Below are 71835 nucleotides of genomic sequence, written 5' to 3'. Positions count from 1 at the left end.
TCTCATCCTCCCGTAGATCCAGCCCGGTTCTCATCTTCCCTCGCCTCGCCAAAGTTCACAGACGTCAGCACATGGAGTTTGTCAGATTCGGGTTCGTATCCCACTCCCAATGCCTTATTCTCTTCGTCCCGCATCTGGTTGGGGAGTATCAGGGTATTGGGCTCCGTTGACCCGACGTTGCTGGGGTCAGTGGGTTTTTCACTCCTCCCACTTTGGCCTGTCAGGACCCAGGGCTTGAGGGAGAAGCCACCTGCATTTAGGATCTACTCCACCCCTTTGGTCATCTTAATCAGGGCTTGGAGGTCATTATGTGACGTCAATATGTCCTCCACGTAGCAGTCCTCTGTCAGGATCTGGCATTCTGCAACAGTGGATGCGAACTGGGGCAGGTTTGCCATCTCCCTCATGGCAACCTGAGCGATGCATCCGGCAGGCTTGTCGCTGATGTTGACCCTGACGACGGCAAACACATCGATTTCATCTTCGGGGTCATCCCTCCAGAGGAATCGATGGAGCTGTACCTCCTCGTCCTTCAGCCACACTGAATTATACATTTTCTTAACATCGCCAAGAGCAGCGTACAATCTGCTCCTGAATCTCAGGAGGGCCTTTGTGCAGGAGGTTGTTCAGGCTCATCCCTTTAAACTCCTGGCTACTGTTCCAGACTATCCTTACTGGCGTCGAGCTAGAATGAGGATTCGGGGCGACCAGATGGCTGATGTACCAGATCGGCCCGTTCAAGCCCTCAATCTCTTCTTTCGTGAGCTCGATGGCTGCTCCTCTTGATATCATCTCGCAGATCTGCTCTCCATATGCCGCTTTCCATACAGGTTCTCTTGCCAGCCGAGCCTCGGGGTTCCGGAAGGTTGCTTCCACTGCTCGGCGGTTATCTGGCAGAATCACTGGGTTGGCCTTCCATGGGTAGGCCGCATCCAAGTGTGGGGCGTGGCTGTGCTTGTCCGCTAGCACATAAGAGAGGCAGTCCTTTATCTTTTCTAAGTCCCTTTCTTCTCAAAATGTCATCTCTTTGCCTCCCGGGGGACACTTGCTGCTTCTGCAGCTCCTGCATTTCGGGTCACACGCTGCTCCAATACCATACCACTTGAACCACTCAAACAGCTCCTTATTCGTGGCAGTGGTGTTGCTGAGGGTCACTTCTTCCATCCTCGTTGGGTCCTCCTCACTCAGGTCTATGGTTTCCACAAGGACCTCCTTGTACACCCTTGAGGATGTTCTCATGGACCTTGCAAAGTGAGTTTCGGACTGGTGCAGCGTTAGGTCGATCAACGTCCAACAGTTTTGCCCAGTGGGCCCTCCCAGAGGACTAGATCTCCCTCCATCTTGAACGGCTGTGGAACTAAGCGACCTTCCCTGTGACTGACCAGAAGATTGCTGTTCTCAGGACGGACCAGCTCTTCGCAGCAACTGCAAAAGATCTTTGCTGACGTCGCTGCGGAGTGACAGTCTGACTTATCTCTGCGATACTCTCCAGGCCAATCTCATCTCAGATGGGCCTTTCTCCTCTGGAGATCCATCTCCCTGAAGGCTTTGCAGGCAAACAGCCTGCCAGCGTGTGTCTCATCGGAACAGGCAGTGCATGAGCCCAAGCGTGGCTTCGACTGAGACCCTCTTTGGCCTGAGGTGGCTTGTCTGCCGGGCCTTTCACTGAGGAGCTCCCCTCTCGAGGGCTTGCCTCCAGCTGATCCAGTTCTTCCAGGATTGCCTCCTGCTTCTTCAGGAAGCGCAGTAAGCAGTCAAAGTGTTTAAGTGGAGCAAAACCATTCGCAGCCTTAGACTTGTGTGCAATCCATTTCTGCTTCAGAGAGCTTGGGAGCTTGCTTTCAAGGGACTGCGCTACCCAACGGTTCTTTATAACATCCTCTTCTCCCAGGATCACAAGGTTGCTAAGGGCCTGCTCAGAGGCCTGGATCAGCTAAATTGCTTTCCTGGGGTTGTTTCCCTTCACAGAAGGTAGGCTTTGAACCTCCTCGGATATCCTCAGGACGATTTTCGCCTTGTTCCCGAAGCAGTTGTCGAGGCGCCTGAACATTTCATCCGCAGACGCGCAGCTGGACAGAACCAAGTCTTTTTTCACCCTGTCACTTAGACTTGCTAGGAGGTGAAACCTTGTAACACCAGCCATCCTCTGTGCGTTTCCCAGCTGTTCCAGCTCTTCCCACTCAGCTTTCCACCGGTAGTAGTCGGTCATGTCTTCAGAGAACGTGGGCAGGCCTGTTCTTTCAAGACTGATCTGTGGTCTGAAGCCGTACGGAAACGCAGGCGCTCCAGTGCTGAGTCCAGGTGTTACACTGGGGACTTGGGGCTGCATGCCAGCTCCGGTGGGCCCCTCACCGGACTCACTGTGCTCTCCATCAGCGCCTGCTTCTCCAACCTCTTGTCTCCCCTGTCAAGCTCTTCTGTCCGCTTCAACTTTTGCCACCACCAGTCACGCAGTATGTTTCCCAGCTTGTATAGCTGCTGCTTGTACACTGCTGTCTTGGCTCCAGAGATTAGACCATCCCATTCAAGCACCTTCCGCTCAAGCATTTTGATCCTCTCCAGCAGGCTCTCTCTCAGGGCTTTACAGTCTTCCTCCGGCAACTCCTTCAAGTCAGTGTTCTCAACCTCGGCACATTTCTCCTCTGCACCGTCGTCGTATAATTTTATGTTGACATAGGCGAATTTGGACCATAACGTCTCCTTAGCGAGCTGGAGTGTATATGTATATGTGGCAAGGCACTTCTCCGTTTTCTCCTCTGCATGAGCCGCTTTTTCTTCTGCCTTTTCTTCCTCATTTTCCACTTCTCCCAGAGCATCAATATATTCGAGACCGGTATCGTGCACCTTTCCAAACTCCACACCAAGTGTTCTGATCTCATCGATAAGCGCCCTTTTTTCTAGGAGATCTACAGTGAGGGACAGCTTCTTGGCTTTCTTGCTGAAAAGGGTTTGTGCTGTTGAGCGCAAAACTACACAAATGATATAAGTCCACAGAAAACACAACAGTATGGGTTTCACCTTTTATTGAGTCTGGGGTCAGATCAAGGTTACATTCTTTAGGACCAAACGTGCATTCTCCCTTGAGTGTTTTGCAATTTAAAGAACATAGATAAAGAGAGAGGTTTCTGATGATCCGGCTGTTGGCAGCTGATGCCTCACATGGAGGAGAAAGAAGTAGAGTGCTTATCCTGCAGTCTTAAGGAAGACTTTAGCCCATTAGACTAATGCACCAGCACTCACATTGAATTGGCTTAGTTGAATCAAAATATCATCATGCTTCTTTTTGTTCTGAGTTTGTATTTTAATGGTTTGCTTACTGTGATAGAATTCTCAGCAAAATACATTTCATTTAGTGTAATGAATTGTAACAGCACCTCTGTCTGAGCCAGTAAGCATTTCATTTTCCTGGCTGCGAGGAGCCGCATTTGGAAATTGATGATTTCTTCCAGAAACTGCTTAAAACACAATGCTTGAAAATATATCAATAACACTTACATTAGGCTGTATAAAAAATGTCCAGTTATTATTATTAGTTAATGGTTATTGAGTCCTATCCTTTAAAGTCAACCAGCTCACCAGTTAAGTATTCAGTAGAGCTGTAACGAAGCTCCTCTTGTTTCTTCCCCAATATAAAAATAAGCATCCTGTTTCTGATTTCAAGCCTATGGGAGAGTTTTCACCAATGTACAAAACAAGCATGTTTGGCCCTTAATGAAAAAAGTTAAACTGCAATGAGTGGTCCAATAAAAAGAACCAGGTATTCCTGAGTACCGCTCTGTAATTAATCCCTGAATCAATTTTATTACACCCAACAGTTTTATGATGCAGTTCACCAATGAAAGCACAGCAAAGTAACTCTTGTCTCACTTGGTGTTTGAAAAAGGCTGGAGATTTCTTTGCAGGACAATTCACACCATCAGTGCCAGATACAAATGGTTTCAGAAATTTGGTGAAAAATAATAAAATCCTTCTGGACAGCAGATGTGTGTAGGTTTAACCAATGAGCAACACTGGCTGCAACAAAATAAAGCAAACATGTCCAGTTAAAACTCTTCATAAACCTTCCCGCTGAAGTTCTGTCTCATGAGACAATGATGTGATGACCATGTGAAGATGTATCACCCTAACAAGCCCTACATAGGGACTTACATACATCGTCAGAGTCTGGATAGCTATGCTTATAAGTATTTAGTAAACGGTCACCAGGATGTTGCTGATGGGTCTCTCTGCTCCATCATTAAGGTCTTGTGCAGGGAACAGAAAACTCAACAGAATAAAGAGGCATAAGGAGTATTTGTTGTTTTGTAAAGTTCACAAATCATCACATGTGCTTTCTATGCACGTTTTGAGCCAGGCTGTGGAGGTACTGAAGGCCCAGGACCCCTACCCTTTTGTTTTAAACAGGGCAGATGTGTGCAGAACCTTTAAAAGGGTTACAAAGACATCTTCAACAGGTCACTGCTGCACTCCGTAGTCCCCACATGTTTCAAACACTCCACCATCGCTCCTGTCCCAAAAATGCCTCAATGACTATCGCCGAGTGGCACTCACATCCATCATAATGGAGTGCTTTGAGAGGTTAGTCATTTATCACCTCCTCCCTCCCTGACTCTCTGGACCCCCTGCAGTTTGCCTACAGAGCAAACAGTTCCACAGACGACGCCATCTCACCCTCCACACTGCCCTCTCCCTCCTGGACTAGTGGAACACATATGTGAGAATGCTGTTCATTGACTACAGTTCAGCATTCAACACCATTGTGCCCTCCAAGCTTGTCATCAAGCTCAGGGACCTCGGGTTCAACAGCCCCCTCTGTGACTGGATCCTGAAATTCCTGACGGACAGACCCCAGGCAGTGCGGATGGGAAACATCACATGCTCCACCCTGATCCTAAAAACCGGAGCCCCTCAAGGCTGTGTGCTCCGCCCTCTCCTCTACTCCCTGTTCACAGAATTATGTCATCATTCTGAAAAAATATCTTGGTGTTAGTTACCCTGAATACATAATGTCTTGATGGAGGTTGCAGTATCATTTGTTAATGCAAATGAGTGGTGTGCACACTCCTGATCTTCTTTTTCATCAGGACAAAAGATAACCTCTGTGCTGACTGCAAGAATCCAACTAGACCTACACTTGGTGACTTATTATGATCACCAGTGGATGTTATTAATGTGCGTCTGCCTTGGGGAAACTACAGTTTTCTGTACAGTGGAACACTATAATCACATCTAGACACCTTGCACCATCCTCTTATGGTGTTTTTTTATGCAGGCTTTATAAACATCGACAACAGTGAAACATCAATTGTTCATGGGAATTTAAATTAAAAAATGTTTTTAAGTGAAACTTAATGATTGCTCACACTCATTCTCACCCACCCAATAATAATCCACATGAATCTCAAGGCACATTTATATGTATATATTTTTTTTGGGGGGGGGGCAAGCAGTGCTTTTAATATAGTACAGATGAGAAGTAGGGAGACAGAGGGGAAGACGCGCGGCAAAGGGACTCAGGCCGGATTCGAACCTGGGTCCACCGCATGGGGACCAAACCCCCTCCCTGCCGCCTGTGAGTCGAGCGCAATCTTGGTTGTGACAGCCAATCGCATTGCTGTCTGTAACCAAGATTCAACCGAGAATTCAGAGCTCTGGCCAATCAGCGCTCGTATTGTAACGAAGATTCAACCAAGAATTGACCAATCGGCGTCAAGATAAACAAACGTTTAAAAAACAAATAACTACCACGACAGAGTTGTAGCTTTGCGGCGTCTCAGTATGACGTGCATACTCGGATGCCTGCTAGTGAGAGAATCACTTTTTCCCAACTCTGCGAAAGTAAATACATCTTTTAAACACATTGTCAATGCTTATAAACTGTTTTATTATATATATATATATATATCTATATATATATATATAGATATGTTTTAAGTAAAGAACATGTTGCTCAGGGATATTACCGTTAATCTTCCACCGTCTCCGGTGTTTTTCTTTCCGTCCAACGTGTGTTAAAAGTTAATTTATGTTTCAATCACATTTTGTATCTTTTTTATGTTGTATGCCTCAGTGTATTATTGTTTTATATTATATAATATTTTTAGCCCGTTCAAAAAGACATGTCATTATACATTATAATTTCTGGAAAGCCCTGGTAATAGGATAATATACACAGCTGCCTTCAGCAAAGTTTTGTACCAGCTCATCTTTTACAGCTTGTTTAATAAATATTTATTATAAATGATCTATTTCTCTGTTTTAAAAAAAAATTCTATTTCTTATTTTCTAGAGGGAATCATACTTTAGAAAACGGGCTGACCACAGTCTGAACCTTACAGAGACATTGGAAGCTACGAAGGTGAAGGAAAGAACAAAGGCAGACCGGGGATGTGACCTCTTTCCCAGAGGAAGTGATGGATAAGGCCAGAAGAGCCATAACCCAGCAACATTGAGATACAATCCAACAGAGGACACCTGATGGGTTTCCTCAAATTGTGGCACCAGGTGTGGAGAGCAGTAAAAAGTAAAGATAGATAGATGAAACCCTCTTTATTAGTCACATACATGCACACAGCAGAGCACACATAGTGAAATGTGTCCTCTGCATTTAACCCATCCTAGTACTAGGAGCAGTATGTTACATTAAGTAAACACAGAGACATTTAAAATGACTGAAACTGGCTCAAATACTAACTCCACCTTAATTAGTGCAGCCAAGTTTATGAAAGGATCCTTATTAACTTGAACACCACCTTTCCTTCCTTGGGTCCGAAACAAACAATTACTAGGAGGCATACAATAAGCAAGGCTGTGTGTCGGATAGAATAAATCAGACCAACACTTTCTGGTTTTTCCTCGTAACTTTAGGGAAATCAAGCCACAGAAAAGTAAAAACAAATATCATCTTTAGTAATTAACATTAATAAGTATTGTGTTGGATTTGCAGGTGCTTCGTTGTGGCTCACAGTCCCGCACAGTGGCCAGACGGCAACCGAGTGGTAGAGGCCATCTTCACAAACCTCTGTCAGCTCTACCCAAATAGTGTGTGCTGTGACGGAGTGAGGGTCTCACGATTCAAAATGGTGACACGTGCTTATAAGCACATCCGAGAGTGTGTGATCACCAATGCCAAGTTGATGACTGAGACCACCATCCAGCTCCCAGAAGTCAATGCTGCAACTGTCACACAATGGTGAGTGAACAAGCATACTGCGATACATGTATACTTACACTGTAATACTTACCCAAGTTGTTTATTAATATTGATTGTTTCATGTTTTCCAAGGTTCAGCAGGCGTTGCAGGTCTCAGGAACATCAGATCCTGAAGCAGGGTATCCCAGCTCCTGACGCACCAATGGCAGGACCTGAGAAGCTTCCTGTGGCCATGCAGAAAGGGCCATCTCTGTATCCCGGGAGTTTGGCTCAGCCTCACATCTTTGTTCTGCCACCAAACACTACTGGTGAGGCAAAGCTCAAGAAGGGATCGAGACCATTGGCCATCTCGCAGGTCCCACCACCACCACCATCACCTCAATACGATGGGCGTCCCTTCCTTGCACCAGCACCACCATTCTCAATTCCCTATATGGTACCATCTATGCCTGGACCCTCACAGCTTGCGCCTGGAAGCTCACCAATGGTGCTTCTCAACATGCCATTGCCTCCAGCAGCTACTCAGGCGCTAACATCAAGCGAACATACCGTACTCAACACAGCAGCACAGAAAAAGAAAAGAAGAAAGGGAGCAATCTGGAAAGGGTAAAAGAAAGTATGTAAAAAAGACGGACAAAATCATTTGTAAAAAGTGCCAGGGGGGGGGGAGCCACCTGCCCATTTACAGCACTTTGGCAATTGGTACTGTGAAGCATCAGAGGGCCAGTCGTATGAGGAATGGAGGGTTATGCTGGAGCAAAGAGGGTATGGTAAAAACAAGAGAAGAGATGCCCCTTAAATGACTTATTTTGTAGGTAGGGGGAGGGTGGTTCATTTTCTTATTTACTTTACGCTTCAATTATTTACAATTTATTACACTATTTAGTTAGTTATGCGTTATGTTATTTATGGTACACTGTTATTATTATTATTATTATTATTATTATTATTATTATTATTATTATTATTATTATTATTATTATCAGTATTATACATTTTGTTGTGACTTTTTTGGATGTGTCTGTGTTTTAACTTCTTTATAATATATATATATTTTTGCTACATTTTCATTTTGTTATATTTTGCACTGTTTATTGCACCATTTGTAATTTGAGACTCTAATATAAATATTTTAATAATTGCTGTTGTTGTTTTGTCTAAATTATTATTGTTGTTTTAAGTATAAAAATAAGTATAAAACAAGATTGGATGTTTCTGTTTAGTTTTTTCATCATCATATTTCACTTTCATTATTACTAAGTAGTATTCTATCATTCATCTATTGAAGTACTGTACGATTATGTACTTACATGCATGCTCCTTAACACTTCAACTTCACTACATTTCAGAGGAAAATATGACTCCTAAACTCTTAATTCACTTCATTGATTTGATACCATGAGCTACTTTGAAGATTTTTATTCTGTTACAAAGCATAATAATATAAACAAAGAATGAATTACGAATTTTTTGTTAACTTTAATGATCCCTTTATTTTATTCACAACCTACCCAGCAGTATGGTAAAAATAATTAATGAACCTTTACATGAATACATGGAGTAATGGGAGTGGAGACCAGACAGCTGATCAGATTCAGTTAATGAGTTTTGAGTTGCTATTCAAGGGCGCGAGCGGGATTCGAAACCGCGCTCGTGGGCGTGTTTCGGTGACTTGTCGCTATGTTCTAACCCCAGTATATGACCGCCTGCTCTACCCACTGAGCTATAGGATGGCCATGTCAAAAATATTTTAAGTTCATAAAAATTGATGCACTATATGCTACATTTGTTAGGGTTCACATCATAGTGCATATCACCGTTAACACATGTACTGTAAAGGAATAAAGGATAAGACATCCCACACAGCTCACACAGTGGGATGTTAACTTTAAAATGGAATTAGTTGTAGCTTAATCGGCAACATACTTACATGATGTGCGTTTCTCAGTCGCAATTGGTTGTTTCCACGGTCAGCCAAATGTTGTGTCACATTAAATGCTGTGGTAGCCAGGTCTCAGTTAGGAACCTTACTAGACAAAATTGACAATTTGACGGAAACTTAGTCACCTGACCCTCACTTCCACCTCCTGTTCATTAATCATCAGCCCATCCGATCAGAGGCAGTTTGTCATGTTGTGTTGCTACCATCTGAAGCTTTTCCTGATGTTCTGCCTGTATAAGACCTGCTGCCGCTCCTCTGGATGTGTTTACTTGTTTTTGAGCATGTCCATTTGAACATTGGTTTGGTGAGTTTTTTGTTTTATTAAATATCTGACACATGTTCTTCACTTTAGCCTTTTTTACTCAGACACAAATCTGTGGCGATATATTGCAGACATCTTCTATCATAAGCATTAGACAATTAGAACTTTTCTGAGGAAGGTATGTCATGTAGTAATAACATACAGTAATAATTATTTCTCTTCCAAACAAGCGTTAAAATTGTGAAGGGTATCTCAGAAGCAACAATAGGACTTCATATCATAACTCAGTAACTAATTTCAGAGGAGAAATTCCAGTAGTTGTATGGAAGCAGGTCATTTGCAGTTCGATGTGTCAGTCATGCGTAACTCCACGCTTACAATGCACACTTGTTCGGCTCTTATTGTATAACTTGGCACTGCAGTGGTCCAATTAGGGAATAAATTTGGGACTTGCTGCCACGCAAAGCACTACATAAATGTTAATGAAATCAGCCCCTCTTTCTGTGATGTGGTCACATAGCTCTTTTATGTATGTGTGTGAGTGTATGTTTTTGTGTGTGCAGATGGGGGCCAACTGGGTAAGCAGGATCAAATGGTTTGTTTGAAACAAATGGAAACTAAATGTTATTATTCGACTGTACAAACAAACTTAACCTTCCTATCTAGGGTTGTGTTTGTGAAAGGCCACTAAAAGTCACATACATTGTTTTGTAAATTTGTGAAAACTCTCCCATAGGCTTGAAATCAGAAACAGGATGCTTATTTTTATATTGGGGAAGAAACAAGAGGAGCTTCGTTACAGCTCTACTGAATACTTAACTGGTGAGCTGGTTGACTTTAAAGGATAGGACTCGATAACCATTAACTAATAATAATAACTGGACATTTTTTATACAGCCTAATGTAAGTGTTATTGATATATTTTCAAGCATTGTGTTTTAAGCAGTTTCTGGAAGAAATCATCAATTTCCAAATGCGGCTCCTCGCAGCCAGGAAAATGAAATGCTTACTGGCTCAGACAGAGGTGCTGTTACAATTCATTACACTAAATGAAATGTATTTTGCTGAGAATTCTATCACAGTAAGCAAACCATTAAAATACAAACTCAGCTGCCAACAGCCGGATCATCAGAAACCTCTCTCTTTATCTATGTTCTTTAAATTGTAAAACTCTCAAGGGAGAAGGCACGTTTGGTCCTAAAGAATGTAACCTTGATCCGACCCTAGACTCAATAAAAGGTGAAACCCATACACTAATTCAGATGCAGTCAATGCTTGCAGAGACTATTTAATCACTGAACATTAGGAGGTCTGAAATAAATCTGATCTATTTTAAATTAAATTCCACATCCCCTATCAAAATACATGACATTAAGAAGGTGCAAATATATAAATGTATCAAATTTAGGACCTGTTTGTGTCTAAGCGTGCATGATTTTGTGTGTGTGTGTGTGTGTGTGTGTGTGTGTGTGTGTGTGTGTGTGTGTGTGTGTGTGTGTGTGTGTGTGTGTGTGTGTGTGTGCGTGCGTGCGTGCGTGCGTGCGTGCGTGTGTGTGAGTCTGTGTCTGTGTATCTTGCCAGAGTACTCTTCCTCTACACACCATGTGAGCACTGTGATGCAGGCCAGCTGCCACCCCCCCTTTCTTTGCATCGTCGGTCAGTTAAGTCAGACCCCTCCCAACTGATTTGGACCTGTTAGCTACTGACATTAACAAAGTGAGATAGACTGAAACAAAATCTTTCATAGGACACACACTTATAAACAAAGTCTTTATTTCAGAATACATTGCAGCAGTGGTCAGGCTTCTGGCTAGACCAGCTAACAGGGATAACATTCCTCATAAACAGGCAGGCCGTACCCTCCACAGGTGAACTGGGCCAGCAGCATCCAACCCTGGAATGCATGGCTTCAAGTCTGACCCCATCTTCCCCTTGTGCTCCGGGGGTTTTTCATACATTGTCCATTACATTGTTTGGACAACGAGTCTCTCTGTTCATTTTTACTTTGATTACTCTGTGTTCCAAACTTTCCTAAGCAAGCTTTCCTTAGTCTTGAAAGCTTCAAGCCAAGTTCACTTACTGTATGTGACCCTGCCACAGACCCCACCACCAGTATTGATACAGCATCACAAATAAAGACAGTTGAACACCACACCTCATGGCAACCCCAGAACACCCAATGTTGGCCCAAAGCCCACCAGGGGCAGGCTAAGAGACCTTGGTGACAATCTGCCAGTGGCATGCAGTGGCTTTTATTTTCGGGATATGTTATTGTGATCAGAGATAATGACATACAGTACAGTATTTCAGGCTCCATACCTGAAATAGTGCAGTGTCACATTACCAGGTAGTGGGTTAGTGTTGGCCATGTGAGGTTCCAATGTATTTCATGGTAAGCTGAATCATACCCATTGCAGCCATTATAGTATGTCATGCCATATGGACACTGGAAAATGTGCTCTATGTCTCATGATTTTCACCCCAGTGCTAGAATGGAGCTGGAGATCCTGGGAAACTGGACATCCTGTGAACGTCGTCCATTCTCTGTGTGTGAGAATAGAGGCCATGTAGGCCAGTGGTTCTTAAACTTTTTGTCTGACGACCCCACAAAAAAAACTGGAGAGGTTTGGTGACCCCACTTTCCCAAAAGTGTGTAAGTGTGACGTCACGTTTCCGTAGCAACCGATTTTTTGTTCCAATCCAAACAAATTAACAATGTATGACGATTATTTTATGGAAAAGGAACGATTTTGTGTGAATTAATTTACGAGTTTGCGTCTCCAATGATTTGAGTGATAGTCATACATTTTGAAAGAAACAGCAATGCCATCTGCAGTTTGGTTGTTTGGGGGCGGGCTGTAAATCGCGTTGCCAGGACAACGTTATGCATTGCAAACCCATGGTAACGACTGTCAATCAAGCAAAAACAAATAGGCAATGTGTAAGAAAAGGCCTGGGCGGCAACAATTTATTAACGCAAACAAGAACTGGAACAAACAAAGCAATGAAACAAATGTCCAAATCAAACGGGAGTCAAGAGTCAACAGAGAGTGTGTATGATTGGAACGATCTCACTTCCTCTTATACGGACGCCATGTCAATGAGAAGGATGGGCCTGCTTCCGCGAGCATAGCAGGTCAATTCGGGGATCGATGCTGCTCACAGCAACACGAAGATTCTCCTCCATGCTGTTGAGACGACATCTGTATTTGTTCTTTATGTAGGCCAGGGACGAAAATGTCTTTTCGCACAGATAGGTTGATCCAAACGGCGTGAGGATGTCCATGGCAGCCTTGGACAACCCGGGGTATTCCTGCACAACTGACAGCCAGAATTCATCTAGAGTTTTTGAGGCAAACGACGCCTGCAATGTGCGGTCGCTGGACAGCTCAATCAGCGCATCCTCGAGCTCAGATGGCAGGTTGTTTGAGGAGCAGTTGGTGAATGGTTGTCGTACCCAGTCAAAAGGCTCTACATTCTCCGTGAGGAAATACTTATTGAATTTGTCGAGGAGACTACGAAGATGACAGGTTATTGACTCTTTCAATGAATTGGCATTCATGTCACTCTCCAAAAAGTCGTGCAGCTCCGAGAACATTTCAAAGTCCCCACTCTCTGCACGGGCTGCCCAACGCTGCAATTTTTTTGTGAAAGCATTCACTTTGTCTGAGAGGGTCAGGATGTTTGTGCTGGGGCCTTGTAGTGACAGGTTGAGACTATTTAATTTGTCAAATATGCACGCCAGGTATGCAAGACGTGATAACCATCTCGAGTCAGTGAGATGGTCTGCAAGAGGGGAATGCACGTCTGAGAGGAAGGTGCGCACCTCGCTTCGCAACTCGAACAGGCGTGTAAGAACTTTGCCCCGTGAAAGCCACCTTACCTCTGAATGAAAAAGAAGGGATTCATGTGCAGACCCCATTTCCTGGCAGAGAAGGGCGAAGAGTCGTGAATTTAAAGGGCGCGATTTGATCGAATTCACTATTTGGATTGCTGTTTGAAGACATTGTTAAGCTCGGGTTCAAGTGTCTTGGATGCCAGGGCCTCCTATGGATAATGCAGTGTGTGAACTTGACATGTGGTGCAACGCTAAGGACCTTGGCTTTCAGCCCTTTGTGTTTTTCCCATCATAGCCCCGGCACCGTCAGTGCATATGCTTATGCATTTATCCAATCCAGGCCTGTCTCCTCCATCCAACCATTAAGACAGTTAAAATGTCTCCAAGTAAATCTTCCTCATCGGAGAGAAGGCACAGCATGTCCTAATGAGTTTCCGTGATGACCTGTAGACGATAATGAAAACCATACACTAATTAGATGCAGTCATGTTGATGTTTTAATCAAGAACATTAGGAGGTCTGATTACATCTCATGATGCTATTTTAATATAATTACGCATCCTATCAAAGTTACATGGACATTGAGAGGTGGAATTATAATGTATCAAATTTAGGACTGTTTGTCAGCGTGCATGATTTTGTGTGTGTGTGTGCGGTGGATGTGTGTTTCGATGTGTGTGTGGTGTGTTGTGTGTTGGTGTGGTGGGCATTGTATGACGCTGCCAGTGCGTTGCGTGGTGCGTAGCTGTGCGGGTAGTGAGTCCGTGTCGTGTATTTGCCAGAGCTACTTCCTTTTCTAACACATGTGAGCACTGTGTGCAGGCAGTGCACCCCCCTTCATTTGCATGTCGGTCAGTTGAGTCAGCCTCCAGTTTGCGACTGTTGTCGGACATTAACAAGTGAGATAGCCTGAACAAATCTTCATGCCGCATTATAACAAATCTTTATTTCAGAATACATGGCGTGGTCAGGCTTCTGGTTTAACCAGCTACAGGGATAAATTCCTCATAAAGGAGCAGTATCCTCACAGGTGAATGGGCGCAGCACCAACCTTGGATGCATGGTCTTTTATGTCTAGACCCAACTTTCCCTTGTGATCCGGGGGTTTTTCATGATGTCCATACATGTTTGGACAACGAGGTCATTGTTCATTTTACTTGAATTATCTGTGTTCAAATTTCTAAGCAGCCTTCCATTAGTTTGATTGAAAGCTTCATAGCATAGCTCTATGTATGGACCTCACAGACCACACCAGTTGTACAGCATCACAAATAAAGCAGTGAACACACTCTCATGCAACCAGACACCAATGTTGGCCAAAGCCAACCGGGGCAGGTAAGAGATTGGTGACAATCTGCAGTGGCAGCAGTGGCTTGTATTTTGGATATGTTATTGTGATCAGAGTATGACATAGTAAGTATTCAGCTCCATACTGAAATGTGCAGTGGTCAACTTTGGTTGTGTGGTTGTTTGGCCATTGCAGGTTAATGTATTTATGAAAAGCTGAATCTACCCTTATTGAGCATTTTAGTATTTCATGCCATATGGACATAGTAAATTTCGTCTGATGTTCAATGATTTTCACCCCAGTGTAGAATGGTGTGATCCGGAACTGGACGTCCTGGTGACGTCGTCCTCTAGTGTTAGAATCAGAGGCCATGTAGGCCACTGGTGGTGGGAACAAGGGTAGGACAGGACCTGGTACACCCTGGTGCTACGCTCTGTACCAGTCCTGAGTCCTCAGCCCACCAACAACCACCCAAACTGTCTCCCTCCCTCTCAGTGCCTCACACAGTTTCTGCCCCCACAAAACATGACATCAAAGCAGTCTTTTCATTTCACTGATCTTTTATCCCATAAGCTTTACTGTGCATTGATACAAATGTGTGAATCTACACCTAGGCCTGTTATACGTGCAGAGCAGCAGCCATGACCATAAACATGGGAACATGCCTTTACATCCAGTAGAAACAGTTAGAATTAGTCCATTCAAATTAAGTATCATATTAAGCCATGTAACAAATTAAGGTATTATTTGCCCTTTTCAAGCCATTTGTGCTGTTAATGTACATGTACACACACACACACACACACACACACACATTTATATCAATATATATATACTGTATATATATATATATATATATATATACACAGATTCCTCTCCACTCATACTCGCTGTGGTCAAAGGACGCAGCACGTAGAGGTGGGGACTTCCTGCCACGCAAAGCACTACATAAATGTTAATGAAATTGGCCCCTCTTTCTGTGATGTGGTCACATAGTTATTTTATGTATGTGTGTGAGTGTATGTCTTTGTGTGTGCAGATGGGGGCCAACGGGGTACACACACATTTATATATACTGTATGTATATATATATATATATATATATATCCACAGATTCCTCTCCACTCATACTCGCTGTGGTCAAAGGAGGCAGCATGTAGAGGTGTACTTGTGCTTGTCTTAGCAAACGTGATTTTTTTGTCTCACAAGGCAGCAAGTTTCAACTAATTCAAAAGCTATCATCTATAGCAACTTCTCATTCTGCCAAACCGACTGCAAACCTGAGCCTTTGAAGCCATTTAACAGCCAGTTACAGTTTATTTATTATGACTCCAATCTGCTTTATATATTCTGCTATATAGTCTCATTGTCTTGGAAGCAGAAGGGGTGTGTGTGTGTGTATGTGTGTGTGTGTGTGTGTGTGTGTGTATGTGTGTGTGTGTGTGTGTGTGTGTGTGTGTGTGTGTGTGTGTGTGTGTGTGTGTGTGTGTGTGTGTGTGTGTGTGTGTGTGTGTGTGCTTGCTTGCGTGCGTGCGTGCGTGCGTGTGTGGCTGTGCATATATGTCCATGAATACCCCTTTGTCCGAATGATGTAGTGTCCAGTGGGTGCCAAGTGTCTCCCCGGAGTTTCTAAAGCCTAGTCCGAGGGCCTCCGAGCCTCATTATGCGCCTGACTGCCATTATGTTCTGGACACACATCTACCCATGCATGGATTCTGGTATGAACTCAAACCTAAGACCAGTCTTAGACTAAGTTTGATTGAAATCTATTAACTATTATCTAATAATATTAATAACAATCTATTAACAATGTAATAACTATTATAAAGTGAGGTCTGAAACTGCAGAGGAGCTGGACTTTGAAAGGAAATGGCCACTCATCCAGCCCACAGAGTCCCGGTCAGGGTGCCAGCCGCAGGGCATCACCAGGGAGGTGGCACCCAAACAACCAGCACAAACACTGCATTTCTTCAGCAGCGAAGGATCCAGCTTAGCAACAGCTTTGTCTGTGTCCTGTTGGCAAAACTCAAACAGCGCAAACATGCATAGATGCACACGCACATACACACACACAGGATCTATGCTCTTAATGATAGGCTTTTTATGCATAAAGCATGCAGGGACACCAGGATCTGAAGACATCTGAGGATACCGGGGGGGGGGGTTACATAACACCCTTTAACAGAGTATCAGAACAGAAATATCGGGAGAAAAAAGGTCTGTAGGAATGGATTTCCCAAGGAAAACATGTCACCTACTTTACAGTTCAATATAATGCTTCGCATCTACAACAAGTTGAATTCTTGTTTTTGTACTTGCTCTCCACCAGGATGTTACTGGTCAATGTGAGGCTTTGTGAGTGAGTGCACGTCAGTACTCTCAATATAAAAGCAGGTTTAATGCAGTATAAGAGACAACTTTTAGCCCGGCTCTCAAATGATGTAAATCTGAGCCGTCGTATAGCTCAGTTGGTAGAGCTGACGGCCCATGTACTGGGGCTTGATCCCCAAGCACAGGACCTGGGTTTGATTCCAGCCTGGCACTATGTGCCAGGTATTGTCCCCTCTGTCTCAAATAAAGTAAGTGGTTACACAAATAAATCAAACTAACATATTTTTAGTAAGACTGCTTTCTGCGACTAGGCAGAGAGCAACTGCTTTTCCCTACAAGCTGCTCTATGGACATCACTCTTCTTCTACTTGGAAGATGCAGTTACATCAGCTGGTCTTCCAGTCAAGACAGTGATAAAATGAAGTGCAAACCATCCAGCCGGACCAGCAGGACCAACATCACCGAGGGCAGAGCGGCGACTGGGTGAGCCAAGATGGTGGCTGGGCTAACCTAGATAGGACTCAAACCTTTTCCACTACCCAGCATGCTCAGAGCTTGACCTTGGATTGTGCATTTATCTTGGGCGATTGGGAGGACAACGCCATTCCACAACAACCTGTTATTGTGGAATGGTCTCCTTGGGCACAAACCCAAGGTTAATCGTGTTAACCTTGGGTTTGTGCTACAGCCTTTATTGATGACTGAACATTATTTTACATAAACTATCTGATCTTCATACTTGATGCGCTCTGAATCTGGGGCACACAGTAGATGTGTACATTACCGTGCTCTTATCATTGCCCCTATGTTAAATTAACAACAATCCGTCCAGTAAGACATGCTCGAAGTGTGTGCGACCAGTGGCGGCTGGTGAACATTTTTTTGGGGGGGGCGCAGTTGGGCGGCACGGTTTAAATAGCACTTTTTTAGAGGTTTAGCTTAAGACAGTTGGTTAGGTGGCTGCGGCCACATTCGTGCTTCTTACATTTTTGTGTGAAGTGCTTTAGATCCTTCATCCCGGTTGTAGTCCAAAGTGTTTCAGTCCCAGGACTTTGAAATAACAGACAAGGGAAACAAAAAAAGGCATTGCTCACTGTATAACCAGCTAACCAATTCCGCTTAGCATACAAGTTTGAGGAGAAAGTCCGAGTGTAGGTTCTCCCGCGATCAGTGGTCGTCTGTTGAATGTTTAAATCCGGACGCTCGGGTCCCAAGTCTTTCAATTTCTTCTTTTCGACATCTGATAGTCGATGAAACGGTGTTTTAAGTAGAGCTTGCACGGAGTTCTCAGCCATCGATGTCGCCATATTCACTCAATCTAAGTTTCAGCTAGCTACGGTGCTGCTCTTTACGCTTGTGGTTAGGGAATGATAACGATGCTGATTCGCCGAAATAGTCCAATCGCGTATCTAAGAATGTCACATTGAACTAAGAAACAATGCCATTGGCTGTGGGCGCAAAGATTTGCGCCCACAGATCTAAGTTTCATCCCCCAATGAAAAGCTATCCTTGCTAAAATGACTGAGAAAAGTATAAGCTCTCCTATAGACTCCCATGTTATCGGCGCCCACGGACGGTAGCCGACCTGCCTATTCTCAGAAAAGGCGAATGGCAATATATTATGTCCGGACACATTTTAGCGGTTCTTGACAGTGGTCTCCCATACACATTTAACCCATAAACACGGTACATTTCTTATTTCAATTATGTTGTATATATAACGTTTTTTAACTCAAAAAGTCAGGGTGGGCGGCGCCCAAGCGCCCACTATTGACGCACCGCCACTGTGTGCGACACATGCTAATATTGGGCCTATAAATGAATTATTATAAATGAAATATTATAATTGTATAACCTGTAATTTCTTAATATAATTTAGGGTTAATTTGGTTTCAAAGAGTAAACCAGCACAGAGGGCAGCTGAGGGGTTCTATACTGCCCCTTTTCCCACTTCCGGTTCAAACGCTTTTGTCTCAATTGTTCTGGTTCAGCACTAGCAGAATTGTAAACTGAAGTTTTACTGGAGATCATTCACAGCTACACTGCTGTGACGGGATGGTTTTATAGCTTCATCCTCAGATGATGATAAAATCTCATATGAGGACGTGTTTAATAACTCTTTAGTGTCTTGTTGTGTAGATGGACCTGCTATGTGGACAGTTTATAATAACTCCCACTGCCAGAAGGGGAGACAAAGGGTCCACAGTGCTGACATTTATTACAAAAAGGTAACCAGAGACCAACTCAGTTAACCTGTCAGTGTGTTAATTATCTCGCGAATGTTAGCTTTTTAGCCAGCGGACTTCTTTCACGGGCACTCTCATACAGCCAGCAGCTCCTCACAGCTTTATACATTGCTGTAAATGTGAACAAATATGATCTTTTTAGTCAAGTTTAGATTTTTCATAATATTATTAGTTAGTTTCTTGCCTGAAACTGGTATAACCTAACAGTTCATTCAAAGGTTAAACTGTTTCTTGGGCCACTAAAGGTTGATAAAGCTGCCGATGCTATGCAGAGTAATAATTACACTTAAACTGGACGTGCTAAGATATTATAGCCTAATTTTTAAGGGCCTAGAGCTGGGGAAGCATACGGTGAATAGGTGAAATGTAGAAGAGTTAAAGTCATACCTGATGAGACCATATGCACCCACTTTCAGTGATGTGTTTCTGTATTTTCAAGTCAGCTAAAGGGATGAAAAGAAAGTGACACCGATGTATAATGAGTGTGTAAGTGTAACAAACTAGTGGTTATGCAGATGTGATATTTAAATCACATTTATGTCATAGTTTTACCAGTTAAAGGACAAATGTGTTACGTGAAACAATGTGTCACCTGCAAGCTAATACAGAGTATTGCCTGGAATCTAACCTCCTCAGCTAAATAATGAGTTGTGTATGTGTGGTGAATATCGCCAGTCAGTGTGTTTTGCAGGTTAAATGCAAGCACACTTTTTGATATTTTCAGTTTTATGGAAGTGTATGAATGTGAACAAACAATTAGACAATGCATCACTTATTAGGTCTATATCGTATGCAGCACCTTATGCCTTGCACACCCTTTGGTGTACAAGTCTGTGACATGTGACTGTAAAACTCTGTGTAATACAATTTTGGAAGTGCGAATTTACTAAAAACAAAGTTGTATATAAACATATATCAGTTAAGATTTATAATATATTTGTATTTATTTGTGCAGATGCAAGTCAAAGTGAAAGTCACAAACACAGAACCCAACGTTTCCATCAATGTTTCATGTTGCTGTCATGGCTTCTCTTCTGGAGTGCTCCTTTTTGTCTTATTGCATTTCAAGCACAAAGTGTGTGTGTGTGTGTGTGTGTGTGTGTGTGTGTGTGTGTGTGTGTGTGTGTGTGTGTGTGTGTGTGTGTGTGTGTGTGTGTGTGTGTTTTCTTGTCAGGGGGTTAATGTGTGGAGGGGATTTGTTGGTTTATATTGAAGTCGTCTGGTGAGGCTGCTTTAAGTCTGCAGGAAATGAAAGTGCTTTAATAAAGGCAGTATATCTGGGAGAACCACTGAGGGGTTCAAAGACTTTGTCTGGAATCCAGAGCCTGAGGAGTGGAGCTTTCTACCTAAGCAGACATGTTGTGAGTTGAATGAAAACATTGCATTTGAAATTAAAAGTGTGCAGAAATGTCGGCAGAGGAAATTCCAAAATGATTTGTTTTTGTTCTTTTCTTTGTTTGGATGAATATGCACCTGTCCACCTGAGTTCATTGACGCAAATCAGCATTGTGATTTTATATGTAGATGCATTTGCTTTTGAAATATAAAATATTCTAAGAATATGTTTAATTATCACAGAGATAACACAAAAAGCAGAGGATCTGGGAGAAAATAATAGAAAATAATGCAGCTCTGTGTTAATTCTGATTCTGCAGTCCATTTAATAAGTTTGGACTCTTCTAGATCAACCAGTGTATTCCGATGCTTCTCTGTGATCCACATTTCAGACTCTTTTTTAATTTCTTCATCGCTCATTATATTGACTCACTCCCCACTTTGTATTTCAACTGCTGCACAGTAATCGAACGCTGGTCAGCAAACTGGACAACCTTGGCCCTGGTTCTTCGCTGTGCTCATGGGTCATGGACTTCCTCTCAGATCGGCCACAAGTCAGAATCGGTAAACATCATCCACCCTCATCCTAAACACAGGAATCCCACAAGGCTGTGTGCTTAGCCCTATGCACTTCACACTTTTCACCAATGACTGCACCCCCATCACCACCTCCAACTCTATAATTACATTTGCAGATGACACCACAGTAGTCAGGCTTATTAGGACGGCCTACAGGCCTGAGGTGGAACATCTGGCTGAGTGGTGTAAGGACAAAATCTGGTCCTTAACACCTCTAAAACCAAGGAGACTATTATTGACTTCAGGAGAACAAGAAAGGAAGACCACCTCCCCCTCAACATACATTGAGTGTCATGATCCTTGTTTCGTGTCTGTCATGTCTTTGTGTTGTGTGTTTTATTTTGAAATGTTTTCCCCACTTCTGTCATGTTAAGCTTCACTTCCTGTCTGTGTTTCCCTCCTGTGCCTGATTGTGTTATTGTGTTCACCTGTTGCCCCTGTGTTTCTCCTCCCCCTTCCAGCTGTCTCTTGTCTTGTGTGTGATTACCCATGTGTATTTAGTCCCTGTTTCCCTTTTGTCTGGTGTTCGGTCGTCGTCATTTCTTCCCTGATCTTGTCCATGTTACCTGCCTGTTCCTGTCGCCCTTCATGTCTGGAGCTAAGTGTTTTTCATGTCCTGTCTTAGCCTTGCTTCATGTTTTTATCAACAGCTTTTGAATAAAGCTCGCTTTTTGTTTTTGACCTTTACCTGCTTCCTCTGGATTTACTGCACTTGGGTCCTATTTCTCCAACCCTGACAGAACCACCGAACCTAACATGGATCCAGTAGTACATTTTGAGGATTCTATTGTGGAATATTCATACCACATTTTATGTATTCATGGAGAGTGGAGGAGAGCAGGTTCTAAAGAGGCTCAGGATGCAGCTCTTCTTCGTGCACGGCGGGAATTGGCAGATAAGCCATAGATGGAGAGCTCACTGCCGGACTATTTGAGGACATTTGTCAATTCCCTAGAAAGCCTGCACCCTTTCCTTAAACCTTGTGTCACAGCAGCCACTAATCCCTTCTTGGGATCCCGCCTGGCCTTTGGAGGTCCACGGGGCCTACAGCAGTCTGCTAAGGCGCGTGCTCCTGCTTCTGAGCCTCCTGCTGCCAAACCTCCTGCAGCCAAGCCTCCTACAGCCAAGCATCCTGCAGCCAAGCCTTCTGCAGCCACGCTTCCAGCTCAAGTTTTGGCCCTAGCAGCCGCCTACCCGGCTGCAGTTCCGGCCCTAGCAGCCATGTTTCCAGGCCACGCCCTGGCCGCCATGCTCCCAGCTGCAGTCCGGCCGACTCCAGCTACTCCTGTTCTGTCCAGCCCCGCCTGCTGTCCTGTCGGCGGCCCGGCCGACTCCAGCCCCGCCTGCTGTCCTGTCGGCGGCCCGGCCGACTCCAGCCCCGCCTGCTGTCCTGTCGGCGGCCCGGCCGACTCCAGCCCCGCCTGCTGTCCTGTCGGCGGCCCGGCCGACTCCAGCCCCGCCTGCTGTCCTGTCGGCGGCCCGGCCGACACAAGCCTCGCCTTTCCTCCCGACTGTCCAGTTGACCCCGGCCTTGACCCCGGCCTTGACTCCAGCCTTGACTCTAGCCTCGCCTGTCCAGTCAACTCCAGCCTCGCCTGTCCAGTCGCCTGTCCAGTCAACTCCAGCCTCGCCTGCCCAGTCGACTCCAGCCTCGCTTGTCCAGTCGACCCCAGCCTTGACTCCAGTCTCGCATGTCCAGTCGACTCCAGTCTCGCCTGTCCAGTCGGGGATCCCACCGACATCTATTCCGATGGGGGTCCCGCCAACACCTGCTCCGTTGGGGGTCCCACCGTCACCTGTTCTGATGGGGGTCCCACCAACACCTGCACCTGCTCCGTTGGGGGTCCTGCCATCACCTGTACCGATGGGGGTCCCGCCAACATCTGCACCTGTTCCGATGGGGGTCCCACCAACACCTGCTCCGTTGGGGGTCCTGCCGTCACCTGTTCCGATGGGGGTCCCGCCAACATCTGCACCTGTTCCGTTGGGGGTCCTGCCAACACCTGCTCCGTTGGGGGTCCCTGCCATCACCTGTTCCGCCGAGGGTCCCGCCAACTCCTCACCCCATCAAGTCGGTGGTCCCTCCGACACCTGTTCCGTTGGTGATCCCACCAACCCATGTCCCTGTCCAGTCGGGGGCCCCGCCGACTCAAGCTCATGTCCCGCCGACTCTAGTTCATGTCCCGTCGGTGGTGCTGCCGGCCCCTGCACCTGCCTTTTCGGGGGTCCCGCCGGCGCCAGTACCACCCAGGTTCCCGCCAAAGCCATATCCTGCCTCTTCGGGGGTCCCGCTGATGCCAGTACCAACTGGGGTCCCGCCGACAACAGCTCATGTCCCGCCGGGGGTCCCGCCGACTGGTGTTCCTGCTCCTTACTTTCCTCTAGAGGCGTCTCACCATCCTACAGCCCGCCGTCCTACAGCCCGTCGTCCAGAGGCGTCTCGTCGTCCTCCAGCCCGTCCTACAGCCCGTCCTCTGGAGCTGTTTCGCCGCCCTCCGGAGCTGTCTCGCCGCCTTCCAGGCCGCCCTCCGGAGCGCTCTCGTCATCCTCCAGGCCGTCCTCCGGAGCTGTTTCGCCGTCCTCCGGCGCTGTCTCGCTGCCCTCCGGAACTGTCTCGCCGCCTTCCGGAGCTGTCTCGCCGCCTTCCAGGCCGTCCTCTGGAAGTTTCTCGCTGCCCTCCGGAGCTATTCCGCTGTCCTCCAGGCCGCCCTCCGGAGCTGTCTCGCCGCCTTCCAGGACGTCCTCCGGAAGTTTCTCGCTGCCCTCCGGAGCTATTCCGCTGTCCTCCAGGCCGCCCTCCGGAGCTGTCTCGTCGCCTTCCAGGCCGCCCTCCGGAGCTGTCTCGCCACCTTCCAGGCCGTCCTCCGGAACTGTTTCGCCGCCCTCCGGAGCTATTCCACTGTCCTCCAGGTATTCCTCCAGAGTTCCCTCGCCATGGTCTACGCCATTGCCTCCGCCCCTGTCGCCGCCCATGTCTCCGGCCTCCGGAGTTCCCTTGCCACAAGGCCTGTCCGTGCTTTGTCTCATGCTCTGCCTTGCCCGTGGGCCGTCCGCTCGAGACACCTTTCTCGTCCTCTGTCTTGCCCCGGGTCGTCCGCCCGAATCCCGCCTCCGGACCCCCTCCACCCACCCTTTTGGCCTCACTTCCATCTGACAAATGGTCCAGGACAATAAAATCACACACACCAACAGACTGTCCAACCTCAGAGCTCATTACAACAATTGTAAACACACACAAACACACCTCCACCCCTCAAAGACTGCAACCACAATTATTTATAAATATTTATGGTTATTTTTAGCGTCTTTTATTACTGTGTAAATATGCACATTGACCTGGCATTTTGTATCATTGCTGATACCTCTGCTTTTCCTGATTTATTTGTGTCTATTTTTATAACTGCAGTGAGAGACGAAAGACATTTCGTTATACTTTGTGTGATGACAATAAAGATATATATTCTATTATAATGTGAAGAGAAAATCAGACAGGTCACACTCTACAGGTTCTGAGATGCTCAAGTTAACCCAAACAGAGGTAATGTTACACACACATCACATTGGTTTTCTCATACAGCGTCTCTGTATAGTATCTCTTTCCACTCTAACGCCTTAGTGGAGTTCCTGCCTTGTCTTACTTTCATTGTTCTCTCTCAGCAAGGGCTACTAAACAAATAACGACTCAATATGCCGACAAACATGTTTAAAAGCTTGGCAGAAAGATTGTATTGATGAAAAGGTTAGCCTACTAGGCTAGCGCTACTGACTGACTGAACGAGAACGACTAAAGAGGAATAAACTAGAAGCATTCCTGTCTCTCATTGGCTAAAATTTAACGAGGGCGTCCTAGACTCAACAGACAACAGCATACGATTGGCACAGCGACGAGAACGAACGAACGAGAGGAAGGTGAATTGACTAATCAGGTCAGTTTGTTCGTTCGAACTGATTCGTTCGTGAACGACCCATCTCTACTGAGCATCAGTTTATGTGTTACAATGACGGCGGTACAGCCATATATGTTTGAACCGGAGTCCGATCCTGAAAATGACACAGACCAACATGATGGACCTGATCCAACGTCCCAAAGTAGACTGGAGCAGGCGGTTTCACAGTGGAAAGTTTTTATTTTGTACCGCTCTTAGATTTCAGATGTAATGTTAGAAATGAAACAAAGTAGGAACAGCCTCGTCCTTCAGTACTGCACGCTTTACATATCGGCATCCACCTGTGCAAGGTTTCTGAAGCTGTCAAAGAAGTACAGTATAGTACTTTGAACCGTTGAAGGAACAATGTTAAAAATATATTTCAACCTCTGACTTCGGTAAGGCAAACAGATGACATTTCCCCCTTACATTTCAGGGCACAGTACTTCCTTGACATTTCAGCCTTCCAACAGTAAATGGTCACTTGCTACAGGGTGTACTTTGAGGGTTTGTGACTTGCAGACCGTTTACATGCAGAAAAAGCTACATAACACACTGGAAAAGCATAATAGGGGTGCTTTAACTGATAACAGCAGGGTGAAATGATTAAAAAGCAGAGCTATGATGAAGACCTCTGTCTGTCATCAGTGATGCCCTGTTTCCAGTTTTTATCCAATCGAATTTAAACAGGTTGTGGAGGAGAAGCTGGCGTAGGAGTAGAGGTGTCTTGGTTTAAAATGATGACTGAATTTGACTGGTATTCTCTTGGTCCGTACAACGTCTTTTTGACGGACTCTGAGAGATATTTTGTTCTAAATCCAGCAATGTGCCCTTGCACAGTGTGCAGATGATTGGCAATGTGCCCTCTGATCCAAAGATCTGACCTCAGCTAAGAATTCATTTTGAATTGGTTTATCAGTAACTGACTGGTTTACCTGAATGCTTCAGCATAAAGCCTCCTGTGGGAGGGCCCACGGCTGTGTGTGCTGGCTCCAAAAGAAACTCCAAAAAGTGCATCAGCTCAACATAGTCAATTGTACGTGTGTGTGCATGTGTGTGTGGGAGCCTCTGTGTTCGTTTGAGTGTAAAGGTGTCTGTGCATTTGTTTGCGAGTGTGTGACCTCCATACTCCCAACATGAAAGTTGATAAAAGAAGGCCCTCTGCTGGACACTGTTTTTGTTAACCCTGGATCTATCACCCACACACAGTATATACACTGTATATACACACACACACACACACACACACACACACACACACACACACACACACACACACACACACACACACACACACACACACACACACACACACACACATACATTTGTTTGAAATAAGGAAAACCCTTGTAAGTCCTGGTAGCTCAGCCTCCACCTGTATGCATGGCATGTCTCTGTTCATTTAGGAATAAGTAATTTAAATACAAGTGAATTTTTATTTAATCTTTATTTATACAGGTCATCTCATTAGGGTCTCATTCTCAGGAAGACATGTTCAACAGCAATACAAAGTTACAGACAGAACATTCATACCAGGACAAAAGTAAACTCAAGGCATAACAGTCCCTTGCTTCAGGCAGGTAGAAACATCAAGTCTGGACACACCTCATGTTGTTATTGTGAGTATTTTGTTGTTTCTTTCTTTCCGTTCAAGTATGGAGGGTGTAATGGGCACTGCTACATACAATGACCTGATTTACTTCAGAGGCTCAGAACATCTAAACACTGCAGTGGATGTCATTTCTTTGTTACAAATGTTGATCTGGCTGCTTTACTCTCAGTGAAAGGTTTGACCCTTGGCTAAAATGCTTCTGCCCTTATTCAGCCAATGAGGGCTTGGCGCATAAAGCCCTGGTTTACTTACAGCAAACTGAAGTTAAAGTTACAGCTTTGCACATACTGCACTGCGTGAGGTTTCCCCAGAGCACTAAATGACCTACAGAATCTGTTTGGTTTTGCGAGAGGCTTAATTAACATTCCCTGAGTGTTTACAGTCAATTATTCAACACAGTGGCTTTCTGTGGGAGCTACTCATTACTCTAATGCTGTCACACAGGGAACAAATCCTCTCTTTAAGGGAAAGGAATCCCCAGGGGAAATATCTTTGAATGTCCTTTTAAAAGCCTTTAAGAGAAGTAGTCTTCTGTATGATATACTAATCCTGAAAAATCATCTGGGTAAAAGTAGAAAGAGAAGTGTGGTTCAGTGCCTTCCAGCTGTTCAAAATGTGCGTAGCCAAGCTGTGAGATGTGGGCTGGAGTGTAAAGCCCACGTAAATACACAGAAAGCCCTGCTCCCAAACTGCTGAGGATAAACAACACCCCCGTCAAGCTTTACAATTCAATAAGTGCATGCATGTTACAGCGTCATTTTGCATATCCGCTGGTTTGATATAAAACAAACCAAGTGCCTCTCTGCCCACACATATGCATGCACACCCTACAGACACACTCACAGGGCACACACAGATACACACATTCAAACCCTCCCAGCATCAAACAAGCTGCCAAGCAAACATGTAATTACAACTCGTTCTCAGATGCTCCTACTCCGTTTTTACACATGCTCTCTTTTTTCTCTTCCTGTTGAGTCTTCTGTTTGACCGCAGGCTGTGTTGCATGTGGCTGCGGAGACGCCATGAGGCAGGATTTACATCTGGACATTAACATTCCTGACGCTTTGCTCTGGTTACTGTGAAGGACCTGCTCAGTAAAAGTCTGGGGTGATGAGTTAACGACAGAGGAGACCAAGTTCTTACAACGTGGGTGAAGGCAGATCCAGGATCAGTCTGCCTGTACAGGGATGAGCAGAGAGTACATGGGACATATGAGACAAGAGCTGATCTTCCTCATGTTAGATTTTTTTGTCCCAGTGACAGATGCAGCAATGGTGTGAGTGACTGGGATAAGCAGGAGTTCAGTATGCACATGATCAGCTGCTCCTGTGGCTTTGCTGTTGTTTTCTATGGAGAGCGGCTTGGCTGTTTAGCATGCACATCATGAATACACAACAAAGGAGATTACATAGAGGCAGGGCACAAACAACCTGAGGAAGGCTGTTTGTACTGCTAACTGTGGGTTCTTCAGTCAGCTCTATTCTACATGAACAGCTATGTCTATCTTTTTAGGATTTCACCATGAAAATTACATTTGGTTATTATTCATCTGATTGTTTACCAAAACAGGGCCTTGGACCTTTTAACTCTTTATTTTTCAATCAACAAATACAAAACACACAAAAATACACTGCCCGGCCAAAAAGAAAGTTCACCCGCTGGATTTAACTAAGCAAATAGGTAAGAGTTTTCAATTGGATAATTACTGCATGGGTGATTATGTTTCAGCTGGCAACAAGTTATTGAACCCTAACTGATGCAGTGAGTACGTTTTCATTTGTTAAACAGTCATGTGGAAAGACATATCCTGTGGTCGTGGAAAATATGTTGATCTGTTTCAGAAGGGTCAAATTATTGGCATGCATCAAGCAGAGAAAACATCTAAGGAGATTGCTGAAACTACTAAAATGGGGTTAAGAACTGTCCAACGCATTATTAAAAACTGGAAGGACAGTGGGAAAACATCATCTTCCAGGAAGGAATGTGGTCGGAAAAAAATCTTGAATGATCGTGATCGGCAATCACTTAAACGCTTTATGAAATCAAATGGTAGAAAAACAACAGTAGAACTCACAGCTATGTTTAATAGTGGAAGTAAGAGTATTTCCACACACACAATGCAAAGGGAACTCAAGGGATTGGGACTAAACAGCTGTGTAGCCGTAAGAAAACCACTTGTCAGTGAGGCTAATCGGAAAAAACGGCTTCAATTTGCTAGGGAGCAAAAAGATTGGACTCTGGAGCAATGGAAGAAGGTCATGGGGTCTGATGAGTCCAGGTTTACCCTGTTCCAGAGTGATGGGCGCATCAGGGTAAGAAGAGAGGCGGCTGAAGTGATGCACCCATCATGCCTAGAGCCTACTGTACAAGCCTGTGGGGAAGTGCTATGACCTGGGGTTTCTGCAGTTGGTCTGGTCTAGGTTCAGCAATGTGCCCAAAGAATGAGGTCAGCTGACTACCTGAATATACGGAATGACCAGGTTATTCCATCAATGGATTTTTTCTTCCCTGATGGCACGGGCATGTTCCAAAATGACAATGCCAGGATCCATCGGGCTCAAATTGTGAAAGAGTGGTTCAGGGAGCATGAGACATCATTTTCACACATGGATTGGCCACCACAGAGTCCAGACCTGAACCAGATGGAGAATCTTTGGGATGTGCTGGAGAAGACTTTGCGCAGTGGTCTGAATCTCCCATCATCAAAAATAAAAAAATAAATAAAAAAAGGGCCCAGCAGTGGCTCAGTCAGTAGGGGCTTGGACTGGGAATCATAGGGTCGCCGGTTCAAGTCCCCAAACAGACTTGAAATATGGAAAATGGACTGCTACTTGGAGAGGTCCCAGTTCACCTCCTAGGCCCTGCTGTGGTGCCCTTGAGCAAGGCACCGGACACCTACAATCCCCCCTCCCAATTGCTCCCCGGACGCTGCACGGTAGCTGCCCACTGCTCCTAGTACTAGGATGGGTTAAATGCAGAGGACCAATTTCACTGTGTGTGCTCTGCTGTGTGTATGTATGTGACAATAAAGAGGGTTTCATCCTCCAATTCTATCAATACAAGATCTGAATGAAAAATGAATTAAACACTGGACAGAAATAAAGGTTGTGACATTGCAGAAGCTTGTTGATTCGATGTCACAGCGAATGCGGGCCGTAATCAAAGCTAGAGGCGGTCTAACGAATATTACAGTGTGTGACCTTTTTAGCCAGGCAATGTATATAGTAACTGAAAAAGAGGACAAACGACACTACTCTGCATTTACTCTTTTTCGTTTTCCTTGTGTACAGTTGTTCACAGGTCTCTGCTTCAGTCCTTAGACAGTAGGTCAGTCTTTCCATCATATATATCTTCTAAAATGTCCAGCCACTGACCCTTTCCAGGAGGGTTGCTTTTTAACCAGTTCGTTGTGATGGCTTTTTACCCACATCAGGATTTTTAAAAGAAAGATGTCCTCCTTTCCTATTATACCATCTGGATTAAGCTCAGGTACATCAAAGTCAACTTCAACTTTATTTACATGACCCTGTGGTCACAGGGAATCGTATACATTAATATTTCTTTGTTACAGTAACCCTAACACAAAATGCCTTTTATTTTACACATAAGGTGTGCGAGTGATCCAACTGTCCACATTGCAGCCAACAGTAATTGCTGTCTTCCCAACTGCTTATTTTTTATGTATGGGGTAATACAAAAATGATGCATTATTTCCATCCAATTCATTAATCTTTTTGAGGTAGTTGAAGTGCTACAAAGAGCCCCTTCATTACATGTGGTTGAGTAAACCACAGAAAAGAATGTATGCATGGTTCTTTGTATGTGTTTTCTGCCCATGCACCAATCAAAAACTTGTGCCTCTGTGTGTATCAAACAATCAGTCAATCAAAGTTTTTTTATGAAACCCAATATCACAAATTGTACATTTGGCTCAGTGGACTTTACAGTTTATACAGAATATGAATACGACACCCTCTGTCCTTGGAACCTCATATCGAACAAAGAAAAACTTCAAAAGAAATCCCCCAGTTCACAGGGGAAAATGGAAGAAACCTTATCCAGGATGGACAGATGTGCAATAGATGTCATGTGTAGATTAAAGAGATAATACATTTACAACATAGGTAGTCCAGATGTGTCTATAAATTATAAACCGATGAATCCAGGTGGATGTCAAACAATCCTGTGGGAGCCCTCAAAGAAGTAGTAAGGTGAGCATCAGGCAGGACCACATCAACAGGCACTGCTCCTAGTAATAGGATGGGTTAAATGCAGAGGACAAATTTCACTGTGTGTGCTCTGCCGTGTGCATGTGTATGACTAATAAAGAGGGTTTCATCCTCCGATTCTATTCTATAGCGACAGGCACAGCCACGACTCGTTATCCAGGACTCAGGGCCACAGCAACAGGCCCCACCACAACTCAGGACCACAGCGTAGACAGACATCGAAAATAAATTTCAGGGAAGCTGAGTAATTTGGAGAGTACACAGGTACAGAGAGAGTGAAGAAAGAAGTAAGGTGTCCCCCGACAGCCTAAGTCTTTAGCAGCAAAACTATGGGCTGGATCTAATCATCCCTTACTTTAAGCTTTATCAAAAAGGAAGGTCTTCAGCGCACTCCTAAAAACAGTTAAGGTCTGCTGCCCAAACACAAACTGGAAGCTGATTCCACAAAAGAGGAGCTTGATAGCAGAAGACTCTGGCTCCCATTGTACTTTTAGAGACTTTAGAGACTTAGGGTATAATGAGCTCTTTAAGATAGGACGGCACCTGCCCATTAAGGGCTTTGTAGGCAGGTGCCCCATCCAGTTGCGCCACGGCCGGGGCCCAGAGTGAGTATATCTTTAGATAGTTTGATCCGTAGATTCTTGGGGCCGAGTACAATAACTTCAGTCTTGTCCGTGGTTTAACATAAAAACACGTAAGGTCGTCCACGTTTTTAAGTCCTTGAGGTAATTTTACATTTTATTTCAATGATTGGTTTCATCAGGCTTGATAGATAAATATAAAAGATGTTATTATCATCTGTATAACAATGAAAATGTACAGAATGATTCCTTATAATATTGCCTAACGGAAGCATATATAATGTGAACAAAATAGGCCCAAGCACTGAGCCCTATGGCACTCCCTCACTAACTTTAGTTTGCATGGAAAATTCCTCGTTGACGCATACAAACTGAAACCACACAACTTTTTTGCTATTGCTTTCTGTAGGATTTTTGAGAGGAATGGAAAATTACAAATAGGTCTTAGTTGGCCATGACTATTCTTAAAGGCTGGTTCACGATAATCTGAGATCATACTGTGAAAGTCGATCCATGATACGATGCTCAGGAATCCATCACCTGTAGGGATCAGAGCCATGGCAAAGACAGAGAAGCAGAGGAAAAATAACTACTTAGCCTCACCTTTTGATCAAGGCAGCAAGGTGTAAAAGGTGCAGGAAGATTGTTGACATAGGCTCACCTTCTCCCTCATTCTTGACTGTAATATTTTTGTCAACAAACTCTGTCAGACATATACATTATTGTGTGACCCCGGAGGATTCTTGCTCTCACTTTGTATGAATGAGCTTCAGCGCTCAGTCTGAAAGCCATAGAGTGAAGTGGAAATAAAAGTACCACACTCACTCCCTCACAGCCACATCAAGTTTCCACCCACTCCAACAAATTAACTTTCCCATTGTTGCTATGATAGTATGTGTCTGACAGACAGCCCAAAAAAAGATGGTCCTCCGTCAGAGCTTTTCTGAAAAGTTGAAACTATTTAAACTCAAAACGTTCATTAAAGTCTCCTTCAATCCAGCATGATGCTTATTTTGTAAATGTTGGTCCTATTTACAAACAAATACACAATACTGCAATGTTTGCTTTAAGGTGTGGCAACTTCTTGATCACAGGTTGCTACGGAGATGGAGAAATTAAGTTGATGAATCCCAGAAACTTTTTTTACATCCTCTTTCAGGGCACTCCTTGGGTTGCATAAAATAAGATAAGATAAGATAATCATCATGAGTCAATGCTCTTTGTGAAAGTCAGTCATAACACTTAGCATGTCATGTTCAATTCATTCACTTGCATAATGTGTGCCAACAATTAACTCTGGTGGACTCTGAGTACAAGTAGACCTTGACGATGTCAACGATCCTTCTGACCACAACCCTGTCTTTGGCTGGTCCTATCTGGATCAGTGTGGACCGGCTGAGCAGTGAAAAGGAGTTTCCTGCTGTTGTTCAGAGACAGACAGAGCCAATGTCTCCCACCAAACACTGTAATCAGTGGCAGTACAGTAACAGTTAGGAAACACGAGGGCAACCATTTATATCTGGAGTCATTGGGTTCACATTGATTAGAAAGACGTGACTTGGAAATTCTCCTGGACACATGATCTCCTTATGAAGCTCAGTGCTACGTCTCCTTCAGTGGGAAACCCTCCCCTCACCATCACCACCACTCTTTTAAGATCAATACTAACCAAGAGAGAGGAAGCAGAGGGGTTAACATCCGATTATTGACACACAGCTGAAACCAGGTACTTGCCAAAGCAGATCAGCAATAGTATTTAATCACTTTATACTATTAGTGCTGAGCCCCAAACTAGGTTCCAATGTGACATTCTCAGTGGTATTTGCTGCTCTAAATGGATAAACACCTCTACACATATGCTGCCATTTAACAGGGAGCTAAATTGGGGGCAATTACATTCACTTAAAAATAGAAACATTTATGGTGTGAAACAAAACTGTCATTCCTTTCACTAGTCCTCGTTAAGTTCTTGCTTTATTTATTGTTGCAGATTTAGCCACATTTACCATGTACTGTGAGTTTAGAATGTGACTGCCAAACCTTTAATTCCCAATTTAGATGCCTCAGTCTTCTAATCATTGCTGCAGAGAATGGAACATTTGTGCAACCATAAAAAATGAAATGCTGCCCTGAGATGCTTAAATGTTACCTCACGGTTTCACATGAATGATGTAAATTTCACTTTATCCCTGATGTGTCTAGTATGTTGAGAAAAACATACAAAGTTGATATTTGATAGTGTAGTTTTGTTCAGATTGAACCAAGTTGACTTCAGGGGCAAGGCAAGTCCACATCAAGTCCATGCGAAGACATGAGTGGACACCAGTTCATTTTCGCTGGAGCAAAATGATGCAAAGACATGCAGGCATCAATATCAGTGCAGTTGGGTCATGGTTGCAAATAAACAGACTGCTCAAACAGTTCAGCAGTCTAGTTAATAGATATTAAGCATGAAAAGCGCATGCAAGGCATAACTGTGTTCAGTAAACTGTTTATCTTTTATTTTATTGTATTGCATATACAGCACCATAAAAAATTAAGAGACTGCTTTACCATTATCAGTTTCTCCAGTTTTACTATTTATGGGTAAATAGTTCTTTGAGTTTGATGGGTTTTATGGTTTTTTTTTGTATTATACAAACTACTGACAACATTTCTCTGTGTTGGAATTCATCAGACACTGGAATGGCTGGCATACATGTAGAGATTGAGATTTAAAATGTTTTGGAGTGGTCTTTTCATTTTTTCTGGAGCTGTATAAACCCTTTAAAGCGTAAGAGGTCAAAGGTCATCAACCAGCAGACAGGGGAAGACCAGAAAGCAGCATTACTACACCTTCCCATTTAAGAAAATGTGACAGCAGTGATGGCTTAGCACCCTGTAGGCCCAACAGTGCTGCTGTACATTCCTATCTCTCCATCTCCTCTCAACCCTATGTACCTTAAAGTACCAGCAGACACGCACACTTGCAAAAACAAACACATAGCAGTGACCCTCCCTCTTCCACTCTGAGTATTTATAGCCTCTATAACTCAATCTGCTTCATTAGAACTCACAATTGTGTTAGAGAGGCCTCTCTGGGCCATAGAAGGAGAAGCTTTGTGGAGCTCTCCTTGATCTGAGGCTGCAGCTCCTCTCTTCCAGCAGCCCAGACTCTGACTGTACATCACAGTGCAATGGAGTGAGTAACTAAAAAAGGTTATCGTTCTTGGGGGGTGTGTGTGTGTGTGTGTGTGTGTGTGTGTGTGTGTGTGTGTGTGTGTGTGTGTGTGTGTGTGTGTGTGTGTGTGTTTGAGGTTGAAGGATCTATCCAGAATGTCTAAGTAACTCCACAAAAGAAGTTGCCCTGTGAAAAGGCAGGACAAAAAGGGAATCTGGCCTCCTAAAGGGCAGCCATGGCTTTGGGGGGGGGGGGGAATCAGTTTATGCTGTGTTCAATGCTGCCTTTAGTAACCAATCATAAGTCTCTGTGGATTACTCTTATATACAACTTATTTATATACAGGGAATATAACTACCTGATGAGGGTCTCTCTTATACACACTGATGCACATGTTGAGTCCCCTGGTTCAAGTCCTCAAACTGTTTGACGATCTAATAACATGTGAAACCATCAATGCCTCCTTAATCAGCAAGTGGCCCTTTTTTTCAGTGGAGAGAGATGCAGGATCCACCTCTGGATATTAGACCAGAGACTGAAGGTAGGAGTGGTCTGAGGCCAGAGAGAAGCGGCTGGAAGTTGTGTTATTGTGTTTTAATTGAGGAATCGCTTTATGTCCCTGTCTATGATATTTTTATTTCACACACTGGAAATTAGTGTTGTGTTTGTGATTGAGATCTCAATTTTCCAAAATGTGGAACGTTTCCTTAAAATATGATGTAGTTGTCTTTCATATATACACTGCCTGGCCAAAAAAAAGGTCACTAATATTCGTTGGACCGCCTTTAGCTTTGATTACGGCACGCATTCGCTGTGGCATCGTTTCAACAAGCTTCTGCAATGTCACAACATTTATTTCTGTCTTGCATTCATTTTTGCCAAGATCTTGTATTGATGACGAGAGATTCGGACCACTGCGCAAAGTCTTCTCCAGATCATCCCAAAGATTCTCAATGGGGTTCAGGTCTGGACTCTGGTGGCCAATCCATGTGTGAAAATGATGTCTCATGCTCCCTGAACCACTCTTTCACAATCTGAGCCCGATGGATCCTGGCATTGTCATCTTGGAACATGCCCGTGCCATCAGGGAAGAAAAAATCCATTGATGGAATAACCTGGTCACTCAGTATATTCAGGTAGTCAGCTGACCTCATTCTTTGGACACATAACATTGCTGAACGTAGACCAGACCAACTGCAGCAACCCCAGATCATAGCACTGTCCCCACAGGCTTGTGACCTTTTTTTTGGCCAGGTATTGTCGATATATATCTTCTGCCCTCACCACGCGTGCAGACACGTAGCTATGCAGTGAGCTAAACACAGATGACCAAGACAGGAGCTGACATTTGGTCTTTAATTAGGAGAGGTGTGAAACTGAAAAAATACAAACAAAGAGATGTATAAACAACAATTACAATGTATTTCTCCCCATAAATGAATTAAATGCACTCAACGACCAAGAAAAACATAATAATTACTCATGTAGCAATTCTATACATGGCTTAACTACATGGGCTGAATAAAGATAACATGTTACATAAAATGCAAAAATATAAGTCACAGATTATACAAAATGTATCACCACATACATTTACTCACAGATTATGCTGTCTCAAGGGCAAAAATAAACTGATTGAGGCAGATTGACTCAGGAGCCTACTCCCCATGTGGCTCTCAAATGAAATGGCAGCACGGAGACCTAACATGTACGTTTCACTTTGAACACACTTGCCTGCCCCTAGAGGCCACTCAGGCTATAACAGTCATTAGAAAGAAAGAACAGTATATATATATATATATATATATATTCAGCAACGTTATGTGTCCAAAGAATGAGGTCAGCTGACTACCTGAATATACTGAATGACCTGAATGAATATAATCTGCAGAATGGTCCATTCCAAACTCACTGAGTGGCTTGGACAGATTACAAGACGCATTATTGGATGGATATTTCTTTTTGGATCGTATTTGTATTTAATTGTTAACTCCTCTCCCTACATCTGCTTACAGGTCTGACCTCATTTCATGCAGTGTGACTTCAGCCCTCACTAATGATATCCTGTCTTTGTAGTTCCCCGCCTGATTAAGCTTACTTTCAATCGACAGATGAGAGAATGGTACATTTGGGGGCTTCCATATGGTTTTGCTCTGTTACTTTCACCCGCGCATGCATCCCACCCCTCCCACCCAACACATTTTATTGTGTGTATGTCCATACACACAATAAAAGGCACATGCATGCACAGCACATGAAGAAGTTATAAGGCATTATATAACCTTCACACCTCTATGTCCTACAAATACCACCAACTTCCTTTCCAGAGGATGAGCTACTTGTCTAAAAATGCAGCCCTCTCACTGATTGGCCAAATGAAGTTGTTACACTGTCTCTGTCTCCCAGGGCCCTGTTACTGCACACAGCATCAGTAAAAACAAAATGAATATGCAAACAATAAAAAGTGTGAGGCAGCTGGCACACAGGTTTTAAAGCAATCGTGTTAACATTTTATGGCTATGACTTTTTGTATTGTGTGCTAGCAATATAACGAGTTTATAAGGATGGTTGGAGCTGGTAAGGAGTCTCACAGTTTCACTTTGAGTTCATAATGGAAAGGGAGTATGGCGACTGGGGCCTGCCTGTGGCAGTGGGATGAGTTAAAGGATATAACATGGAACAGTAAACCTTTATGTGAAGTTTTACATTTCCACTGACCAAGTGTGCACAGCCCACTCAATGTGTAGATATTGTGGCAACATTTTGGCCCTCATTGTCACTGATCAGTTTCTTTGGGTTTATGTAAAGGGTCTTCGCTGCTGCCTTTAATCTTCTTTAGATTCATAGCTCTATTGTCATGTGCACATTAGCTACAGTGTAGATATGGCAATGAAAACGTAAGTCCCAGTCCCACTGAAGGGGCTAAAGCTGTACAGAAGGAGCTGAAGAAAGAGCTAAAGGCAGCCAAGGAGAATTACAAAGTCAGACTGGAGGGGCGTCTGGAGGCCAATAGCTCTAGAGAGGTGTGGGGAGGGGTGAGGAAGATCACAGGCTACAAACAGTCAAACACGGCTGTGGAGGGGACCCCTGAAGGTGCGAATGAGCTAAACCTGTTCTTCAACAGGTTTGATCTTCCCATCTCCAGCTCAACAGGACAGCAGGGGTCCTCACTCTCTGGCACCATTTCCCACCATCCCACCTCTTCTAATTCTTCTCCAACCACACCCAACACCACTCCACAGGGGAAAGCAGCCTCTCCCCATTCAACCCCACTCTTGGGTGACACTTCCAGCAGATTCACACTTCCGGGTGCTCAAGGTGTGTGCTGGACAGTTAGCAGGAGCTTTTCAGCACCTCTTCAGTCTCTCTTTCAAGCTGATGAAGGTGCCTGACATCTGGAAGACTTCCTGCATTGTCCCGGTGCCCAAGAACACAGCCCCCAGCACTCCAGGAGACTACAGGCCTGTAGCTCTGACCTCTCTTGTCATGAAGATCTTTGAGAGTCTGATCCTGCAGCATCTCAAACCCCTTGTGTTGGACTCCCTGGACCCTCTACAGTTTGCCTACCAGGCCAACTTTGGTGTAGAGGACGCCCTCATCTACATGCTGCACAGAGCCAACTCATATCAGGAGAAACCGCACAGCTCACTAACAATCCTGTTCTTCGACTTCTCCAGTGCCTTCAACAAGATCCAGCCAGACCTGCTCACTGAGAAGCTGTCACTGATGAAGGTGGATCACAGGTTGGTGGCCTGGATCACTGACTACCTCACCAGCAGACCTCAGTATGTCAGACTGCTGGGCAATGTGACTGATGTGCTGGTGAGCAACACCGGAGCCCCCAAGGAACTCTTCTGTCACCATTCCTGTTCACCCTCTACACCTCTGACTTCCACTTCAACTCCGGCTCATGCCACCTACAGAAGTTCTCTGATGACTCCTCCATCGTCAGCTGCATCACAGATGACAACGAGAAGGAGTACAGGGCACTTCTGGAGAACTTTGTAGGCTGGTGTGACAACAATCACCTCCAGCTCAACATCAGCAAGAATAAGGAGCTGGTGGTAGACTTCAGGTGGAGCACGTAGAGGTCTCTAACCCCCATCACCATCAGGGGGGAGGAGGTGGAGGTGGTGAACACCTACACGTTCCTGGGAGTGCACTTGAACAATAAACTGGACTGGAGTGACAACACTTATGCTCTCTTCAGGAAGGCACAGAGCAAGCGCCTTCAACGTGTGCATGAGGCTGCTGCAGACGTTCTACCAGTCTGTGGTGGCCAGTGTGCTCTTCTTTGCCGTGGTGTGCTGGGGGGGAAACACCAACAAAAGGGATGCTGACAGGCTGAACAAGCTTGTGGGGAAGGCTAACTCTGTACTTGGAGTTAAACTGGACAATCTGGAGGAGGTGGCTGAGGGAAGGACGAGGAGGAAACTGGACAGTATCTTACATAACCCCTCCCACCCCCTCCATGCAGAGCTAGTGAAGATGAGGAGTAAGTTCAGCCACAGACTCATCACACCTTGGCACAGCACTAAGCGCCTGGGAAACTCCTTTGTGCCTGTAGCCATCAGGCTGCACAACAAGGGGGTAACCATGTGACTCACTGACAATAACCCAGACTGCACATAAAGCCTGCACTCTTGCACAGTAACTTTTACCCATATCCATCCATCTTCTCCCGCTTTTCCGTCAGGGTCGTGGAGGTAACAGCTCCAGCAGAGAACCCCAAACTTTCCTTTCCCTGGCCACATCAACCAGCTCTGACTGGGGGATTCCAAGATGCTCCCAGGCCAGCGAAGAGATATAATCCCTCCACCTGGTCCTAGGTCTACCCCTCGGTCTCTTCCCAGCTGGGCGTGCCTGGAACACCTCCCTAGGGAGCCGCCCAGGTGGCATCCTCACTAGGTGCCCGAACCACCCCAACTGGCTCCTTTCAACGCGAAGGAGCAGCGGTTCTACTCCGAGTCCCTCCCGGATGACTGAACTTCTCACCTTATCCCTAAGGGAGATGCCAGCCACCCTGCGGAGAAATCCCATTTCGGCCGCTTATATCCGCGATCTCGTTCTTTCGGTCATGACCATAGGTGAGGGTAGGAACGAAGATGGCCCGGTAGACAGAGAGCTTTGCCTTCTGGCTCAGCTCTCTTTTCGTCACAACAGTGCGGTAAAGCGACTGCAGTACTGCTCCCGCTGCTCCGATTCTCCGGCCCATGGTGCAATCCACCGAACTGCAGACCCCCTCCCCCACGACTACACCTAGAAATCCTGTCCATGAATTTTACCCATATCAATCAATGTAAATATATTTAACAATCCAGATACACAATGTATATATGTTCATTGAAGTCCTTAACAGATACTTACCTGTACATCATTTTAATCATTGTATTTTTTGTTTTATTATCCTGTGTGAACCACACTGTCCTGTTTTTCACTCTGTTTTCATTCTGTTGCTGCTTTAACTACTGAATTTCCCCACAGCGATTAATAAAGGTACATCTTATCTTATCTTATCTTATCTTATCTTATGTTATCTTATACAGAACATAAAACAACTAAAACCAATACAACCAGTGAAAGAAATAACAGAATAGGAATAAAATAGTGCAAGTAAATAAAAATAAAATAAAAATAGTGCAAGAAGTTTATATACACGTGAATCAGAATCAGAATACCTTGAAAAGAATGTAAAATTAAATATTGTACAATTAAATTAAATATTGTACCGTGTAGTTAGATAATAAATTGCAAGATGAAAACAGATGAATGCTTATGGAGGATCTTTAAAGAGCTCTGGTGTTTAATGGCCTGTGGTTTTATTTCTGGTGGCTTTAGTCCTGATGCAGCAGTGCCGCCTGCCGAAATGATGTGGTGTTTTGTTTCTAAGAATTCCCCAACATCGACATTCTGACACGAGAGAAACAATTGTGCTGGTAGAATAGTAACTCAGTAAGCCTGTTTACTATTGGTTAAGAGGGCTGCAGAAACAGATTCCACTTTTTTGTGATGGAGAGCTGCAGGCTCAGAGAAAATATTGAAAAAATAATAAATAATAAAAAAATACTGAAGACAGGAGTGCGGACAAGCCAAAGCATCAGAAGGTAAATTTCTCTGGGTCTGCTGCTTGAACCCTGAGAAGTTCAGAGACTCGTGGCAGAGTGTTGAAGATATGCAGCCTCTGTGGAATCACCAGCTTTTAGAAAGCTTGTCAGCAAAATCCTTGTTAACACACCAATGACAAGGTGAGCTAACATTGCCATAAAGACTTGTTCATATACAGAAGGTTACAGGGCCATGCAGAGGCTCCACTAACATGTTATATTATAGAAAGGGACTAGAAAAGCTGAACGCAGGTGGAGAAAAACAAATCTCCAGGTTCACTTTAAAATCTATAAAGGAAGAATGGGCTTTTATAATTTGGAATTAAAAAAGGCATGACAGTGTTTCTTCTCTGACATCATTGCCAAAAACACAAACAACTCACGTGCCTTGTTTGCTACCGTTGAGAGACTAACAAACCCCCCAGTGTCAGTAGCATCAGAATTTCAATCCACCAGGGCCTGCAATGAATTTGCTTCCTTCTTCACTGACAAAATTCAGAAAATCAGACAGGAAGTCAGAGCTTCTGAATCAGGTACAGCAAATGTGTTGTCCTTGTGTCCACTTAAAATCAATTCAAACACCATGACACAATTCCATCAGATTAATGATAAAGACCTAGAGGACATTATTCAACATCTGAAGTCCTCCTCCTGCTGCCTTGATATTATACCTACAAGCTTTTTCAAAGATGTTTTTCATAGCATGTCCTCAGATCTACTTCATATAGTAAACAGGTCTCTTCACTCAGGTGTATTTCCACGGGCCCTGAAAACTGCAGTAATTAAACCGCTCTTAAAAATAGAATAATCTGGACGCTTCAGCAATGAATAATTACAGGCCCATATCAAACCTGCCATTTCTAGGTTACATCATTGAAAAAGTCGTTTATTTCTTGGATGCAAATAACTATTTTGATGTGTTCCAGTCGGGCTTTCGACCGCACCACAGTACTGAGACTGCTCTTGTTAAGGTCTTCAATGACATCCGCTTAAACACAGACAGTGGCAGAATCTCAGTGTTAGTATTATTAGATCTCAGCGCTGCATTTGACACTGTTGACCACAACATATTACTAGACCAACTAGAAAATTGGTTGGGACTTTCGGCAACAGTTCTAAACTGGTTTGAATCCTACTTAAAGGACAGGAAACACTTTGTTTCTATAGGCAGCTACACATCAGAGCTGACAAATATGACATGTGAGGTTCCTCAAGGTTCCATCTTGGGGCCTCTTCTCTTTAACATCTACATGATACCACTGATTCAGATAATGAAAAGCAACAAAACAAGTTACCATAGCTATGCAGATGATACACAAATTTACATTACCATTTCACCAGGAGACTATGCTCCAATTCAAACACTGAGTAAGTGCATTGAACAAATCAATGACTGGATGAGTCAGAACTTTCTCCAATTAAAAAAAGACAAAACCGAGGTCATTGTTTTTGGAGTCAAGGAGGAACGACAAAAAGTCAGGGCTGAGTTTTAGTCAGCAATGTTCAAAACAACAGCTAACGCCAGAAACCTAGGTGTAGACATGGGCTCTGACCTGAATTTCAACAGTCACATTAAAACAATCACTAAGTCCGCCTACTGTCACCTGAAGAACATATCTAGGATTAAAGGACTAATGTCACAGCAGGATCTGGAAAACCTTGTCCATGCTTTTATCTTCAGTAGACTGGACTACTGTAATGGCGTCTTTACAGGTCTCACTAAGACATCCATTAGAAAGCTGCAGCTGATTCAGAACGCTGCGGCTTGAGTCCTCACTAACACTAATAGAGTGGATCACATCACTCCAGCTCTGAGGTCTTTACACTGGCTTCCTGTCTGTCAAATAATGATTTCAAAGTTCTGCTGCTGGTTTATAAACCATTGAATGGTTTAGGCCCAAAATACATTTCTGATCTCCTGTTACATTATGAACCACCCAGAACTCTCAGGTCTTCTGGAACGGGTCAACTTTCTGTCCCCAGAGTCAGAACTAAACAAGGAGAAGCAGCATTCAGTTATTATGCTCCAAATATCTGGAACAAACTCCCAGAACCCTGCAGGGCCGCTGCTACTCTTACTACTTTTAAATCCAGGCTGAAAACATTCGTTTTTGCCGCTGCTTTTAATTGAACTGTTCTGACCTAACATTGCACTGTGAGTTTTATTCTGCACTGTAACTTTTATTCTGCACTGTAACTTTTATTCATGTATTTTATACCTGTTGTGTTTATTTCATTATCTTTGCTCTTAATTGACTGTTTTTAAATGCCTTTTTATAATGTGTTTATACTGCACTATTTTGTAATGCTCTTAATGTCTTTCATGTTTGTAAAGCACTTTGAATTGCCTTATGTTGAAAGGTGCTATATAAATAAACTTGCTGATGTATTTAATGCAGTAGAACAAAACGTGATCCGTCTCTTAAATTTGTGTCAACCTCAGACCTTATTTCAAGATATTTTCCCAAATCTTACAGAGAAATCCCTTTGACTCTGAACGAGGGAACCGGAAGTGGTAATGCTAACTCACTTCCGGGTTTCAGGACTTGTTCCTGCACCACTCTATACACTACATTTTAGCATATACAATGCCTAGCCATACTTTTGTGGTTATTTTGGTGAAAGCAACTCAAAAGTAATAAAAGTTGTGTAACACATTACAATTCAGAGACAGTAATAATGTAATGTAACTTATTACTTTAAAAAGAGAGTAATAAGTAATATGTGCTGTATTACATTTTGAATGTAACTTGCCCAACACTGGCTGCATTTGACTGATCCATGCAGTGAAAAATGACTCTTTCACAAGAAAAATATTAACGCATTATTCTATACAATGCTTGATGACACATTAGACAGTCATATTTAGGTAATGTTGCACATGACCTAAATATGGCAGTGGCTCAGTAAGAAGAGGCTTGGACTGGGAATCGTAGGGTCGCCGGTTCAAGTACCCAAACAGACTTGAAATATGGAAAGTGGACTGCTACTTGGAGAGGTCCCAGTTCACCTCCTGGGCCCTGCTGTGGTGCCCTTGAGCAAGACACCGGACACCTCCAATCCCCCCTCCCCATTGCTCCCCGGGCGCTGCACGGCAGCTGCCCACTGCTCCTAGTACTAGGATGGGTTAAATGCAGAGAACCAATCTCACTGTGTGTGCTTTGCTGTGTGCATGTATGTGACTAATAAAGAGGGTTTCATCCTCCGATTCTTCTTCAAAGTAGGCAAATGTAATTTCCAGCTCCCATCTTTGATCGATTAGAGAACAAGTTCAAACCTGGGACACCATGTGTCATAAAGCAGTTTCCTTGCGGTTGGTCAGGTTCAGGCTTAAACACTTTTAGACAGCATATAATACCAACCTGGTCTTTTTAAGCATAACCTGAGTGTAACAGGCATTTCTTCACAAATTGTTGATTGAAGATTTTTAGAGCTTTGGTAGAAACTGCTGGAATGTCATTGTTGCCTTGCGAGTCATGCCAGAGGAAAGGCCACGAGATCTCAGACATCAAATAAATGATAAGTTTGGGGGACAAATCTGCACAGAACGTTTAACAGCAGCCATTAGTTTATAAGATATCTTTAGGACAGTGCTCACTCTTTGATCTAACAAAAAAGCTAATCCAATGCCTAAAATCCAAAGATTTCATGTTTTCAGATGAATTCAAAAGGGGCCTGTGATTTTAATATTTCACAAACCTGAGTTTAAATATGGTTACAGTGGTAGCATCAAAGGAGAATTTGAGGAATTAGTATTTGTGCATTTAGTGACATTGAACATTGAGCTGTGTGGTGTAGGGCAGACACAAACCCTCCTGAGGCCCTTACACTCCATTTTTAATCTGAACTGAAACTATAGCTGTGATTTGTTCAGTTTACTTTGCGTTGGTGGTCAATGTTGCCCTGCAGCTGGTCTTGCAGTGATCTCTAAGGCCAGCTAGGACTTTCTAAAACATGGGTTGTGTTTTTAACATTATTCTGGTTTATGTGTAGCTTGAAATCCCTTTCAATCCTCTAAAGAAATATTTATTATGTTATTTGGAAATAATTACTTCCTGAAAGTATACAGAAGCAAAGACGAGAACAAATGGGTTTTTTAATGTTAGGAAAAGAACTCATGAAAGGGAGGAGAGAAACAGACACCGTGAAACCTGGGAAGGTGTGTGTTATTATGACACTATAATACAAAGGTCTTAAAAATAAACACTTTTTTGGTAAGGTCATTTATATATTTTCAATTTTCTGTTTTTTGGGGGGGTCGGGGACTGAAATACTGCACCGCTTTATAGACAAAGGCATACCTATTGAGCTACATTTAATCAAACCGTGTTTGAAAGGGCAGTTAAATACATGCTTTGGCAGTCTAGGGTGCTTAATACCCACTTGGCCAACTTCGAAACATATTATTCATTAGGCAAAAAAATAAATCTGCCAAGGTCAGCAGTAATGCCGCTCTTTTTTTTCTTCTTCTTCTTCTTGGCCCTTTTGCCATGTTAGACTTCAATATTCATCAAGTAATGAGAGAAAACAACAACTATAAAACCAATGTCCAAGTTCTCCATCCAACGGAAAATATCTGTTCTTTCCAACCAGTGTGTGTTCCAACTCCACAGCACAGTTCAGTATACAGCCGCGTACCTGCTCTAAAAAAACACACACACACACACACACACACACACATAGACCAGGTTTGGGTATTAGTCATTCCTGACAAATACCTTCCTGATATAACTACATGTCACAGAATTTACAGAAAAGAAGGATGAGCTGTATTGAGGTCAGGGTGAAAGTTCAGTTATGGGGGTATTAAATGGTCACTTATTATTGCTAATTGTTATTGTTTAATCTTATTATTTGTTAAAGAAGAAAATCCAATCGTGAGGATTATCACTACACTCAGGGCTCTGCCATGATTGGATGTCAGTTGTTGTATTTCTGAGCTGGCATTTGCAAGACCGAAAGATATTTGATTTACAACATTTTGTCTATAGTCATGTTGAAGCAAATGAAACCGACTCATTGTGTGTTGCATGTTTGTCTTAACAGTTTCCCTCTTAATACAGTAAGCAACATTAGCATGGTTAGCTGCTAGCCGCATGTTGACAGCTTCTTGAAAGCCATGTGGACACAATCCCACATTTTAACAAATGCTCTGAATTCCAAATAGAGAATCTTTACTTAAAGTTCTCAGCGTGGCATTTACTCTAAACAATCATAGTTGTGGCAGGGAAAAAAACATGGTCAAGTAGAAGCTACTAAAAGATGATAATCAACCTTTAAAGAGGAACTAAAACAACCTAAGTTCCTGCATTCCTACTGTTATTCTTAAAAGTTCCAATTTCTAATATTGCTAATGTTGTGTCCACAGATTGGCCTCCTTCAAATGCTTAGGGGACGATTGGTTGTTATTCAAAGCTAGCAGTGAGGTAGACATGGAAGAAATTAAGATTTAATTTGAACTGAATATCTAGAAAATATGAAACTTGTTTTGTGAACAAAGAATAACTTTCTTTAGCTTACATGTTATGATTATTTAACTCCCCACATTCAGACAGCATATTTTAAGGTTCAGTTTTAAACCTGCATGGCAGTGTACTGTACATGCAATTGGTCCAGTCCAGTCTATCACCAGAGAAGAGCATAATATGGGTCGCTTTCAGAGACACAACGTGTGGTTTAGTTGCTTTTAAGGATGACGATTTTAAAACTTTATAAATAATGAATTTTGCAATTAATAGTGTCAAATGCATTTAATTCCTTGTTGATGGGGTTTTCCTCTCTCCACAAACTAAAACCAGAATAATGGCTACACCCAATAGAATAGTTTTCTGCCCATGTACTGTAAGCATAGTCTATATTTTCAGACATTTGTTTAACATTCCCCTGAGACTTGCATCCATTTGTTTCATATATTTAATACAAGGAAACGGTGTCCCAATTTACACTCAAATGAACAGGACGCAAGTTTTACTGTGAATTATGAGCAATGTTTCTCTGGTGCAGTATGAAATGAATCTGTCACCTGGGTGGTTGTAATGTGCTCTGATTCCTGCTCCTCCCTAATCTCCCCTGTGTCCGAGTAAAAGAATGTCCTAATTACAGCCATTTTAAAAGAGCGGGTGACGTCTTTTGATGTCATGTTACCCTCCAATCCAATTAGGCCAACACTTGTCAACCTCACTCAGCAGTCATGACTGCGAGGCTGAAGTTAGGCCCTGCCACATAATACTTCTTTCAAACTCACTGCCGCTTGTCTCTGCTGAGTAACTACCCTCTCTGACATTGTAATGATGTGTCAATGAGGCTTCTGAAAAGGTTGGTATAAATGTTTGTGCCCAGCATTCACTGAGACCTTCCACACAACAGACTACTTCTGTTGTGTGGAAGGTCCTAAAGGATAACAGAAATATAAAGAGCAGGAAACAGGAAGGATTCTCATAAAAGTATAATATACACATAGACACGTGGTTGGGAAGAATTCAGAAGTGCAGCCTGTTCACAAATGATGGCCATATTTGATATACAACATACTTAAAAAAGACAGGTACAGCAGTACTGAGTAAACAGCAGCAGAGTACACACACTGGTACAGCAGTACTGAGTACACAGCAGCAGAGTACACAGACAGCAGCACTGGTTAACTTGAACTGATCGCAGACAGGTTTTGCAGTGACTGTAGTCCTCCATCTAGTGGCCAAGTGATGACATACATGTATAAATGTTTCTAAGAATAATACAACTCTTTTGAACCGATGATCCCACACCATAAATATGCAAGTGAGGCAGAATACATGTAAAACAAAACATTTCTTTATCAGTATCATAGTATTCTTTGATTGTGTTGCCATTACATGTAATAACACCAAAATCTAGGCATGTAAAATCATAGATGTAAAATGAATCCGCTCAGGTGTGTTTTTTATATATATATATATATATATATATATATATATACCAGTTAAAGTTACATCACAGAATGAGCATTTGAACAGTTTACATTGAGGGCCTTTCTCTAATAGACAAAATAGTAATTAGCTTTGATATCTGTCTACACATCCCTCATTTGATATGCCAAAGACATAAATTCTCTATTTCATATAGTCAGAATATTTTTTAAATGAAGGTCTGTGGTAAAGTTGTTCCAGAACGCAGACTTTCTTCCTGAGCTGCTGGGAGTAGAGGTCCTCCGTGGGTGGCAGCTCCGTCCTGGTGATGTGCTGTGCAGTTTTCACCACTCTCTTTAGAGCCTTACGGCTGAGGGCGGTGCAACTGCTGTACCAGGCAGTGATGCAGCCAGTCAGGATGCTCTCTATGGGGCACCTGTAGAGGGTCAGGATGCTCTCTTTGGTGCACCTGTAGAGGGTCAGGATGCTCTCTATGGTGCACCTGTAGAGGGTCAGGATACTCTCTATGGTGCACCTGTAGAAGGGCAGGATCCTCTCTATGGCACACCTGTAGAAGGTCAGGATGCTCTCTATGGTGCACCTGTAGAGGGTCAGGATGCTCTCTATGGTGCACCTGTAGAGGGTCAGGATACTCTCTATGGTGCACCTGTAGAAGGGCAGGATCCTCTCTATGGCACACCTGTAGAAGGTCAGGATGCTCTCTATGGTGCACCTGTAGAAGGTCAGGATGCTCTCTGTGGTGCACCTGTAGAAGGTCAGGATGCTGTCTATGGTGCACCTGTAGAAGGTCAGGATGCTATCTAAGGTACACCTGTAGAGGGTCAGGATGCTGTCTATGGTGCACCTGTAGAAGTTGCAGAGTATCCTGGAGTCCATGTTGAACCTCCGCAGCCTGAGGAGTAAGAAGAGCCGCTGTTTTGGTGATGGTGTTTGTGTGATGAGTCCATGTCAGGTCCTCAGCGATGTGGACACAGAGGAACCTGAAGCTGCTGACTGCTCCACCGTAGTCCCGTTGATGGCGATGGGGGCATGTCCCTCTCTCTGCCGCTTCCTATAATCCACAATCAGCTCCTTGGTTTTGCTGAGTTTGAGATGGAGGTTGTTATCCTGGCACCAAGATGTCAGGGTTATGACCACCTCTGTGCGCCGTCCCGTCGCCGTTGGTGATCAGGCTGATGATGGTCGTGTCGTCAACAAACTTCATGATGGTGTTGGAGCTGTGTGTGGCCACGCAGGCGTGTGTGAACAGAATGTAGGAATACTCTGTTTCAGTAAAAGTCCTGCATTCAAAATGTTCCTCCAGTAAAAGTAGAAAGTACTCTCATCAAAATGTACTTAAAGTAGCGACAGTAAAAGTAGTCATTGTTTGATTGGTCCATTTCAGAATAATATCTCTGATATGTTTTATAATTATTGATCATTAAAGTGTTCTCAGAGCTGGTAAAGGTGCAGCTAGTTTGAATGGCTTTGTATACTGCAGGGTAGCTGCTGAATTTACTGCAGGTGAACTAAAGTCTGATTTAAGGGTTGATTATATTTCACATCATTAATCCAAATCTGTAAAGTAAAGTACAAATAAATGTAGTAGAGTTAAAGTACACGATTTACCTCTGAATTGTAGTGGGGTAGAAGTAGAAAGTAGTATAAAATGGAAATACTCAAGTAAAGTAGGCCTACGTCAACATTTTGAGGTTGGTGAAAACCAGTAAATAAAGTGGATCATAACAGATACAAAAACGTGTTAATATAAAATAAGAATCATTTTGATGTGTTCTCTATTCGTCTGATTGGGCTTCCAGTGTGGAGTTCCACGTCAATAACCTTTTGACCAATCAGCTCGCATTCCAGCACCGGAAGTTGTCATCTCTTGGCGTCCTTATTTTGTGAAGGCACCGACTGAGTAGTTTCTCTCGGGCTGTTTGCTGGATTAGCGAGATGAAACACAACTCGAACGTCCCTGCTTTCCTCACCAAGCTGTGGACGCTGGTGGAGGATGCAGACACCAACGAGTTTATCTGCTGGAGTCAGGTAGCGACCAACTGCTAGCAGTTAAACTGTCAAATCTAATGTTAGCTAACCAGTGAGATTAGCAAGTGTAGCATCTCTAACATCACGCTGATAACAATGGGCACTTACTGAAGCTAATATCTACTGTTAACGTGTTCTGATGTTTAGCTAGCATACGGAGCCAAGTTAAATGTGTGCGTCATGCCAACACAGTAATCTGTGTGTGTGTGTGTGTGTGTGTGTGTGTGTGTGTGTGTGTGTGTGTGTGTGTGTGTGTGTGTGTGTGTGTGTGTGTGTGTGTGTGTGTGTGTGTGTGTGTGTGTGTGTGTGTGTGTGTGCGCGCGCGCGCGCGCGTAGGAGGGCAACAGTTTTCTGGTGTTGGACGAGCAGCACTTTGCCAAGGAGATCCTCCCCAAGTTCTTCAAGCACAACAACATGGCCAGCTTCATCAGGCAGCTGAACATGTGTAAGCCTGCACCCCTCACCCCCCTGCCAGTGGTCTGCAGGGGTTTCTGCTGGATTGGGCTGTGGATCAGATCAGGAGGAGGGGAAAGGATGTGTTAGGCAGCAAGAGAACACTCTGTCCTCAAAGTTGATGTGTTGGAAGCAGGAAAAATGGGCTAGTTTAAGGATGAGAGGGACTTTGACAAGGGCCAAATTGTTATAGCTAAATAAATAAATTGTAATTTCTAATTTATTATAAAGCAGTCATATTTCTCCATTCACAAAAACGCGTAAAATATACCTTTTTAAAAGGTACATTTAGAATAGATAAAAAACGCTCAAATAATTTGCGATTAATCGCAAGTTAATATTTGAATTGATTGAGATCCCTGACATAGATATCTGTGTCTTGATAACCACAAGGCAGTGTAAAGATCGACCATCTGCGGTCCAGAGAAGAAGGCCGCCCACAAGAACAACTTACATTTTAATATAAAACATAAACAAATGGCTCAAAAGTAGCTGCTGTGCCACACAGTGTGTTTAAGATAAGATGTACCTTTATTAATCCCTGTGGGGATATTCGAGTGTTTACGCAGCAACAGAGAAGAGGAAAAACAGTACAGGTTCACACAGGGATATAAAACACAAATTTAAAATAAAAATTCTAAAAAAATATACAGATAAGTAACGAAGTGTTGTTAAAGATATACACATGTATGTGTGCAGAAAGAGTGCAGGTCAAAGTTATTGTGCAAAAGTGCAGGCTTTATATGCAGTCGGGTTATTGTCAGTGAGCCACATGGTTACCCTCTTTTTGTGCAGCCTGATGGCTTGCTCTGAAGAGAGGCAGAGACATGCTTTATTGCTGATAGAAATACTGATCCAGCCTGCTGTGTGGAAAAAAATACACCTTTCAAATCAAACTTGCAGGTGATTCATTCAAGCATTGGCTTATAGGAATAACATCTGCTTTCATAGTGTGCAAAATCATTTTAGAAACAACCAGACAGAAGGCTCTGTTTTTAGACAGTCCTGTGAATGTAGTACCTGACGGAGAAGTCTCAGATAATACATTGTACCATGTAAGTCTATGCGCTTCAAAGCACTTGCCCTAGTTGTTGTTGAAAGTAAGAGCATTTTTTGTTGTAATAAGGCACTATACTAAACTTTCTTATTTCATTTGAGGACAAAAAGTCCCTGGGAGACTAAATATCAAGTAAAAGACTACGAGTCCCCTGTAGACCGCTCTACATTATCATGAGTACCCAGATACCTCAACACATTTCAGTGTTTATATATATGTGTATGTATATATGTATGTATGTATGTATATATGTGTGTGTGTTTGTGTAAGAATGTGTCTTGTGTCTATGTGTTTGCGCACAGATGGATTCCGTAAAGTGATGCACATCGACACGGGCATAGTGAAACAGGAGAGAGATGGTCCGGTGGAGTTTCAGCACCCCCACTTCAAACATGGCCAGGACAGCCTGCTGGAGAACATCAAGAGGAAGGTCAGTCAGCTGTTCAGGAATTACACACCCTCAGAAAGGTGGACAGGCCGTAGATTATGCCTCCATTATTGAAAATATTGACAGCTGACCAGACCTCTCTAACAGGGCTCACACGGCCCAGAAAAATGTACAACCTTCAGCGTCACCTTTTTACCGATGTGCTGATGGCTGTAAATCGGGCGAACATTGGCCTATGCATCGGTACATGCCTGATCATAACTGCTGTTTCTCAGGTTTCCAACACTCGGCCAGAAGACAACAAGATCCGACAGGAAGACCTGACCAAAATCTTGGCCAGTGTTCACAGTGTCCACAGCGAGCAGGAGAGCATCGACGTCAGGCTGGGAACACTCAAAAGGTGAGAGTGAAGCTCTGTGCAGCTCATTGCTGCTGCCACTCTGCATACTGTCCTTTATTTAACATCAGAACGAGGCTGCAGTAGCACTGCAGATGAAACTCAAGTGTTGTGTTGTTCAGGGAGAATGAAGCTCTGTGGAGGGAGATCGCAGATCTGAGAAAAATCCATGCTCACCAACAGCAGCTCATCAAGAAGGTGAGCACACACTCACTGTCAGGCCCAGATGTTCATGACGCATCCTTCACAGGAGAGCAGTGTTCTTTTCAGCTCTGTGTTCAGGAACTCGGCACCAGTTGGTTCTGATTAGGCCAGTGTTAAAGTCTGAGCATCTTGATGATGAGTGACCATATTAGAAATGTTTTACACAGCAGCATCATGTAAACGTGTTTCTGGCATTAACTTAATTTGTTCAGAGAGGGTAATCTAATGCACCTCCAACCAGCAGGTTTTACAATCATCACTGGCAACTGCAACAGTGTTGTTTTCTTTCAGCTGATACACTTCATCGTGACATTGGTACAGAACAACCGCATCCTGAACCTCAAACGCAAAAGGTGAGGAAAGGAAATACTGTGTCAAAAACTTCTAGTTACAAATGAGAATAAAATGATTTAATTATTCCCTCAAATAAAATTGCAAAAACGGCTAAGCACTTTATGATAGCAGGAGGACCTTTCTCGACCTCAACGTTGAAGCTAGTTCTAGCTTGATATATTTGTTAGACAGAACAGTGCCCAATGTAACAACTTTGAACCACTTTCGAATCATTTGAAATACCTTTCATTAATCTAAATGAAGACACAAAAACCTTTTGGGTTAACATAAGAAAGACATTGCTGCTTCAATTTGGTATCAAACCCTTTTTGGCTGGAGCACTTCTGTTCTGAAACTGATCAGAAAGATCCGACTGTCCTCAAGCATGAGGGTTAACTGCATGATTTGTGCCCAACACTGCATGTGATTATTGGTAGTAAGTAGGAAACTCCAGTGTATGAACTTTAATGGGGACATGTCGGTGTCATTCTGACAGGCCTCCTCTCATGAACAGCAGTGGAAAGAAGCCCAAATTCATTCATCAGATCTATGATGACAAAGTGTGTGTGGAGCAGGTCAGTAACAGCTGTCCAGAGACAGGTGGTGAATCAGTGTGTTTCACTTCTGTCACGGATGATATTAAATATGTGATGTTCTGTCTCCTGTTCAGTCGTCTGTCAACAGTCTGAGTGGCGTGAGGAGCTCGGACATATCGGATGACGTCATCATTTGTGACTTGACTGAGAGTGATGCTGAGTTGGCGGCCGAGATAACGGAGGGCTCGCCCAGAGCCTACGAGACGGGGTGAGACCTTCACACTGCCACGTGTCTGACAGGAGGGTCTGCAGGGGTCCGTCAGGGTTTGGGGGGGCTCGTAAAATGGCAGGTTGTTGTGCCAGAGATTCTTCAACCTAAAAAAAAATGTGATTTGTTACTTCAAACTCCTAGTAAATGTGCATTCACTTCACAGCTGAATATATTCCATCTGTCGTGTACATTTAACCATTTGTTAAATCCGTCCACCAATGTAGGAATATATCAACAACTTATATTTTGGAACCCCACATCCAAAACTGTCCCATCCAAAACGGGACAGTGCTTGTTTTGCTGCAGTGTGTTACCTAGTAGTTTTTTCAGGGAAAGAGGTTAACGGAGTCCCGCGGTCCTGTGAGAAATGTTTCCTAATAATGTTAAAATATTTACAACAAATCTTTCTTAAATACAGTAAGAGTGGCTCTGTGGTGCGTTCAAGCGATATGTTCTATATCTATATGTTGTAGCACACTGGATCTATTGTTTCCTTTTAGTTTTTATTTGTGATATCAAGTAGGTTTTGAGAATTGTGGAGTTTCCCTGTATTTTTCCCTGCGTTTTGTATTGAATCCAACTTTTACTCTTCCCCTAATGAAGTTTTGTTGAAGCCAACGTGCTAATTCGATGAGAATGTCACGCTCTCATCAAAGTAGCATCTTCAAAGGCTTCAACAAAACTTCATTAGGGGAAGACTTTCTGAGAAAAACAAACTTCCGTGGGGAGATAGAGGTTTGCTCAAGTTATTGATTCAATACAAGTCTAACATGCAATAGCATTGAGGAAATGAAAACTACACTAAGTTGAACTTTAAAGGGCCAGTTTGTGACTGAAATGCTGTGGAAACTGTTAGGGATGTAGAGATCGTGGAGGTGGAACTGGACAGCTGTGGGGGGCTGGCTGCAGAGACGGAGGTGAACCCTCCCTACACAGATCACAGCCCCAGACAGACAGAGGCGGGGGTGTCTTCAGCAGCAGAGGACAGTCAGAGGAGCAGCACGTCAGACGCCAGCGGAGCCCCCAGTGGAGTCCTGCAGCTCAACAAAGCCAGCGGCCTGAGCCTGGAGGACCCCATCAAGATGATGGACTCCATACTGAACGAGAGTGGCGCCATCTCACAGAACATCAACCTGCTGGGCAAGCAAGTGTAACCTCCGCTTTCATTTGTGTTTTGAAGCTGTTCATCATTTTGAGGGAAGAATGGTCCGTGCAGATGGAGCAATGTTTTAACACTAAACTCAACACTGCCTAAATCTGTTCATGACTTAAAACTCAAGGCCATAACATTACAAATGAATATAATAGGAAATAATACACACAATCCAAATGTCCTCTTCTCCACTCTACACTTTTGGACAGTGGGGAGCCATGACTAGTAACAATGGACAGAGATCCGTGCATTTTGGAACACAACACAGACAATGTTGTTAAAACCGGCACGATAGATTAATTCATTTGGGGATACATTTAAGCAGAATGAATTATGTCGGCACCGCGGCCTACATTGAAAATAAAATAATTCAGGAATTCCTTCTAGATAAAAAATGAAGGCTTAGCTACCCTAGCTTGACAGCGGGCGGAACTCGTCATAAAGTCCGCAATAATAGAGCCGGCCCATTTAGAGGGAAGATATGATTGGTCAGTTTTACTGTCATTTGACATTGCTCTCTCGTTGAGTTACTATAGCTGGGCCCTCTGTGCATTTATAGCTGGACCCCACCTCACCTCCTATCTTCCCAGTAACTCCAGAGAGCCCAGAGGGGCTTCTTTCATTTAACCCTTCATACTCCAACAGAAGCTGAACATGCAGGTTGAAGGGTTTACTTCTTCAGAGTCTTTTCTTTTTTTAATGTCATTTTTAGAGTATCTTAGGCCCTCAGATAGTCCTCCACCGCTCTTGGATAACCCTGAAACAGAAGTTTGAGGATTTTGCAGCCTTCTTTCACAACATAACTAAGGACAAATGTCAATCTGAATAAACTAGCAACCAAAGTTTAATAAAGGAAGTGTCTCTGCTGTTCTCAATGTGTCCTCAGGATGGAGCTGATGGACTATCTAGACAGCATCGACTGCAGCCTGGAGGACTTCCAGGCCATGCTGTATGGAAAACAGTTTGGTGTGGATTTTGAGTCCCTCGAGGTAAAGGTTTTAAGTCTATAAAAGTAGCTGTGTAATAGAAAGCTCAAAGGGTTAATACTAATGTGTCGGTGTCACTGACTATTTCCCTCAATGTTCAGCCCTGTGAGGACAGTGAAACATGTTTTGGATTCTTTGAATTCTGTTCCTCTGTGTTTCAGGAGAGTCTGTCCGTCAAAGACAGCTCCACACAGCTCAGCAGAGGCAGGACGGAGGAAGCAAACACAGGTGGGTGTGTGTGTTGTAAGGTGGTGGTGCTCTACTGCATCAGTGTGAGACACTTGAGGGCCTCCCCCAGCATGCTTTCTGCTTCCGACATTTCAAAAGGACGGAAGGAGAAAGATTTGGGTAAAAACAAAACAGGTTCATTGTTCAAAAATAATGACATAAAATCCACGAACATGAGAGCTGTACGTAGTGAAGTGAATGTGTCCTCTGTGGCCAACACGTCCTGCCAGGACCCAGCCTGCTACAGGAGAGACCAGAACAAGGTTACCAGCACGCTTTTACTGAGACTCATTACTTGGTTCTTATCAGCTGTCTGGCCCGGCTGAGCCACTCCCAACACTCCAGCCACTAGCGCTCTGACCAAAAGGTTCACATTGAAAGAAAGTAAGTCCACCTCGGATGATGTTCCAGGCTGATTCTTTTTCCTTCTGTTCAGATAAGCAGCTGGTCCAATACACATCCTGCCCTCTACTGGCCTTCCTGGATGGCTGCATCCCTCATGCAGAGCAGGAGGTCTGCCCCAGCAGCAGCAGCTCCTCCTTTAACAACCCTCAGCTCTCCTCCAGCCCTGCTGCTGGTGTAGGGATAGAGCCCCCCTTAGAGCTGCTGGACTCCAGCATGGAGTCCAAGCCGCCGGCCCGCAGCTCCCTGATCCGCCTGGAGCCTCTGACGGAGGCAGAGGCCAGCGCCGAGACGCTCTTCTACCTGTGTGAACTGAGTCCTGCTGCAGCGGAGGCAGAGGCCCTGCAGGACAGAGTGTGAGCAGGCCCCACTCCTTCTGAGTGGCCCTCACATCCACCCAGGGGCCCCCGGAAAGAGCAGCAGTTTGTACTGTGTGCACATTTTTATATTTTGCATTGAAGACAGCATTTGAGTTACAGAACTGGGTGTCATTTTCATCAAAGTTATAATTATAGTTTAACAAGCCTTTTAATCCCCCAGAGCATGATGGGAAGTGTAGTTTCAAAACACAAAACATTCTAGTCTAAGTAAAATGAGTACAACTGACATTACTCGTAGAAACACCGCTTTAATGGAGACCCTGCGTCTGAAAGAGGAAACTTTTGTTTTTGATAAGACTCTTTGTTTTTAGTAACCGTGCGTTATTAACAACACATTTCACAAACAGACAATAGTCGTGCATAATACAAATAGTGCAGTGAACTCTGAAACCACAGGCATAAATAAATGAATGAACTACCTTTATAGCGTCAGTGCTATGTTGCTACAACTTGTTCATCTGACTGAAATACATTATTATTAATATAAACACTACTTATTATGACCAGTGTTTTCTTCAATGCAATGCTCGGGATGTTAAAATGCCAGGATGTGCACACGGTGTGGCTCCTGTGGGAGCAGAACACCGCTCCAGTATCTTTAGCATCTGGTCAATGAGGACGCTGGACCTTGTTTGTACTCTGAAATGTATTTATTCACGTTGTTGTTTATCTTTTGCCACATTCTGTTCACAAATACTCAGATAGTGTTGTGCTCAAGCCATAGGACCTAAGCAACATTCTGCAGAACTGGGACAACAGGTGGTCCAAATAAAGGCTGAACACAAACCAGTTAATGCCGTCCAACAAAGACACTCAACTCGGTCCTCTGTGTAGTAAGGTCATGTTATTCTAAGTTTGACGACAACTGTCCCAGTTGTCAAAATATGAGAACGCAGCTTAAAACATGAAAACTTCATTTCAAAGTAAGAAATTCCAGAACCTCTTCCGAGCTCCCTGTTCATTGAGTTGAGGTCAGAGTGTGTGAGCTGATCTCAGAACTGTAAATAGTGTCCGTCAGTACGCTCGTGTAGTGCTAATGTTTCCTCTGCTGTTCCCTGAGAGAAGTGTCCCTCCTGCCAGCCGTCCGTCACCCTGCAGATACTGTTTATAGTTCCCTGCATGGCCATGTCGCTGAGACCCGCCCACAGACCCTGCCAGCTGTCTATCATTGTTGCCGTTACAATAAAGCAAATGCTACAACGTACATGTGTCCTGGCTTCTATATTCTATAACCAGAGCAGACTTATTGAGTTCCTCTGCCAGCTGCTCCATGTTGGTATGAGGAAAAACAACTGTGCTTTTTCAAACTGCCACACACAGCTGGATAATGCTGGATTCACAACAGGTTCCCACAAAGAGGGCCCTGTGGTTCCCTGCAGACGGTAACAGCTGCTACTTCTGCATACCTTCATTCAGCTTGATTTTTCAATAGAACTGCTGAAGAAGTAACCCCCTGGTCCTCGAGCCTGTATCCTCAGATTCTGTCAGCAGCTGGCTTATGGTAGTTTGACATAATTATCTCCTGATATTAATTAATGAATGATTTCTTACAATGCAGGTCCTTTTGGAAACAAAATACACTGATTTTTCCTCAGTTTTATTAAACCACATACAATACACTTTACATGTCAAGAGAAAAATCATATTAGGATAAAAGCACAGGTGAGACAATGTACACACAATGTGCCTGCGTTAGAAACTACATGCTAATGCTAACACTACCAAACAACTTAGAGAAGTTTTCAAACAACCAATTTCTATTGTGCATTTAAAGTCAAAATGTAACACCAAGCAGAAGCAAAGGAAGCGGGAATGCCTTTGTTGTGCAAGCTGCTGACACACACACACACACACACAACACTGCACATGATGTGCAAGTAAGCTGGATGACCCACAGCTGGAGTTCTGCACCATCTAACTGGGTTTACATGTGACGGCATTCCCGGAGTAATACTGAGTTACTGTTACAGACGTCAGGTTAAAGGAAACGCATGCAGCTCTGAAACTACAGGACTATTTACAATGGCAACAGCTGGGGAGCAGTACATCAAAACGGGGGACTACCTACTGAACTAACACTGAATGGGGGGGGGGGGCAGTGCCTGCTTCAGTCAAAGTCTCTGTTGATCAGGACCAGAGGAGCCACCAGCGTCCACACATAGAGGGCGATGCAGATCCAGCTGGAGCAGATCTTGACCCACACAGCGGGCCACTTGCTGGTCATGGCCTCATAGTTAGAGTCCGGACTGCAGAGAGAACACATCACATGACTCAATTAAAGAACACAACACAACAACACAAAACCCCAGTGACGCAGAAATATGAAACAGCTGAGGGCCTCACTAATAGCAACAGGAACTCACCCATGAAGAACACAGGTGTCAAACTCACAGCTGGGGCTAAATCGAATATTTGATTGAATATTTATAAAGTTATTTCTAAAACCAATAATAATCCGAGGCAATTATGTAATACTAGGGCTGTTTTCGACTAAGGATTTTCATAGTCGAATCTGATTCGTCCGATTTTGCCGTAGTCGACTGATAGTCGAACCTTTTTTTTTTCAGATAGCAGCTAGATCTTTATATTTTTCCGTTTCAAACAAAAGAGCTCAAAAAACATGGTAGGTGTGAAATGAATACCTTTATTTATTTAAAGCCAGATGAACGAAACAGGGCATATTAAACATCACAACAGTTCACATAAAATCGGAACAAAATGGCTTCAAAAACAACAACGTGCCAAAACATGCCTTTATCGCTCAGTTAAGAACCTATTTCTTGGCTTTTAATTCAGTTTACTCTCGGGAATCGGGATAAAATAAATAAATAATTAAACTTATCGCAACAGCCTGGAACTAGTGCAAAATGACATAAATGTTTTTAGAAATACAATAAGCCTTGAAGTGCTGTGGTGGCCTTTGCGCTTTTTTTGAAATGAGAAACCAAGCGCCTTGCAGCAGCAACAGTGCGGCAAATGGGGTCCTGCTTCAGAGCGCTGTTTATGCAGAGTTGTAATGTGTGGCCCGCGCAGCGCACCCCTTTCATATTTCCCCAGGAGGGCTGCTGGACCAACTGGTTGGTGCACGCAACCATGTTTGCTGCGTTGTCATGCACCACAGAAACGATCTTGCTACTTGGAATGTCCCACTCGCAAATTATCTCCGTCAGTTCTCGTGCAATGTGATCGGCTGTGTGACTGTCCTCCATTTTTTTTGTTTCTAAAACAAAACTCTCCAGTCGCCAGTCTCCAGTGATGAAATGTGATGTGACTGTGATAAGCCTCCATCTGAAGCGAGGTCCAGATATCAGTTGTGAAACTGACAGCTTCACAGTCCTGTATTGCCCTGTATATCTCTGACCGTGTCGATAGATATTTTGTGTGCACGATATCCATCACCGTAGCTCTTGTAGGGACGGTGTAGCCTGGCTCAAGTGTGCGCAAGAGTTCTTTAAATCCCCCACCCTCAACAATGCGCACAGGCCTCATATCAAGTGCCACAAACTCCGCAATCTTTTCAGTAATTTCCCTTTTTCTCTTCTCTGAAAGTGGTGGTCTCAAATCAAGTTTTTTTTGCGTTAATCTCGGGGCCGCCGCTGATGCAGACGTGCCGGCTGAGTTGTCGTCATGACACTGCGGGTGTAACTGTAAATGATAGAATAATATAACAATAATACTTTAATGCCTGTATTGATAAAAGAGTGGTAGAACAGTTTGTTTGTTGTTGTAAAGTTAACAAGCCTTACCCGCTTCAAATGATATGCCATGTTGGTTGTCGTCGTGTGATATGCTAGAACCTGCTCACACAACTTACACTTCACTTTTTTCGGGTCATCTTTAACCTTTTCAAAATAGTTCCACACTTTTGATGTCTTTTTAGTAGCCATTGTGAGCCAATAAATCCGTAAACACTAACGGTCCTGTGTGCTGCTCACATGCGCTCATTTGGATTGCGCAACTGCAGTGGGTGTGATTTATTAATACTGTAATAAGCTAAGACTACCATTTAAACGAACAAATCATTGGAACTCTTTATTAACATAAAATAGACAGATTTTGCATTAAAATAGGCTTTTATATAACAAAAACAGACATTCTATTTAACAATTAATGCTCGGCTGCCGCGGGCACCCCATATAGTCAGAATGGTATGGTCTTTGATTTTACGAAGATTCGACTACGAGGTTCATAGTCGAATCAGACCTCTCCGAATCGAATCGTCGAATAGTGGAGGTCAGCCCTATGTAATACAATCAATTATTTTATATATAGTGGTTTTAAAGGTCACTTTAATGTATTGAACAGTGAACTAATGCTACCACTGACATTAGCCAACGACCCGAGGATGGACCCGCCCCTTCAGGAAAATTTACCCTTCAAGGCTAATCTCTTCCTCAATGTGGGGAAAACAAAGGAGATTGTTGTTGACTTCAGGAGAACCCACTCCCAACCCCCCTCCCTCTGACCATCAATGGTGCTGCTGTGGAGCAGGTGAGCAGCACCAAATTCCTGGGTGTGACCATCACAGATGACCTCACCTGGAACAACAACACCACTGCACTGGCAAAGGCGGCCCAGCAACGCCTCTACTTCATCAGGAAGCTCAAGCGAGCAGGAGCCCCCACTTTGACTTGACTAATAGGTAACCAGCAGAGATCTTTCAATGCTTCCTGGTAGGGCACATACAGCTGGCTTGAATATTCAGTTGAGATGGACGCAACTTTCTGCTTCGCCTGCCGACATTTTTTGGGTAGTTGTGGTGCTCTTCTTTGCTGCGGACTTGTTGCCTAATTAGCATACTTAATTTGTTAGACAGATGTCTGTCTGTCTGTTGGGAGGGTGTTGTTTTATTGTATATATATTCACATTGACATTATGGCATTGATTTGAGCCCCACCGCTGTCTGGGTTAGCCCCACCATAGTTGAACCAGAAAAAATACTCTGGCGCCGCATCTGAATGTAACGCAAGTTTTTATTAAAACATAAATCCATGTGTGTCTCTGAATGAGCCGTAGCAACATTGGACTGACTCTAACAGAGCGGCACATTCTGTGAGGAAGCAGCCATCTGTCGGTTCTGGTTCCGGTATTTCTTGTCTCGGTTGCTGAAGTAGACTTTGCTCCGTGTTTGGTGTCTCGCTGTGCTGCTGTAACTAAGCTCTGTCACTCACTGCCTCAAGTCGCTTCAGTGTGCATGTCACAAAACGAGATGAATTGTGGGACATGTAGTTTATGGGCAACAAGCTTCTGTAAAGCGGTGTGTAGCCGTATAATAAACATGTTATATTCTTTGAAAACTCTCGCGGGCCACATAAAATGAGTTTGCGGGCCGGATTTGGCCTTGAGTTTGACACATATGCATTAGGGAAATATAGCGACAGGCTCAGCTCATGCGCATGTCAGAAACAAACGTGCTGTGTGACCTGAGCAAGACGTTAACTTTGGTCCTCTCTTTATTAATCCACAGACACTGTTTGTATGTTGCCTGCACAGTGCTCCATAGCCTGTGTAACCCGTGCTGCTGGTCCAGATTACCCCTAGGTCTTGTGCCGGTAACATCAGCATTAAAGGTTCTCTCTTTCCCTCCCAATCCAAGTATGTGATAGCTGCTCCAAAACTGGGCGAGTTAGGTTTGGTTACCTACCTGACGTAAAATTAATCTTTGACGCCATTTGTGGGTTGAGCGGAATTAGCAACAAATCAATCACGGTAAGCCCCTACCTAAATGAGTGTGTCTGTGTATTTTTGGCCCCCGCTTTCAGCAGGATGTCTCAGAAGACCAGATGGAGACGTCCAGCTGCGTGCGCAAAGTTCCAACAGGATCATAAATGAACCCTTGCACGACTGAGTTTCTATCAGTGGACACCGTGAAACGAGAGCCAGAAACACGTCCGCAGAGGGGCGTGGCCAGCAGCAGCTCATCAGCATTTAAAGCTACAGACACAGAATCAGCTCTTATGGAACAGGCTGAATCAGAGGGGGTTATGGGATGCTATAATTCATGACCTGTTTGATATATTGAGCAAACACTTCACTGACATGTTTTGTATATATCTGAGACCTATAATATATTGTTGAAATACAGTATAATACGAGACATTTGAAGGCAACTAATATGCTAATGTGGCCCGCAAAGAAATTTAGTTTGACCCCCCCGATAGAAGACTGCAGGAAGCCTGAGCAGGGCAGCTCTGCCGTCAGGGAATGCACGCCTACCTGTACCAGTTGGTGAGCGTCATCATGATGTAGAGGGAGGCCAGGAACAGCATGAAGTGGAAGAAGGAGTAGGAGTAGGTGACTCCATCCCTCTCGTTGTCCACGGCCCGGTTCACTCCCCCGTCCTCAAAACTGTCGGCCTGTGGCCCGTCCTCGATCAGGGCCGACTCATCACTGGTGAGGGTCAGCTTGTTCACCTGGGCGTTGGACGAGTTACGGATACTGAGGGACAGATGGAGGACAGAGGGAGGACAGATTGAGGACAGAGGAAGGACAGAGGGAGGACAGATTGAGGACAGATTGAGGACAGAGGGAGGACATTGAGCTGTTAACTTGACAGACAGGTTCACTCATCTGGGACTTTATGAAAGATCTCTGAAGGAGCTCCTCACCTTGAGTAGAGGACACACATGAGGAAAAGGATCAAGCCAACAATCCCCTGGGCGTCCCACCACTGTACCACGTGGTCCTGCCCCGCCGGGCTGGTGCTGTTCAGACCGATGATGCCCAAAAGGCTCGGGTTACACTTCCTGTCTGTGAGCAACAACAAAATATGTTCACATTCTGCTCTGAAGCTAGTGAGGGGGGCAGCTGCTGGGCTGTTAGACAGAGGAAGGTATAGTGTGGATCCTACCAGGCTCGTTGGTCATGGCCGACCATGTGAGGTACATGGTGTAGAGGGTCACCAGGGAGGACTGCAGCAGGCCGGACCGGGGCTGGGACTCCTGTAACAGAGAACACAATCAACAACACCACCCATATCTGCTGAGTCAGCGGCACACTCTGTGTCCACAGAGAGCGTCCTCCCAGCGCTGCACCAAAGACGCTCACAAGGGCTCATTTTTGTTGTCTCAATGACAATGATATCTCAATAATGTATCTGCACTGATGTACAGACCAGTTTCAACCCATTTGATTTTTTGTATATCTTTGTGCAACTTTATATTAAATTGAAATCATCAGTTCACTTGCTCTCACATTTTATCAGATTGAGCTTCAGTGCCGTGGAGCAAGAAGGACAATCTGTGTACGGAGAGAAAAGTCACACACTCACTGGCAGAATCCGTTTGGAGGATCCAACTAGAGGATCCATCCAGAGGATCCAACTAGAGGATCCAACCCGAGGATCCATCCAGAGAATGCAACCAGAGGATCCAACCAGAGGATCCATCCAGAGGATGCAACCAGAGGATCCAACCAGAGGATCCATCCAGAGGATGCAACCAGAGGATCCATCCAGAGGATCCAACCCGAGGATCCATCCAGAGGATGCAACCAGAGGATGCAACCAGAGGATGCAACCAGAGGATCCAACCAGAGGATCCAACCAGAGGATCCATCCAGAGGATCCAACTAGAGGATCCATCCAGAGGATCCAACTAGAGGATCCATCCAGAGGATCCAACTAGAGGATCCAACTAGAGGATCCATCCAGAGGATCCAACCAGAGGATCCAACCAGATGATCCATCCAGAGGATCCAACCAGAGGATCCATCCAGAGGATCCAACTAGAGGATCCATCCAGAGGATCCAACCAGAGGATCCAACCAGATGATCCATCCAGAGGATCCAACCAGAGGATCCACTCAAACAAAAAGGCTTTGGGTCTGTTTAGGACAGTTTCTGTCTGAAAGACACAACCAGTAACAAGCTTCTCCTCCAAACTCTAACACGATGAAAACTATGTTTTCTGAACCGTCAAATTATTTTCCACTGGGGAAACACTGAGCGGAAGACATTACACAAAAAAAAAAAACCTGCATGTGATGACATGCAATCTCTCCTCATAGGAAGGAATTGAAAAAGACACTGGTGCTCAGAAAAGCACCATGTGGACTCAGGCCCTCATCAGATGGGTGATGTTGCAGAACATCCTTTTGAAAGAACAGAATACTGAACCACAGCATCAGATCTTACCTCAATAAAAGGTTTGAATGCTAATAGAAGGTCCATAAACTTTATAAAGTAAACATGGTGTGGGAAGTGCATGAGGAAAAGGTCACCTGGATGTGCGGCAGGATGGAGAGCACGGAGGAGCCCAGGCACAGCAGCATGTTGATGCTGATGAACACTTTGTTCTCTGTGCAGCCGTCAGAGTGGGTGTAGTAGACGTAGAACATGACCACAGACACCAGAGACATCACGTAGTTCAGAGTGGTGACGGAGAGCAGAGCTGTTGACACAATACAACTGCATTACACACATCAACACACACAGTAAGGGGTTCATTTGAACATGCAGGTGCAGTTTATCTCAGCAGGGACAGCCTGTGTTATAGCAGCCGCCATACCTGCATACCAGCAGCGAGAGTTGCCCTCCTCCATTTTCTCCACCCAGGACTCGTTCCAGGAGTGGGCGAAGTCGATGAGTAACACCAGCTGGATGAGGATGAAGCAGAAGGCTCCGGCCATGCCGATGTAGAACCACACTGTGGAGAACGGAGCAAGGGGACGTCATTACATCGTCACACAGATTTTAATGTACTACACCTCCCCACACCTGCTCTGAGGCCAGCCGGCAGCAGGACACAGACAAGAGAAGGACTGCAGGACTGAGCGACCTTCATTAACACCGTCAACAGCTACTATCAGAAAATTGTTCCTGACATTTTGAGATGCGTGGTGTCACAATATGTTTATACTGTACAAACACATGCATGCTTTGTTGCATTTTTTTCCAAGAGGAACGGAATGTGAGAGAACAGTTACCCGTAGTGAAGGGGCCTTCTGAGATGAAGAATGATCCGACAGTGATGGCAGTTGCTGCCGCAAACTTAAAAAACCAGAACCTGCAAGAGACAGATCAGTACTGCTGATTCATCATCACCACATCCATCAGATCAGTCTGTATACATAAAGATGGATGATTTAATGATGGATGGATGGATGGATGCTGGCTCACCCGTTGTGCAGTGCAGCTCGCGGGTCCTGGCTGCTCTTGACTTTGACCATGAGCAGGGAGAAGAGCAAGAAGAACATGGCCATGCCGAAGCAGACGCGGTACACAGCCTTGTAGCCAACCAGCACATCACAGTTCACATGCCCCTCCACACCAGGGATGGAGGTGCCCATCCCGCCTTCACAGAAACCTGGAATCTGCAGCAGCACACAGCAGAGTCAGGACCTGCCCAGTTATACAAAACCCCCTTGAATACTGGTGTTTATATAATTTCTATCATCATCATAAAGGGTGTGGCTTATCAGAGGAAGTGATGGGAAGAAGTTGTGAGGATTCTCAGAGTCCTTCATATGCTGCACTCTAATCATCTCTCCTGTGTACCTTCTTCAGCTGGCCCTCCATGCCGGGCATCAGCATGATGCAGGCCACCGCTACACCCAGCAGCAGGAAGAAGGCGTAGATCAGCCGGGTCACCGTCGAGTTATTCCCACTGGGACAACAGCGACTGAGCAGGCAAGGGGCACTGCCACACAGGCAGGGGACCTACACACACACACACACACACACACACACACACACACACACACACACACGTCATTACTCTTACAAACCGGCAGATAAACAAGTGTGTGTGTGTTGGTGTGTGTTTTGCAATAAGTGACACCGACCTGTTTACACGGTAGTGATTTCAGCATTACACCAGCTGCTCTGGTGACGTCATCGGCGTGTTTGTTTACATGTTCAGCATGCTGTATATTCATGCCATATATATATGCATATGAATATATATCTGTGTGTGTGTGTGTGTGTGTGTGTGTGTGTGTGTGTGTGTGTGTGTGTGTGTGTGTGTGTGTGTTATTTAACGTTAGATTAACGCAGATGTTACGTAAGAGCTGTTTTCCAAACAAAGGCAGGCCCATGCAGACCTACAGACAGCTCCATAACTACAGGAGAACCCCCCCCACCCACACCCACACCCACACACACACACACACACACACACACACACACACACACACACACAGACAGAGAATCCGTCAGCAGTACACTGACGGACGGGCTGGTTCTCCGTGCCTCCAGCCGGGCCTGTGTTATTGCGCAGTCATGACACACCATCAGCAGCCAGACACAACGCCACCCTCACCTCACCTCACCCCACCTCCGCCCTCCCATCTCACCCAGCTCGCCATGGAGCACAGTCCCAGCACGGCTCCCATGATGCCTGCGGTGTGTTCTGGTGTGAGATGGTGCTGTGGGTCTCTCGGAAGATGGATGATGTTTCTCCGGCTCCGTCTCCTTCTCCTGCTTCTTCTTCTGTCTCTGAGTCTGATCACAGCCGCGCTCTGCTGCCCCCACCAGGCGGCTGCCCCAACAGGCCCCGCCCCTGCAGACACACGTCCACTGGGTTTTTGGGCGTCCTTCTATACTGGATACGTACATAAGTATAAATTACTTTAAATTACACTCGCACAGGAGCAGCTTGTTCATATTTATTAGACATTAGTTATTTACCCTAGCCTTTAGTTTGTTAGTGCACAATGTCCAAAGACCACACAAACAGCCAATTAATACACTAATGTCATATTGAACGCCACAAAAACATAGAAGTTGCTAGGAATACAATAAATGTGTGAACATCTGAGAGCATATTTTGTTTTGTTTTTTATATGAACACAGTACCGGTTCACCCAATACGCACACTACGCCCGTTGCGTAGGGCCCGCAAACTAGAGGCCCCGTGGGGGAAAAAAACAAAAACGTGACGACGTGACCGTCCGTCGCGCTGCTCGCGCACGTCAGATTGCCAGTGATGCATGTGCATCAACGGCATCAGCAAGATGAAGCGGAGTTATCCCTCAGGGAGTGAAAAGAGAAAAAAGAAAGTGCATGAAAATGAACAGCAGCAACAGCAGTCAGGTAACTCTCCTCTCCGGGTGGGAGAGTGGGAGGGACGGGGCTAGTCCGTGTTTGACCTACATAACAGGGCGGTGAGCCCTGGGTGAACCCCGGATGGTCTCCGTGTGCGTCTTGCTAGCTTCTGTAATTTAAGTGTAATATCAATCGCTCTGAGTGTAGTTACAACTGCACTTATACAAAATGGAAAGTAATGGATACATATGTACTAAGATTGAATTTTGTTTGCTTGGATAGATACAGATATATTAGTGAATAAATAAAACTCGTGAAATATTATGACAATGGTGCTAAATAGGCTAAATAATAATCTAAATCACATACATTTTAAGTATATGAAGGTAAAACAAGTGCAGTCAATTTGATGGAGCTGAATTAATGGTAGCCTGATCTTTATTTTACAGGTGCTATGCTTAAGTTCCTAACAAGCAGCACGGAGTCCAGTCAGTCAGCCAGTGGAGGGACAGACCCAGATAAGAGAGGCACAGATGAGCCACCTTCAACCAGCAGCAGCACAGATCCAGTACAGCCACCGTTAAGTACCTGTGTACAGCAAGCATCAGAAGCTAGCTCAGACCCTAAAGCAACAGTCTCTGCTCCACCAAATGATCCAGCAGACTGGCCCCCAGTCTTAACGGACTGTATGCGGACTGAGTTAGTGCGCAGAGGTCCATTCAAGCCAGGAGTGGATTTTTCTTACCCCAAAGACAAGTCCAGAAGAGGGTTCCATCCAGGATTATTACAGAGACGACTGTCAAATGGTGAAAAGATTACCAGGAGCTGGCTTTCACACTTAGTGAAAAACAACGCTGTGTAATGTTTTTGCTGTAAACTCTTTTCCACAAAAAACACAAAATAATAGGAGAAGGTGTTAATGACTGGTCAAATATCAACGCCATTCTGAAGCAGCATGAGGGTAGTCCTAAACACACAAGCAATATGATTAAGTGGAGAGAACTTGATCTGGAAGTCGTGGAAAAACACTACACCACATAGAAATGACAGCTTTGGAGGCTGAAAGAAAGAGATGGCGAGATGTCCTTACACGCCTCATAAGTATCACACAGTCTCTAGCTGAAAGAAACCTAGCATTCAGAGGTTCATCAGATAAGCTCTTCCAACCAGATAATGGAAACTTTCTAAAAGAGGTTGAATTATTAGCTAAATTTGACCCTGTTTTGGAAAATCATGTCAGCAGCATTAAAGACGGAGAAACGCATGCTCATTACCTTAGTAAAGACATACAGAATGAGCTGATACAGCTTGTGAGTGACAGGATTCTCACAACTATTGTGACTCAAGTGAGAGACTCAAAATACTTCTCCATTATCTTGGACTGTACACCTAACATTAGTCACCAGGAGCAGATGTCCATTATCGTCAGAAGTTTGGCTTTAAAGGGACAGCCAGAGATAAAGGAGCACTTCCTCAGCTTTGTGAATGTTGATGCTACAACTGGCTTAAGTCTGTCTACAGTCATCTTGGACAAGCTGACTGATCTGAAAATTCCATTTGACAATAAGGGCAAGCCTATGAAAATGGGGCCAATATGAAAGGTAAACACCAAGGAGTACAAGCCAGACTGTTGAGAATGAATCCCAGAGCTGTGTTTGTTCCATGTGGTGCACACACATTAAACCTCGTCATTGCAGATGCTGCCAAATCCTCCAAAGATGCTGTTGTTTTTTTTGGCTATGTACAAAAGCTGTTCACCTTTTTTTCTGCTGGCACACAAAGGTGGAATATCTTGAAACAACATGTGAACATAACAGTGAAGTCATGGACTGACACAAGATGGGAGAGCAGGCTTCAAAGTGTCCATGCAGTCAGATATCAGGCCTCTGAGATTCGAGAAGCCTTACTGGAAGCCAGGCAGAAGATTAATGATCCTGTGGCGAAAGTGGAGGCACAGTCACTTGCAGAGGAAGTTGGTTCTTACTGCTTCTTAATTTGCTGTGTAGTGTGGTGTGAGATACTGTCAAGAACAAATACAGTGAACAAGCTCCTCCAATCTGCTTCAATGCAGCTTGACGTAGCTGTGCAGTTAATCTCAAATGCAAAAGACAACAGCCCGAAGCATTTGTGAGGAAATGAATGCAGAAGCTGTTTTGAAGGACAAGAGGCTGAGAACCAGCAAAAAGCATTTTAGCTACGAAGCACCTGATGAGCCAGTGGCTGATGCACTGCGGAATCTTGAGGTCAACTTCTTCAACATTGTGGTTGACTCCACAATAGCATCCATTGATGAACGATTTGAAACTCTGAACCAGGTGAAGACTAAATATGGAGTAGTGCTGAACTTCAGCACTGCATGTCAGATGTCCAGTGGCTCCTTAAAGGCTCAGTGTATGGAACTGGAGTAAACTCCAGTATGTAGTAGTACTAAATGTACCTGACCTACCATCAGCTAATATGACTGCCTTTGAGCTGCTTTCTTTCCTTTGTGAGAAAAATCGGGAGGAACTCTATCCTAACCTTTGGGTAGCCCTGAGAATTGCTGTCACTCCGCCTGTGACAGTCGCCTCAGCTGAGAGGAGCTTCAGCAAGTTAAAAATGATCAAAAACTATCTGAGATCTTCCATGTCCCAGGAACGTCTGAGTGGTTTGGCCCTCAGGAGCATTACCATGATGTGGGGAAGCAAATATCATATGATGACATTATTGATGATTTTGCATCCAGAAAGTGCAGAAAGGGACACTTTTAATGGTGAGTAATTTGTTACACATTTAGTTCGATTTGATTTGGTCTGTTGAGATATGTGCATTATGTACTCAGTTATATATGTGATGTAATGCTGTACGTAGTATATATATATGTGTATGACACATGGTGGCGCTAAGCTACAGACTATAAAAGGGTGAACTGCGTTATGATAGTTCAGTAGTTGGTGAAGTAGCTCTGACCGTGAGACTGATGTGTCAGATCAGCCTGAATAAATACGCCAAGAACGGCTAAAGATATTTCACTCTCCGTGTGTGCTTTTCTCCGAATGCAACGTTAGCTGTGCAACAGTAGTGCACCACAGCTCAACAGCTTAAGGGCCCAGGAGTCGTTTGGAAGATAAGTTTTGTCAGTTAGAAAGTCGCAACGAACCACGTGCTAACAGGCAACTAGCTAAGGAGAAGAGCAAGCTAGCAAGATGGAACAACGAGGGACGAGCAGATTGCATCGACCGACGTTCGATGGAGATGAGACTAAGTATGAGATTTGGGAAACCAAAATGTTGGGATATTTCCATTTAAACGGACTAAAGAACACTGTTCTGAGAGAACCGAGGTCAGAAGGCGAGATAGCAGCAGATGCAAAGAAAAAGGCTGACGCATATGCAGAGCTAATTTTACTGTTAGATGACATAAGCCTCTCGTTAGTTATGAGGGATGCGCCCAACAATGGAAGAAAAGCTCTGAAAATATTGAGAGAGTATTATGCAGGGAGGGGAAAGCCCCGTATAATCAATGTGTACACCACGTTGACATCGCTTCAGAAGGCAAACCATGAGAGTATAATGGACTATATCATCAGAGCAGAAACCGCCATCACAGCGCTGCGGAACGCGGGTGAAACGTTAGGAGACGGCCTGCTAGTGGCTATGGTCTTAAAAGGACTGCCTGAGAATTTTAAGCCGTTTGCAATACATGTGGCACATACGGATGATAACATCACGTTTGCAGAATTCAAGACTAAACTAGGAGTTTTGAAGAAACGGAGAAGATAAACGCAGCTGAGTCAAGCGACAGTGTGACGAAGACTCAAAGGAAAAGTGGAAGGCGTCCCGCCAAAACGGTCGCCCGTGGCTGGAACAAAGACGACACAGAAATGGTATGTTTCAAGTGTGGCGCCAAAGGCCACAGAGCGAAAGCGTGTCGACGGAAGACATGGTGTAGTCTTTGCAGAAGTGACACACACAAAGATACCACGTGTAGGCGTAAGGACAAGAACAGTAAGGACAAACAGGATGGTGTGAGTAAAGTCTCAGAAGATGCCGACGAGGACTACGCGTTCACGGTGAGAGACGGAGGGAGCAGACGGCAGCCGGCGCGCAGCATCCAGGAGAGGGGCCTGATGGTGGACACGGGGGCTACCTCTCATGTCATCACTGACATAACCCTGTTCAAGAGTTTCGACAGCGCGTTCAGGCCAGAAACGCACAGTTTCGAGCTGGCAGACGGCACCCGGTGCAGCGGGACTGCTCAGCGGAGGGGAAATGCTGAGGTTTTCCTCATCGACAGCAGAGGACAGCGACGCAAGGCGATGCTGAGAGACGCTTTGTTCGTACCGTCATATCCCCAGAGCATCTTCTCAGTGAAGGCGGCGACTATGAGGGGAGCTACGGTTGTCTTTAAAGAAGATAAAGATGTCCTGATAACCAGAGACGGTACCAGATTTAACATTCATGTGTATGGAAAGCTGTATTATTTGCATACTGAAACTGAATCTAATGATAAGTGTAATGCATGTCACGACATACAGACATGGCATGAGATATTAGGCCACT

General features: G+C 44.2%; 2 protein-coding genes and 2 long non-coding RNA genes across 6 annotated transcripts in view; 3 read left to right on the top strand and 1 right to left on the bottom strand.

Moving 5' to 3' along the window:
- Nucleotides 1–7178, top strand: part of LOC134876679 (uncharacterized) — a 13494-nt gene extending 6316 nt beyond the window's left edge. The window contains exons 2-3 of the long non-coding RNA XR_010167487.1: nucleotides 6290–6504; nucleotides 6947–7178. This is a non-coding gene — a long non-coding RNA (uncharacterized LOC134876679). The remainder of the gene's footprint in view (nucleotides 1–6289; nucleotides 6505–6946) is intronic.
- A 42166-nt stretch (nucleotides 7179–49344) lies between these two features.
- On the top strand, nucleotides 49345–57514 carry hsf2 (heat shock transcription factor 2). 2 transcript variants are annotated; one of them, XM_063901651.1, is made up of 12 exons: nucleotides 49345–49522; nucleotides 49859–49967; nucleotides 51335–51462; nucleotides 51696–51820; nucleotides 51940–52015; nucleotides 52313–52374; nucleotides 52851–52929; nucleotides 53025–53158; nucleotides 54018–54305; nucleotides 55201–55303; nucleotides 55462–55528; nucleotides 55965–57514. In XM_063901651.1, exons 1-12 carry the CDS (start codon nucleotides 49430–49432, stop codon nucleotides 56288–56290), a joined length of 1590 nt encoding a protein of 529 aa, XP_063757721.1. In that variant the 5' UTR covers nucleotides 49345–49429; the 3' UTR covers nucleotides 56291–57514. The 2 variants fall into 2 exon arrangements, with proteins under 2 accessions (XP_063757721.1, XP_063757720.1); XM_063901650.1 differs by having other exon boundaries at nucleotides 54018–54311.
- Nucleotides 57515–57886: 372 nt separating this feature from the next.
- serinc1 (serine incorporator 1) lies at nucleotides 57887–66798 on the bottom strand. The gene is made up of 10 exons (XM_063901652.1): nucleotides 66604–66798; nucleotides 65807–65968; nucleotides 65429–65622; nucleotides 65236–65315; nucleotides 64818–64955; nucleotides 64531–64700; nucleotides 63161–63251; nucleotides 62919–63060; nucleotides 62527–62748; nucleotides 57887–58556 (listed from the first exon to the last, which is right to left on the bottom strand). Exons 1-10 carry the CDS (start codon nucleotides 66640–66642, stop codon nucleotides 58418–58420), a joined length of 1377 nt encoding a protein of 458 aa, XP_063757722.1. The 5' UTR covers nucleotides 66643–66798; the 3' UTR covers nucleotides 57887–58417.
- Nucleotides 66799–67236: 438 nt separating this feature from the next.
- On the top strand, nucleotides 67237–70300 carry LOC134877124 (uncharacterized). Of its 2 annotated transcripts, none has more exons than XR_010167532.1 (2): nucleotides 67237–67342; nucleotides 67744–70300. It is a non-coding gene; the product is annotated as an uncharacterized LOC134877124 (long non-coding RNA). The 2 variants fall into 2 exon arrangements; XR_010167531.1 differs by having other exon boundaries at nucleotides 67270–67446.
- Nucleotides 70301–71835: the final 1535 nt, after the last annotated feature.

This window comes from Eleginops maclovinus, chromosome 15 (genome assembly GCF_036324505.1).
Source record: "Eleginops maclovinus isolate JMC-PN-2008 ecotype Puerto Natales chromosome 15, JC_Emac_rtc_rv5, whole genome shotgun sequence".
NCBI lineage: Eukaryota > Metazoa > Chordata > Actinopteri > Perciformes > Eleginopidae > Eleginops > Eleginops maclovinus.
This window is presented reverse-complemented; position numbering and strand designations above follow the sequence as displayed.

What these genes read in the sequence shown, in the direction of transcription:
- hsf2 (XM_063901650.1), top strand. Translation starts at nt 49,430, where the DNA reads ATGAAACACAACTCGAACGTCCCTGCTTTCCTCACCAAGCTGTGGACG. An exon ending in CTGAACCTCAAACGCAAAAG is followed by an intron (nt 52,375 to 52,850) that starts GTGAGGAAAGGA and finishes TCATTCTGACAG; the next exon opens with GCCTCCTCTCATGAACAGCA. An exon ending in GACGGAGGAAGCAAACACAG is followed by an intron (nt 55,529 to 55,964) that starts GTGGGTGTGTGT and finishes CCTTCTGTTCAG; the next exon opens with ATAAGCAGCTGGTCCAATAC.
- serinc1 (XM_063901652.1), bottom strand. Translation starts at nt 66,642, where the DNA reads ATGGGAGCCGTGCTGGGACTGTGCTCCATGGCGAGCTGG. An exon ending in AGAAGGCCCCTTCACTACGG is followed by an intron (nt 64,956 to 65,235) that starts GTAACTGTTCTC and finishes CGTTCTCCACAG; the next exon opens with TGTGGTTCTACATCGGCATG. An exon ending in CCATCCTGCCGCACATCCAG is followed by an intron (nt 63,252 to 64,530) that starts GTGACCTTTTCC and finishes TCTCTGTTACAG; the next exon opens with GAGTCCCAGCCCCGGTCCGG.